The sequence below is a fragment of the Bombus vancouverensis genome, unplaced genomic scaffold (assembly GCF_051014615.1).
Source record: "Bombus vancouverensis nearcticus unplaced genomic scaffold, iyBomVanc1_principal scaffold0060, whole genome shotgun sequence".
In the NCBI taxonomy this organism is placed as follows: Eukaryota; Metazoa; Arthropoda; class Insecta; order Hymenoptera; family Apidae; genus Bombus; species Bombus vancouverensis.
The window spans coordinates 9110-65709 of record NW_027468951.1 but is presented as its reverse complement, the minus strand read 5'-3'; the positions used below and the strand labels follow the sequence as shown (position 1 = coordinate 65709).

The 56600-nt window shown below is 36.4% G+C and overlaps 3 protein-coding genes, 3 long non-coding RNA genes and 2 pseudogenes across 15 annotated transcripts; 4 read left to right on the top strand and 4 right to left on the bottom strand.

The window, feature by feature from the left end:
• Window positions 1-11785: 11785 nt before the first annotated feature.
• Window positions 11786-14667, bottom strand: LOC117161967 (uncharacterized). Of its 5 annotated transcripts, none has more exons than XR_013061499.1 (8): window positions 14529-14667; window positions 14221-14316; window positions 13866-14144; window positions 13522-13790; window positions 13342-13438; window positions 13075-13179; window positions 12571-12997; window positions 11786-12426 (listed from the first exon to the last, which is right to left on the bottom strand). It is a non-coding gene; the product is annotated as an uncharacterized LOC117161967 (long non-coding RNA). The 5 variants fall into 5 exon arrangements; XR_013061500.1 differs by having other exon boundaries at window positions 12571-12642; XR_013061497.1 differs by having other exon boundaries at window positions 11786-12997.
• Window positions 14668-15083: 416 nt separating this feature from the next.
• LOC117164309 (uncharacterized) lies at window positions 15084-26743 on the top strand. The gene is made up of 6 exons (XM_076627331.1): window positions 15084-15211; window positions 19540-19724; window positions 20126-20294; window positions 20569-20802; window positions 22492-23050; window positions 23137-26743. Exon 6 carries the CDS (start codon window positions 24531-24533, stop codon window positions 26211-26213), a length of 1683 nt encoding a protein of 560 aa, XP_076483446.1. The 5' UTR covers window positions 15084-15211; window positions 19540-19724; window positions 20126-20294; window positions 20569-20802; window positions 22492-23050; window positions 23137-24530; the 3' UTR covers window positions 26214-26743.
• Window positions 15563-16694, bottom strand: LOC143304865 (venom serine protease Bi-VSP-like). Its single transcript, XM_076627339.1, has 3 exons — window positions 16516-16694; window positions 16290-16444; window positions 15563-15961 (listed from the first exon to the last, which is right to left on the bottom strand). Exons 2-3 carry the CDS (start codon window positions 16419-16421, stop codon window positions 15806-15808), a joined length of 288 nt encoding a protein of 95 aa, XP_076483454.1. The 5' UTR covers window positions 16422-16444; window positions 16516-16694; the 3' UTR covers window positions 15563-15805.
• Window positions 26744-26799: 56 nt separating the features above from the next.
• On the bottom strand, window positions 26800-40844 carry LOC117164303 (uncharacterized). 6 transcript variants are annotated; one of them, XR_013061493.1, is made up of 6 exons: window positions 40757-40844; window positions 39910-40005; window positions 35765-35971; window positions 34524-34672; window positions 28625-28875; window positions 26800-27440 (listed from the first exon to the last, which is right to left on the bottom strand). XR_013061493.1 is itself a non-coding variant. In XM_076627336.1 (5 exons), exons 3-5 carry the CDS (start codon window positions 35868-35870, stop codon window positions 28735-28737), a joined length of 396 nt encoding a protein of 131 aa, XP_076483451.1. In that variant the 5' UTR covers window positions 35871-35971; window positions 39910-40005; window positions 40757-40844; the 3' UTR covers window positions 26800-28734. The 6 variants fall into 6 exon arrangements, 2 of the variants coding, with proteins under 2 accessions (XP_076483451.1, XP_076483452.1); XR_013061494.1 differs by having other exon boundaries at window positions 39910-40002; XR_013061495.1 differs by lacking the exon at window positions 40757-40844 and adding an exon at window positions 40147-40568.
• An 11-nt stretch (window positions 40845-40855) lies between these two features.
• On the top strand, window positions 40856-44629 carry LOC143304861 (katanin p60 ATPase-containing subunit A-like 2; annotated as a pseudogene).
• A 372-nt stretch (window positions 44630-45001) lies between these two features.
• Window positions 45002-47457, bottom strand: LOC143304863 (uncharacterized). Its single transcript, XR_013061503.1, has 3 exons — window positions 47332-47457; window positions 46273-46358; window positions 45002-45803 (listed from the first exon to the last, which is right to left on the bottom strand). It is a non-coding gene; the product is annotated as an uncharacterized LOC143304863 (long non-coding RNA).
• LOC143304870 (5S ribosomal RNA) lies at window positions 47358-47476 on the top strand (annotated as a pseudogene).
• Window positions 47477-48331: 855 nt separating this feature from the next.
• On the top strand, window positions 48332-50665 carry LOC143304859 (uncharacterized). The gene is made up of 3 exons (XR_013061492.1): window positions 48332-48425; window positions 48570-49719; window positions 50026-50665. It is a non-coding gene; the product is annotated as an uncharacterized LOC143304859 (long non-coding RNA).
• Window positions 50666-56600: the final 5935 nt, after the last annotated feature.

Sequence of the window (56600 nt, the reverse complement as noted above, 5' to 3'; positions counted from 1 at the left end):
TTGGAATGCTGTCTGCAGGACAAACTTGCTATTCGATCAAGAAAACTCGTTTCAATGACTCGTCTGATGAACTTTCAATCAGCGTTCTTACGTTTCAACAGAGTCTCTTCAAAAGTTTCAATCAGGGTCTTAACGCTGTACTTTCAGGGTATAAAATATCTTTCAAGACAGAGACTAGTCTAGATTTTCTCTTCAGTATATTGATATTAGAACAATAACTGGAAAATATATTTCTACAGTATTATAATTGAAATTTTTTCATGTAGAGTTATAATAAAATTTTGTATTATAAATTGCCTGTATTATGGATATCAGACAATGAATTCAGCATGAATTATATCGATCTTATATTAAACAATTTATTAGAATTTTCAATGGAATATTTAAAATGTTACTTGATTGTTTTATATTATTATGTGATATTTTTACGAATTTTAAATAAGTTTGCTAGAAGAAGATGTTCATTTTAATTAAAACCATATACATGTATGTATGTATATATATACATAGATTTATAGTTGTGGAAGCGTTCGTTGTAGAACCATTCATTCGTTACCTTCGCTTTCCGTTGGGAAGTGAAAATTTATGAAAACCCTGGTATGCTATAGTTGTCCAGAAATGAAAAGCAATTTTGAACAACTAATCCTTTGTAATCAGAATATTGTCTCGTTAAAAGAGAAAACAAAATTATAATTGATCGCGAGTATAGAGGGAAAATATTAGTATAGAAAATGATTGCGAACTAACTACCTTTAAATATTATAAATATTCAATGGTATATATAAATCTAAATATCTTAAAGTTTCATATTTTTATCTTGCATGAAATTCTTATAAAACAGGAAAATTAATTTTTCTCTGTCTCTCTCCCTCTCTTTGATATAAACGCCGCAGTTAAAAAATAAATATGTATGACCTCATGTATATTCATATGTATTTAAGCATCTTTCTTCGTAACTTTGAATGGTTTTCAATTTCATTTAAATTGTTGCATGGCAACGTGAGTTCTGTTGCAAAATTCATATACTTGTAGAAACGTCAGTCGTAAATCAAGCATAACAACAGTTTTACAGTATGTTGTAGAGATTACTTTGTTATTTAAACTTAGAGATCTTCCTGCTTACAGTAATTACAAAAAGTAACTGTACACCATCGTATTTAGAACAGCATTTATATATATACCAATTAATTAAGACTAAGTCTTAAGATAAAACTGATTAAAATATTAGCTTTCGTATCATTTGTAATACTTTCATACATGCTTATAAATAATTAATGCTATCAAAATGAAACGTAAAAACTGATTTAAAAAAAAGGAAGAGAGACGCTTCATTGGGAAATAAGGATACATACGTACAAGTACTTTTTGTAGCCACTGTGTGGCTTTCAAACTCAATTTCAGGGCAAAAAAGAAATTATTGAAAAACGGTTACCTAATATGTACATCATAGTGAAGCAATTATCAAAGGCGAATCCAACGAAAAAACGACACAAAGTGAACTGCCAGAAGCTACCCGTGAACGCAGTAGCCACCCCAGCGAGAAATCCCATTAAATTAGCTCCGAGCAAAGCTGGTATTCTTCCACATTGATCAGCAACCCATCCAAAAATTAATCCTCCGAAGATAGCGCCGATGAAGAAGATACTTTGAGCTATGGTTGGCAATGCATCATACTGACAAACCCATCCCAGCTGCAACAGAAAACTACAGTCGAATGATTTACTTCTGATCACGATCAGCATCACAGAAATCTTATAGCAATTTCAACGCCTCGATTAAACGAATTTTCGATCAAAGTTTCGAAATTCCTAATGAAGCGCGCCTCTGTCCTTTTTTCTTTCCCTTTGAGGAAAAAAGAAGGAGAAGCTTAAGACCCTGCGCGTTCTCGCGTCCTTCTTCTGGATGCTTCCTACCCCTCGATGAATAATTCTCCTCCTGACGAGCGACGCAAAGTTCATGGAAATCCACTGGAGCAAAAAGTCTTGCAATTTATGTCGAACAAATCTGCGTGTTCGCAAAATAACAAGAGATTCAGATGATAACTGACCAGTCGACCAGGATTAGTCACAGCCTTTTAACAATTCTATCGATTTTTTGCTACTATTATACTTACTTACTCCAAAGCTAAGATCCTACCTAGGCTAAACTAAACGTTAACTATGACTCACAGTTGGAAAATGCACTTATCTTATACGTAATCATTTATCAATTACCGAGTTCGTTAAGTTCTATTTTTGTTTGCTGAAAGGAAAAAATCTTCCATTAATTAATCATCGCTATATCGTTGTTTGCTATTGTCTTTCGTCTGATCGACAATCATTTACCCATTCCATCGTTGTAGAACTCTTCATTTCTGGTTCCTATAATCTGCTATTTAATATCATCGAATTTATTTTGAAGCACGTGCACGTGCCAAAAAATTAGGTCACGGAAGTTTTATGCATTTCTGTGAAATCTGAAAGGGCAAAATTGCAAAGTACACGTGTGACACGTGGAAATATATAAAACATCGGAAAGTAGCACGCTTTGTAACGTTTAATCGAGGTAAAACAATTTTTTATCCAGCTTCTAGTTTTTTCTTTCGCTTCCTTTATATTCTGAAAAATATGCGTAAAAATCCGCAGGCTACGTATTATGACGTAAACGGAATGGAACGAATCAATAATAGAATAAATTAAATAATATTAATATTAAAATATTAAATAATATTAATATTAAAATATTAAATAATATTAATATTAATATAAAAATTATAATAATAATAATCGATAATAAAAGAAATTAAGGACAATGGAACACATATTCGATTTATACTAAATATCCGCGGCTGTCCTGATATTTATACGCCAGTCGCGTACATACGTTCAAGTTATAATTTCTAATACCATTAGAAAGTTAGGAAAATTTTAATCGAGAACGAGCTCTATACCCTTTGAACGTAATTTGTTCGTCACTTAATCGCTGCACGCGGTAAACACTAACGAGCAGCTCTTAAACAAAAGTATTTGTACGTTATGGTCAACAACGGGGTGACTAGTTATCCGCGCGTTCTCCTGTTTCATTGAAATTTTAATTGCATCAACGTAGTACGTTCTATGGTCGACGTCTTAACATAATTGTACGGATCGAATGTCTTTACGTAAAACTGTCCCGTGCATGTTGACGATTCGCGGCCAATCAAGGATATCAGGCCGAATGTTACGTGCTCGACGCTATTTTTTCGCCTTCACGCTCTCATTGTTCGCGCGAAGGTTCAACGCGTTCGCGCGGCGTACGCGATAATACGCGCTCCGGGAATTTTATCCAAGGAGCATTGTGCGAGCGCAACACGTTGCGACACCACATCCTTTGCCTCTCTCGAAACGTCTTAATAACGAATTATGGTGCAATCGAACCATGCGCGTATAGCAAAAAGCAATCGTTTCTAGCCGTTCACTTTGAACACCGCGAAGGTTAATTTGGCAACTACATATATATCCATGTATTGTGTTTCTAACGATTGCCAAATGCTATTTTTATGCATATAGTGATGCCATCCTTTTGTTACGAAGGATTAGCATCAGAGAAATTTTCGGCTTATTACGCATATTGAAAATGTAACGTAAGATTCATCTTTTTTTTCAGCAAATATGCAGAGATACGCACAGGTGCGTTTGAGTATTAGAGCACCTACTGGTTACATTTATTGGAACGCTCTAGCGGATTTTACGCTGTAAAACATACGACGTGAATGAAAGTTCGGATTTATAATAAAATAAGCAGAAGATACAATCGGAAAAAGGATCTCAGCAAGACGATAGTATTAGGACAGCGTTAGGAAACGGTAGGCCAAGAAAAGCCGGTCGAAAGATGATTCGTAGAACTAAAGGAAAGTGTTGAGATATTGATCCGTTTCATAGCGCCGATGCGAGCGAAAAGCGAACTAAAAATTGCGCGTTTAAGCACTAAAATGTCTATATACTATCACGAAACTACGAAATATTACTAATCTTCTATTTACAACGAAGCTCGTAAGTCTCGTGACCAATTTACACGAAAAAAGATCGAGTTAGAGACACGATAACGCGTTAATGAAACTTCTAATCTCTAAATCTCTAGAGAGAAATCCTTAAAAGCTGTAGATCCTTAATAAACAATTTACCGATTACGACGATAAGTCCCCTGATGCTCGTAACCAATTTTACACAGAAAACGGATCACCAAAGTTGCAAGACTTTCGAGTTGGAGGAAATGACGCGTTAACGAGAGCGTCGCGACGTATAATGTTTACAAAGTTTGCGTGGAAATTAACACGATCAGGAATAAGCTGGATCGTTGTCACCGTTTACGATCGTGTTTCCGAGATGAAAGAAACAGCTACTATTATGCAATCGATCGTTTCGAACTAGTAAACGGCGTAGCGAAATAAAACTCGGTGTAAGTCTTAACATACGTTCACTAGCAGGAACGTGTTTTATTGAAACTTTTACGACTCGCTACCGGCTGCTCCAGCCGTTGCATTATTTGAATAACATCGAAGGTTGTTGACCTAGCAACCGAACGAAGGTACGATCCAATTGGATGTGGATGTAATTACACCTTGAAATACCTTTCGTCATCGAGCATTTCCAATTCCCCGCCGAGTGTCCTCCATTTTTGCGCTTAGTCTTTACGCTCGATATCGTCGCGATTTGCAAGCACTCGCTAGCAACAGAATGTGCGATCGTCGTCGCGCGTCGCTGTTTCGACAGAATTAACGTCGTTGGAATCTCACAACGATTGAGAAACCGCATATATACTTCGCGCGAAAACCACGATGAACGAGTTATGTCTCGTTCGGGCTAATTTCTTTGAAGTAGTCAATGTGTCGATTTTTAATTTATGCTTCAAATATGTAATATCGGAAAATAAGGATAGAAATTTTTTTCCGATTACTTACAATTTATTAATATTAAATTGAATATACAAATATAAATTGGACAGAGAACGATATTTATTTAACGGAAACTAAATGCAATACTCGTATCTATATCAAATAACTTTACAGTTATTTGATCACTCTCGTCACAACGAATCTAACACACACACACTCTCTCTCTCTCTAACAACTCTATCAATTCTCACGACTCTACTCTTCGACGACTCGAAACCTCTAACGACTCTACTCTTCGACGACTCAATTAGCTCTGATCTTCGCCAATACACTCCTGCTCGGTCGTGCTCGCTCTTGCTCTCGTCCTCTCTCACACACACACACGCACACTTTTCGGCTCACATACTCTGGCCTCTCGATTGCCACTCCTTGAAATGTGGAACCGTACTTCTGTTTTGACGCTGCTTATCTTTTCTCGCGTCACTGTTACTAGGCGCTCTTGGATGTAAACAAACCACGAAAGACGACGTACACGGTGTTTTCTAATTTCAGCCGATCTCCAATCAAAGCTATTCTACGATATTACAAATATTAAGAATCGAAGATCCAGTGTGGAGAATTTGAAGGGTTGACTCTGAGATTTGAGAGTAATTTCAGAGAATAGAAGCTTAATTCCTGCGATTACTTCCTTCACATACTTCCCCTTTTCGGATCTTGACACTACGCAAGTCTCTTTCGGTCGTGCCGTACACCTCGCTGCAATATGTCCAAATCCGCTGCACTCGGAACACCTAACACCTTCTCCCCTCTCCGGACACTTAACACTTAGATGATCCTCACTACCGCAAATGAAGCATCTTCTTTTCTTCATTGCATCTACAGATTGACTGGGCTTCCCGTTCTTCTGGGTTTTAGCCGGCTTCACAATCGACTTTACTCTGCGACTCTTCTGCTCTTCGTACATCACTAACCTCTTCCTCAACTCTTTGATTGACGTAGCGCCGTACAATATAGCCTTATTGTTCTCGTCGTCTATTATTCCATCCGCTATGTATTCCACCTTTGCTTCCTCCTCTATGTCCACATGGTTGGCTATTTCGAGCATGCGGTACATGTAAGCCAAACATGCTTCATCACTCTCCTTTTTTGTTTCTTCAAGTTTCTGATGTACTTGCCTACTGTTGACTTTCCTCGAAAATTCTTTCACTAGCCCCCTCTTCGACTCATGCCAAGTCCTGGCATGACACTCGAAGCTCGCAAATATTTTCGCTGATCCCTTCAGCAGCTTCCTCGCGTAGACTGCCTTCTGCCCATCCGACCACATGCACGTATCAGCGACTTCCTCGAACGACTCGAACCATCGTTCGACATTTTCACCTTTGTCGCCACTAAACGACTCTAATGCATCTTCGACGTCTCTAAAACTCAGTGTCGAACCAACGCATGCCCTTCGACAATATTCATCACGGTCCTGATACACCCTTCGCGTATCTCTCTTGTATCCTCTTGCGTTTTTCTTGTCATCTTCATCCTCACTTTCGTCGTCGCTTTCTTCTTCCGACGATATGTCGTTACCATCCATGGCCGCTTGTAGCCGTGCGCGTAATTCTACTTTTCTTCCCGTCGTTTTTAAACCCAAACTAGCGAGGCGCTTCTTCAACTCCTTCGTATTCATTTTCTCAACATCTTCATCTTCGTTACAATCACGCTCAGCTCTCTGTACGTTTCCTAAATCTCGTTGACCGATTAGCTCTTCACCGCCCGTCGATCCCTTAGGATACGATTGTCCAGCCCTACATGCCCGATTCAGCCTTGCAATCAGCACTGACCTCGCACCAGATATAGGGAGTTTCATTCGCGCGAGCTTACTCCTCAGCTCCTCCAGCGTCAAATCCTCTTCACCCGACAATCGTTCGTCTTCAACGTTTGCCATTTTATTCTATTCTTTTCTACTCCCGCACAAATAGCTCCGTTAAATCGTATCGTTTCTCTGTCTTATTCAATCCCGGACGAGCCCCCACTTGTAATATCGGAATATATTAATAATGGATTGAAAATACAGATATTAGTTAGACAGAGAAACGATGTTTGATTAACAGGAAAACTAAATGTAACGCTCGTATTTACAACAAATAACTTGACAACTATTTGGTAACTCTCTCTCTCTCTCTCTCTCTCACTAGCAACTCTAACACTCGACAACACTCGCAACTCAATTCTAACGACTCTATGCTTCGACGTCTCGATCAACTCTGATTCTCGCAACACGCACACTTTTCGATTCGCCTTGGATAGCGAAACCGTCCTTCTTCTAACGCGTTTTTAAAACGCGATGGCGCTATCACTTTCTAAAAGCGTCGTCTTTACATTTCCGATGGCCACGGGCACATCCGACTGCCAGATATACAATGTATTATAAGAGTATCATTACCATACTTTTCATGAAAAGAGCAATTTTTCTTGATAACTATAGTCTGTAACATAGATTGAAGTCGCTGATTTGATCCCTCTGATATCGTTGTCTTATGAGAGTCTCGCCTGGTCTTGATTGGTTCTGTTGACTCTTATCGTTGTGAAAAATCGATTCGTTGTGTACCTTTTTTGTATAGAGAATTATTTTGTAGTAGAATATAATGTTGTAATATTTGTGGTCTTTACTTTACTAATTTTGTCACTGAGCCGCTCTTTGGTTCGTTGAGCGATTCATATTCCGCATATATTCCGTACTTGCTTCGCTTGGTACTTTTATAATTTTCGCAGTTACAATAAAAAATTTAATTCTTAACAGATTAAAGATTTAACCTCTTGCTTTATAGTGTACAATAATTTTTTTTTTTTCGTATAGGTTATGTGATCCATAGTTTGAGTAAGTAGTACATATATATATATTTCCTCCCACTGCGATGATCGCACTATATTTTTCCACGTCTCTATTCTATTCTGTGGATGATCTGAATTCTCGAGCAGTCGAGTGACGATTGATCTGTACAATTGATCGATTTCTTTTTACTACAGACATGCAAGAAATTCCGTCTTGGAGAGCGATGTTGCGAGTTCGAATGCCTGGACCATCTAAAGAACATTACCGGAACTGGTAAAGTTTATGTCGTTGATGGTAATAATTCCTCCACGACTCAGCAACAAAAGCTACTCTGGGTGATGAGCTTAATGGTGCTGTTGCGGCTATTTTAATTTTTCAACAGGGATCCAGATGGCGCCGTTGACGAAATTCTTTCATTATAAACGTCAACGATCAACATCAGCCATCAGGGAACGAAGAAGGTACGCTGTAACGTGTCTGAGTAATTATACCTCGAGGAGTACATACAGTTATGTAATGAAGATTCGTATGTGAGTGTTTGTTTTCTTATTTCTTTTCCCTTTGTTTCATTTGAATGGATTTTTGTACTCAAAGAGCGAGGTAAGATTACGTCAGATACGTTTTTACATATGCTAAAAAAATGGAAAATGATGACGATGAATCAATGACACGTAGAAAATTATAATCTATTGTATTGCTGTTATCTAATGGTGTTGTAGTTGACTGTATGGTGGATGTATCTAATGGTGTTGTAGTTGATTGTATGTTGTTCAATATTGCTATGAAACTCTTCTGATTCATTGTCACTTATACGAAGGATGGAAGTATACGAAATTGATAAAATTATTAATAATATTTACGAAGAGAAAGTAAACTGTTGGATATATGACAAAATAATTCTATTTTAAATGAGAGACTGGTCAGCGTGGTTATTTTGTTTACAAAATCAAACGAATTTAATGAATGTAATGGTAAGGAAGTAACTATAAGTGGCTGTTAAACTATTTTTATGCTTGAAAAGTAATTCGCAAAGTAATGTAAAGCAGTACTACTGAGTTGTACATAACCTCTTTCAGAATTTGTTCTTAACCTCTTGCTTCATAACTTCCTTAATTATACTCTTCAAACTTATTGACTACTTCGATGTTGTTACGAACAGAAACTGATAAAATATTAATCTTAAATATAGATTGAAATGAAAGCTTGTCACGTAAATATATATATATATATATATATATATATATATATATATATATATATATATATGTATGTACTACTTACTCAAACTATGGATCACATAACCTATACGAAAAAAAAAAAATTATTGTACACTATAAAGCAAGAGGTTAAATCTTTAATCTGTTAAGAATTAAATTTTTTATTGTAACTGCGAAAATTATAAAAGTACCAAGCGAAGCAAGTACGGAATATATGCGGAATATGAATCGCTCAACGAACCAAAGAGCGGCTCAGTGACAAAATTAGTAAAGTAAAGACCACAAATATTACAACATTATACTCTACCACAAAATAATTCTCTATACAAAAAAGGTACACAACGAATCGATTTTTCACAACGATAAGAGTCAACAGAACCAATCAAGACCAGGCGAGACTCTCATAAGACAACGATATCAGAGGGATCAAATCAGCGACTCCAATCTATGTTACAGAGTATAGTTATCAAGAAAAATTGCTCTTTTCATGAAAAGTATGGTAATGATACTCTTATAATACATTGTATATCTGGCAGTCGGATGTGCCCGTGGCCATCGGAAATGTAAAGACGACGCTTTTAGAAAGTGATAGCGCCATCGCGTTTTAAAAACGCGTTAGAAGAAGGACGGTTTCGCTATCCAAGGCGAATCGAAAAGTGTGCGTGTTGCGAGAATCAGAGTTGATCGAGACGTCGAAGCATAGAGTCGTTAGAATTGAGTTGCGAGTGTTGTCGAGTGTTAGAGTTGCTAGTGTGAGAGAGAGAGAGAGAGAGAGAGTTACCAAATAGTTGTCAAGTTATTTGTTGTAAATACGAGCGTTGCATTTAGTTTTCCTGTTAATCAAACATCGTTTCTCTGTCTAACTAATATCTGTATTTTCAATCCATTATTAATAAATTATAATTAATCGGACAAAATTACACCTTTAATATATTCCGATATTACATTATCGCGATGTAATATTTATCATGCTTATTTTGTACGTAAAACGAATCGTTGGAATATTCCCGAAGCTAACGAAGCATTTCCCAAAAGTTAAACCGAAGAAATTAACGCGAATAGTTAAGTGAAATGTTTCCATTAACTTGCTGACCAACCGGCAAATAAAAAATCATAAAAATTGTTTCAATGTGTTGAGGTCACGCATAACTTCTTTTTTCATTGACGATTACCAAACAGGTAAAATTTCGAAATTGTACGAAGGCCACGTGACCAGATCGTATTGGAATTTGAAGTGCATGGAAAAAGACAACTCGAAGTACAAACCTTGAGCTGTACTACTCGAAGTACAAACGTGAACTAATGGATGCAGAAAAGCAATTAACGCCAAACATCCGAACAGCATCTTGGAGCCCGTCATTGTTCTGAAATAAAAGAAGTGACGAATTAAAAAGACGCAGGACTAATAATAATAAAGGAAACTTAGTTCGTATTATAAATTGAATTTACATCAGAAAAGAAGCACGATCAAGCGAAACAGATCGTAGAAATGACAAATATCATCGATATACGTTTCAGTGTAATTTCACTTTTGAAAATTATTTAGTTTAATACGATCGTATTCATCGCTCTGAAACTTTCATTGTGCTGCAATTTGTGCTGCGTCTTTTTAATTTCTCTATCTTTCTGTGTTTTCGGAAAAATTACTTGAAACATTAAGAATTGCTTGCCTTATTTTATTTTCGATTAGTTAGGATTTGATTATTCCAGGTAAGCTTTATTATTTATAACAGGTTTTATCACTTGTTTATTATTTAGGAGTTTGTTATTTTAGGATTTCTTATCCTTCGAGTTTCTGTTTCAGATATCTAGGTCTATTTCAAGATGTTTTATTACATTAGGATTATTTATTCGATTAAGATAATTTAAGAGTTTCACAATGTACAAAGAAATAATCGCGTGAAATTTAGATTTATGCTTTAAACGTATTAAACACGCGGTAATTTCAATGTCTATAGCCTCGAACGTGTTCTGATTAGTTGTGTCATTGTCTGTGACATTGAAATCACAAAAATCCATTGCAAGTGTGCTGTCATGCAATGTGGATGTAATTGGGTTTTTTGGGTATTTCCTGTATCATCTGATTTGTACAGTACTATTTTAACGCAAGGACAGGAAAGTTATTATATATTTCCCGTCCATTATTTGAATCGTTGTGAAGTGTAACGAATTATATTCGATTCGAGGAGATGTTAATGAATTACCCATTTCATATGTCATTACATGGAAATAAAAATCATTGCAAAAATAATTGATCTAATGACAACGGAATTTCCAATATTTTTTTGTTTCGTCACGTCTTTTTCATAATATATCTTTTATAGGTACGTGATTTATTAATCGTTCGAATGGAAATAATTATTCGTATAATATTCAAATGATTCTAGCCATAAAATAAATTAAAACGATACCTGTCAATGATATGCAATCTGCGTATGACGTCAACCTCGATCTATGCTTATACAAGAAATTTTATCAATCAATGACTAGATATACAATAATCAAATATTATAAAATTTCCTGAAAACCTTTAGGTGTTAATATTAAGGTGTTAATATCTTTAATATTTGCAAGTTATTGTTTAGCGCTAATTAGTTAGAATGTAACAAGTGGTGTACCAGAATTGAGATAATTAAGCCACACGAACAATCTTATTTAGATCTTTTTAATTTTTTAATTCTCTTTTGCTCCAATACTTTGTAAAATTAATCTTCATTAGCTACTACACATCATAGAATAACAAGAGATAATTTTTCTTATATAACGTTTCATTCATAAAATCTATCATTAAAGTATATCTTCATAAAAATATCATTCCATACTAACGGTATATTTGGTGTCATACGAGATAACAGTTACCAGTGATGACATATGTAACTTTATAAAGATATCTCGTTTTATTATATATTAAAAGAATGTACTCATTGCTGCTATATTTCAGATGAAAAAAAGGAGGCAACGATTTTACAGTAAAATCGTTCGTTTACAACTGATTCATTTACATTTCATGATAATACTGTGCATTCTGAATATGCTATGATTTGGTTTAAAATAATAAATAGTCCATTCTTGCATACTATTGTTCCAGCTTTACTTGTATTTTCGATATTGATATAAATAGAAAGACAATTAATGTCGTTCGAGTCTATTTTCGGATCATTTATATTACGTTTAATCCATATAGTTATTATATGAGACATAGTATCGTAAAATTTGGAAGAATAAAACGTTCGTACAGGATGTACATTTTATAAGAACTCCAACAAATCTGCGTGTGCACCTAAAATACAAACCGATAGTGATTGTTCATAAGTTTATATACATTATCTAATGTCAATCGAAGGTATCAATTCTTTTTCTCCATAAGAGTACTTTTTCACTTATATGTGTTCAAAAATACTTGTGTTCAACCGTGAAGCATATGTCACCTACAACGAAAAAGAGTTTTCCTATACTTAATATTTCCTTTATATACCCATGAAAGTCTATTCTTCGCGTAGTATGAAATTATGAATAAATCTGGAATATTGTTCAATCTGAAAAGAAAAATAACTTATTGACATCATTCATTGATACGAGATTCAGAATGTTTGTTTTGTCTTGCAGAGAAAGAAGGCAGCCCTTTCTTTTAATGTGAAATAGAAAGCGAAAATTTGAAAACAGATTTTTTGGAAATTTACTTGCAAATATCGTTTTCAATATCGTGATTTTCTTCCCAATGGTACTGTACTTTCAAATTTTCCAGTATCCCTCTAAAAACAAAAAGTCGAACCTCGTTATTATTAACGTAGGCATTACAAGGAAGAGAAGTATTAGAAAGCAGCTCCTTTTTATTATGGATTTCTTTATAATCATCTAAATAAGAAATTCCGGAAATTTTTTCCTCAAGAATTTAATTCTTGTGTTTTGATCGATAATTATTACACTGCATACTAACTTTTCGCATACTGTTCGCGTCTAACAATTTCCTAATAATAACTACTTCAAAATTACATATGTTCTTGCACGAATTCAAAAGTACGTATGATACAATTACAATTGATTCTAAAATAATAATTATTTAAAGATATTAAGATACTAATTAAACGTTTCACTATATTTCAAAATCTGGAACAACAAATTTTTATTTATAAAAAATGAAACTGTGTTTATATATTCTTTGTCATGATGCTATTTCTTATTACCATGTCGACATTTTTTAAAATTCATTTTGTTATCTCTACGCAATATGAAAATTCATATACTGCTTAATATTTTTTACATATTATCCATCCACCGCATGATATCTCCTGAAAAATCAAAATATTAATGTTATATTATTACAATGCTTCTTAAATTTCAATTTTTGACAAATTTGAAATCCAATATATTTTGCACAATTGTTATTTATCAAAAAATTCTAAGTTAGTAACTTTCTTTTCAAATGGCAAATAACATATACTTTGACTTACCTGTAAGTTTTTGTTCCTAATCATCATTTCCTCTTATAGAACATCATTATTGATCTTATAATTACTACCGGTGTCATAGATATTGTAGTGGCTACAACTGAATTAATAGAAAATGATAAATAACTGTGTATAACACTAACACATAACTGTGTATAACAATGACACATAACTTTTACTTACATATCAGTCGATAAGGGATTACTGTGATATCCTGTTGATGTTTCTTAAGGCACTTGATTAGGTGTGATACGGTATCATTCCTTATGGTATACTGTAGATAAGTATTTTAGAAAATAACAAGAATAAATCTAAATTATTCAGAGGTTCCAGTTTCGGCTTAGACATAAATACAGGACCATTTGCAAAGAAGAAAGGGTGCGTTTCTACAGCCTCGTTATAGTAACCATGAATACCAATCTCTGAATTACTGGTTACTAAACATAAATATCCTATAAAATTTAATATATTTCTTTAATTTTTAATACATACATGAGTTAGTAGTTCTAAATTATGAATCATCCTACCTGTGATATTACACTTTTCCTTATAATATCATCACTCAAGTGAACAACATTAAGATCATGTAAACCATGTCATCCTATCTTACTGTGAAGATACTTAGTTATGTTATCTAACATTATAAAAATATCATCAAATTCAAGTCCTTTTATTCACATCACATGGCCACGACGATCTGGTTCTTCGTTATATAATGTTCTAAAATTTGTCGTATATATAGGATGTACAAACCCTGATATCAAGGTATCAGTTCTTCCTTCCCAAGGGACAGTTTCATTAAAATTCTGATAGAATTAAAAATTAATTATTAATATTCTAACAATCATATATGTTAAATACATTATAGTCAACGATATATACCTGAGCGAATGTAGGGGTGATTCCTTGATAATTATAAATGTCATCAGCCCACATCATTGTGCCACTTCTTTGTACTCCAGCCTCTCGATTAACAGCCTAAACAAACATACAAAATTTTATAGAAGCTGCACAAAATATAGTATATATGCGCAATATTGAAGCGTTCAAGGGGATATAAAGGTAATGTACATCACATACACGTGTACTCTCATGCAACAAAATACAATTAGATTTAATAGTATAAACTCTTTTATTCATCATAATAGATTGGAAATTTAAGTGTCTTACGAGGGTGAGTAAAAAGTTACCCTCTCTGTCGGTGTAGAATTTATTTTAAGCAATTGTCAAAAAAGACATACATCATTTTTTGACATAATCACTCAATTTCTGTATACACTTTGTCCATTTGCTGAAGGACCTTCATATTTTCTCGTTAAAAAATGTTTTGGGCTGAGCTGCAAACCACGAATGCATCGTCGTCTTCACCTTTTCATCAGCTTTTTCGGCATCCATCTCGCACAAACTTTTTAAAACCCAAATCTGTCGTGCACTATTGCATAAGCAGAGCCGTGGCTGATTTGCAAATGATTTGCCACATTATCCAGTGTCACTCGTCTATTCCATAGATAGCACGTTCAATGTTGTCATCGTGGATGTGGACGGGCGTCCAGCTGTTTTTTCATAACACTTGTGCGATATTCTTTGAACTTTTGTGCCCATTCAAACACACTTCATGACAAAACACTTTCTCCATAATGTGCATTAAATCTTTGATAAATATAGGCATTAAACATAACCTCAGACCACAAGAAACGAATCACAGCATCCTGCACAAACGAATTGACGTAACACAATGAAACCTACGCAGCAGCACTGAACAGATATAGACGTCATACGAAGAGTGCAGATGGATCAATATGGTCGACAGAAGTTTTAACTATCTGGAGTGCGGATAAATTTTTACCGAGAGTCGTATAGGAATCTATAATCTGTAAGTACACCTTTGGCTGAATGGAAATTTCTCTTACATATAGTCAAAAATGCAGAAACAGTGTATTGAATTGGAAAGTGATAAAAAATAAGTGAAGTTTCGAGGTTGCATGTGATTGCATGAATATACAGGACGTTTTTGGCGAATAAAAAATAATTTTGAAAGACACGAGACTTATCTTGTATTTTATGTACTCTCTGTGTCCGAATTTCCAGAAGCTCTCTATCTTATGAAGTGTTTTAGATTAGCCGGAAAATTTTGTATGTACATACAAGAAGTATACGATCTAAGTGGAATATTCCATTATTCTCTTGATACAACAGAAACGAAATTTACAGAACTTCTCAGAAAGTTGGTTTATTATTACCAAATTAATAGAATTAATATACGTTTATCATCTTTACATACCTAAGTCGTGGAGGTTTATCGTGCGTAAAAAATTAGTGTCGTTTCAAAGTTACATTTCGTACATTTTAAGCCTATAATTTGTAACGTACAAAACAATGTAAATTTGAGCTGTTTCTTATCTCCACAATAAGAAAATCCAACTTTACGTTTTTTACACAATGATATTTATGGAACAGTAATATCATATTATTGCATCGCTTGGAGAATGAAGTCAAGGTACGATGTGACCCTAGTGTAAACGCTGGGATAGCCAGCTGTGCCGCACTTATAAGCGTAAGACACAATACCTATTAAATACGAGGTTAATTCATGTTGTATCAGCAGTGGTCCGCCGCGGTCAGCCTGAAAGGATCGTTAAATTTTTAATCAAAGATACTGAAATATATCGATCGAATTGTATTGAAATTATACTTATATACAGTAATAATCTTCTATTGATTTGTGTATAGAAATACTCCAATTTATAATGTACATGTTATATGTATTTTGAACAAAACTAAGATTAGAAGGAAATTAGACTAAATACCATAATGAGGTGTGAGAAGTGGGCAAAACTATTAAATTGTGTTTATCTATTATTTCTAATGTTTAAGACGTCGATTTGATGTTAATTCAAATTGACGTGTCTTCAGATACCGTATAGTTTGTAGTAACTCTGTAACTTAATTACCGTACAAGAATCCTCTCCACCTTGAGCATGTTCGGCGCATATTATACCATCAGTGATATCAGGTGCATTAGGAAATTTGGAATAAGCTATTTTGCATTCGGCGTTCTTAATCACTGGCATTTGTACTTCCATTAATGCATTACGTCGTGGTCGTCCTACGAAGAAAATAAGAAAGATATTTAAGACTGGAACTGTTTAATTTTATTATAAAATTGATATCACTTACTATATCTTAATGCTCCCCATCCAGCAACAAGGGGGTTATAGCCGACGAAGTTGCTCTTTCGTAGGGGCTCTTTCGTACAAATGGGATATACGTACCCTGAAAAATAAAAGAATAAATGAAAATGCAGGAAACGAATGACCAAAAGTATGAGAAAGAATTGTACACGCTTTATGACACAATATATGTGTACAGTAAGAAATTTCAGAATATGATACTTCAGTAATACTCAATAGCATATATATATATATATATATATATATATATATATTTGAGGACTTACTCGAAAATGGCACCTCCTCCACCAATCTAAGAATGGCAATATTATGATTGTGTATGTTTTCTATTCCATCCATATGTGCACAATGTGCTGCGGTCAAAACATGCCTAGCCGTTATCAGGGAACCTCCGTACTTCCATAGTGGTTTGTCTGGGTTTCGGGGATTACGAAAACTTAATGCAGCGATCCATGGCCAAGCGCCTAAAATGCAATAGTCATAGTTGTGAATATACATAATTTTTTCTCACATAACGAGTAACAACGATTATTACCTATTCGATATTCGATCATACAGCAGACGATAAGTACATACGTACAAATACTCTGAAATAGAGATTTGATAAAGACAGAAATTAAATTTTTATTCCAGTGGAATACAAATTATTAAATAATTCTATATAATTTCTATTTGAACTATACTGAACTATAAAGTTCAAACGTGTAATTTCTGCCCTAACAGTTTTTGATCTCTATCTATATTATTACTCCTATATCAATTTTTTATTTCAAGCAAAAAGATACTCTTCCTAACATGAAGTAAAAGAAAGAAATAATTCAAGTTAATAAGTAAAGTTACTACCGATAAAATCATAGCATTATTATTTAGTCTAATTGAAATGTACATTGATGTGCTGTTTAATGCCTTTAAAGTTCATTCTTTGCAGTAAATGGCTTATTATTAATCGGAAAGAAAGACATAAAACGTGCCTTCTTGATTGTCCGGTGTGGTACGTACATTCTGGATCAAACAATTTTAAAACATTTATACAGTTCAAAGATGCGTAAGAAAGCGACACCGATTACTCAACTTTCGAAGTAAAAAGCCGATCAAGTCCACCGGATTGCCCTACAGACACGTATTAATCCGTAAGAGTTAGTCAACATGTTGATAATAATTATCTAAAGAAACTTTTCACGTGAAAATATAAAATTTTAATTGATTAGATATTGTGTTAGCCATACTTAAGAAAGAAAATGAAAATGAATGAAATGAAAGAAAAGGACTACCTTCAACCTCATTTTTTAAATAAACACTTTGTCAGTTTTGCGGTAAATAAATTCTTAGGAATTCAGGACAGTTTTTAGTGAATCATTTTGTTTCGACCGTTCGCGGAGAGACGCGATCGCGGGATAGCACGTCAACGAGAGTTGTAAGTTCCCGTTACGATTAAATAATCGACGCCACGAACTGATCGATCCCCTTATTTCGATTATGATAATAAGGGTAGTTCAATGAAATTCCACAGAATTAACACAAATAAATTAATGTTTATTTCAACAACTTATTAACTAGAAAGATATAAATGGAACAAAAAAAATGTAACTGCGTTTTGGTTGATAAGTAATGCGCGACATACCACATGTGTTGACGGTTCGACTTCTCGAAAAGTTCTGAACGCCTTTCGATTTTTTTCGTTTTTTCTGGAAGGCGACCCCCACTACGTTCGGATCACGCCACATTCTTTTACTGCGAGGTAAAATACGGGCCACGAGTCGACGTTTCTGGAAGTCGCCCTGCTTAATGAACCACGCGCTTGCCACTACAATGTTTGTTTGCCGGGCAGACGCGACGATCCGTCTGCGACATTATAGTGGCGCTATCGATAGTTAAGAATATGACCTATGGTAAGCCGCATGGCGTAACATTCTCCCCCCGTTGAGAGGGTACCGATCAAACTAGCGAGGTGTGGTTGAAGTTCCCATCTTATTTCGTCTCGGTGGCTAGTTGTTCGGGTTTCTCGAGATCGGGTTGAATTGGCAGTGGGACAAGCCTTTTGACGCCCCGATCCAAAATGCTCTTTGCCGTCTGAACTGTAGCTGTCCGGATGACACCATCGGCGCCTGGATGAACCTTGATAACTCGGCCCAGAGGCCAATGCATGGAGGGAACGTTGTCCTCTCTGAGGATGACGATTGTGCCCTTTTGGATGCTGTGTCCACCCTTGCTCCATTTATTGCGGTTGGTTAGCTCGTTCAAATACTCCTTATGCCAGCGGTTCCAAAAATGTTGTTTAAGCTGTTGGATATGCTGCCATTTGGAGAGTCGGTTCGATGGAATGTCTCTGAAATCTCGATCACGTAAGCACATTAATGAATCGCCAATGAGGAAATGTCCGGGAGTGAGGGCTAGGAGATCATTTGGATCGGTGGAGATAGGAGTTAGCGGGCGGGAATTGAGGACTGCTTCTATTTCTATGATAAGAGTATTACGGTGTTAAGCTCATATGTTTCTGTTTCTCCACTCGCGCTGCGCCATAATATCCTTTGATATTTCCGATCCTCTGGTCGTACGAGGAATTGCCGATACATTTTCTCGATGTCGCCAGTGAGTACGTACTGATGAGCGCGGAATCTAATTAATATACAAAATAAATTGTGAATTGATTCGAGAATATAGGATTTCCCCATTTTCATGATTATCGTGATTTTTGTATAAATATATTTTTTAAGATACTAATAATTGGGTACTTATACTAGCAAAGTCGTTGAGTAACAAGCCACTGATGCTAACACAAATAGCATTGTCGTAATTAAATATTTCTAAATATTCATTTTTCATTTTGAACCTGTAGAAACAATTTATTATATATACTATTAGCTAAGAAATTGCATATTTAATTAAGTCGAAATATAAAACTTGGTTATTTTGATAATTTAGAAAATAAAAAACTGACAAACATTTCAATTTAATTTATGGTTGGAACAAAAGACAGTTATTTTTCATTAATTGAAATATTGCAATGCAGAGTACTTTCCTAAATACGGCGAGAGTATTCCTGATGGTGAAACGAGCGTTGCTTCATCGAACGCAGCTAAAGAAAACAACATCTATGTAGTTGGTGGTACGATGCCTGAAATAGAGGGCGATAAATTGTACAATACCTGTACTATTTGGGGTCCCGATGGAACTTTGATAGCAAGACACCGAAAGGTAAGTAATATATTCCTTTATGGCTTTGAATTTGAAAATATCGGGGTGAAGAAAGTGACTCTATCTAGGAATAATTTAGGAATATACATATGTACATACGTATACTATAACCAATTCTATAATTTACGGTTTATAAAATACGTTATGATACGGGAAACGCCCATTTTTGTTGTAATGTGTTTGTTGTTGTATAAATTTTTCACATACTTAAAATATTATTATACTTATTTTTTCTCCTTTTTAAACATTATTAAATGATAAGATTTTTTAATAGAAGAAAGTGATAAAAACGCTGTCAGTTATTAAATAAAAAATAATTAAAGTTTAGGAGTTGGTAACTTTGATATTAAATTACAAAAGTTGCAGCAATATAATTAGCGACCACATTTTTATGTTATTAGGTACATCTATTCGACATCGACATTCCTAATAAGATTACTTTTCGAGAGAGTGATTCACTCAGTCCTGGTAACTCCCTAACGACGTTCGATGTGAAGGGCTGCAAAATAGGTATTGGCATTTGCTATGATATTAGATTCGAGGAAATGGCACGCATTTATCGGAACAAAGGTACAGTAACTTAATCGATCAATACTTAACTAGCAAAAAATTAAATATCTTTCTTAAATATATTCTATATAAAATTAATATAATCTGTAACTCTGTATAAAAAGAAGCTTAATTTAAAAAACCAGTATATTTGCTGAAAATGAAACAAATAAAAGAATTAAAAGCACAATAAGAGGACTGTCCTCGCATATTCAGAAATGATGGAATGTGAACCGTGCAACTACGAAGTTAATTGGTATTCGGTGGCTTCATATTTCCTGCTTCTCTGGGTTAGGTTGCCAAATGCTGATATATCCAGCGGCATTCAATATGACCACTGGACCACTGCACTGGTCATTACTTCAGCGTTCCAGAGCGAATGATAATCAATTATACGTTGCCTGCATATCACCGGCTCGTGTTCCTTAAGCAAGTTACGTCGCATGGGGACATACACAGTTGACCAATCCCTGAGGAAAGATTCTTTACGATTTGGAAACTCAAGAGAATATGGCAGTCACCGATATCGGTAATTTACAGCTTAAAATTAAAAGCGAGAGATCCATGATGTAATTAATTTTTAGTCTCGTTAATTTATCGATTTAGCCATCTTCCTTTGTATTTGTTGAATTTATTAGTAAGCATTACTTATTATTTCGTATGTTTCTTTTTTCTATCAGATCTAAAAGTTGTTGAGGAAGTAAGGGCTCGGATACCTACATTTTCTCAGAGACGTACAGATTTGTACGACACTGTCTGTAAGAAGGAGTAACTCTACACTAAAACAGAAAATGTTTTTTTATAATATTTCTACTACGATATCCTTTTTTTGTGAATTATTACTAATTTCTTATCATTTGTACTAAATGAATGACTCAATTAAGAAAACTAAAACGTTATAAATAATAATCTGTATATCTTGTGTATCAACATGTAATTGGATATTATAATAATATAGGAATGCTATAATAATATAGGATAATAATATAGGAGAATAATAATATAGAAAAAAATACATGCTTTTAAACACCTTTAATATCGATCACATAAATTGTTATAATTCACAATGATTACGCATACATAAAAGACCCCTTGATAGTAAAATTTACGATCAAAAGGAAATTGCGTATCGTTTAACAACACTTCTTATATATAAACATCAATTCGAAGTTATCAGCTTGGAGAAATTGGTCGATTAATACCTGTAGATTGTCTGTCTCGATGAAAGAATTAAAGAGAGCAAAAACATGATAATGCCGCTAATATAATATTCCTTCTTTCTTGTATCTGTCTGCCTCTCAGGTCGTTTTACTAATTACAATAAGTAATTTCGACTTCTTTGCGCTCTCTTTTAACGCATTCGAGACCGAAAGAAATTCATATCAGTCAGTAGGCAAGGGTATAATATACATATTTTATATATAACTTATGTAGTAATGTATATATCATGTTAATTTCATATTTTTTTCAATATAGAATTATTATATATATATATCTGTACATAATACATTATAGAATAACATAGTATATAATTTTATATTTTAAAAATATGAGGCATACTATTTAAGATTGTCATCGATTTAAAATCAAAGTATGAAAAGGATACCCTGGAGAGAGTAAAACACAGAATCATTCCAACTAAACATTCAGATCGTACCGACACCTAGGTATCGTTTTACAATTAAATCTCGGTCTCGAATGGATTAAAATGAAATACATACTTGCAGCTTCAACATCTTCAATATCGAGGAGATTCAAACTTTACAAATAAAAGCGGCCTGTTCCCCTTTCCACGACAGACTCTCATACCATATCCGCTCTTATCCAGGCTTTTACTTGAAACCAGCAATGCGTTCATTTACAATTTAAATTTACCCGGACCATCTACTGAATCGTCAGCCTTTTATAAATATATAATGAACCCAGAACATGTGCCTGTGCCCCTGGTATCGATGTTCGGCTTGTGATGTTCGTACCGGAACCTTCGCACAATTTCAATTTGTCACGCGTGAACATCGATTCTTCCAAGGGTCACAGCTTTATGCGGCTAAATCCTTTAGAACGATTAAAATGATACTAATGATATGGTATTTTTTACAAAGATTTAACATATCCATAAAATAGGAAGTTTCGTGCTCTCCTATTTTATATTAATTATAAATTAATAAGTTTTATATGTGTTATTTATAGATCTAATAAATTTTGTATTGGTTTACAGCAGGTGCTCCGGGTATAAACAGACGACAAACGAACAAATAGAAATTCAAACTATTGTCGTTGTTTAACTCGCATGGGACTATAAGCTCGAATTGGACTTAAACGTTACGATCGTCGAGAATAATTACTATGTGTACCCTGTACGACGGGCAGAGAATCTTAAGTTATTAACGGCAATTCCTTTGTGCATAATTCAGGTTTATTAACAACCTGTAATGGATAATCATCGATGAACTCTTTTTGAATAAAGTTCACATTTATAAAGCAAACACTATAAAATACGACAGGACAATTGTAATCGATAAATGACATTTTATTAGGATATTATAAGAAGCTAAGATATCGAGGTACATTAAAATTGAGTCCGCTGCAACCCTCATGACATTTAAAATCCTACGCGTATATTGAGTAAAGTTGTTATATTAAATATAATCATATTAAATACAAGCTCGTCCGCTGGATTCCCAAATTATTTGGTTAAATACTTTGAATACGAGAATACCGAGTGTTAACAGTAGTAAATCCTCTATATGGTATGTCTACTTTGCTATCTTGAATAGGTAAATAACATTTCACTTTAACGCATTTAACCAATATTAACATTTAACATTTAACCAATATTATACGCATATGCACATAATTGTAGTATCGTGGACGAAAGGCCTGGGAAATATCGGACGAACTATGAACAGTGTCGCGAGAGCCGGGGCGCCGTCGGGCCCATCAATGTGTCATCGGTCTTTTCAAGTGCATAGTTTCGTGGAAAAGACCTACGTGACCCTGGCCACGAGCGTCTGCAGAACACGTGTGCGGTGGGCCTAGGAAAAGGGCAATGGAATGCGACAACAGTCAGTCGAGAAACAGAGCGCGAGTCGAAAAGCACAGAGTGCGAGTCGAGGAGCCGAGTGCGAGTTGAGCGGAGACGGAGGTTGCGAGTGGCGTTGCCGAGAGAGTGTGGATTGCGCTGTGTTCTGTACGTTTGGTATGAATAGTTCAAGTTAAGCCACAATCGTCTCTTCTGTCTGATTAACATCTCTATTGTCCACGTTTTGTAAACATATTACATCACGATATTACATATTTTTGGGGGCTCAGCCGGGATTGGACAAGACAGAAAACGAAACGGTTTAACAGAGCTATTCGAGCTAGTTGTGAATTTACCGGTACGCGGTGCGGTAAAAGACGATATCGTTGACTGTTTAAGTTTGTGCAGTGTGAAAAATGGCAAACGTCGAGGACGAACGATTGTCGGGTGAAGAGGGTTCGACGCTGGAGGAGCTGAGGAATAAGCTCGCGCGAATGAACCTCCCTATATCGGGTGCGAGGTCAGTGCTGATTGCAAGGCTGAATCGGGCGTGTAGGGCTGGACAATCGTATCGTAAGGGATCGACGGGCGGTGAAGAGCTAACCGGTCAACGAGATTTAGAAAGTGTACAGAGAGCTGAGCGTGATTGCAACGAAGATGAGGATGTTGAGAAAATGAATACGAAGGAGTTGAAGGAGCGCCTCGCTAGTTTGGGTTTAAAAACGACGGGAAGAAAAGTAGAATTACGCGCACGGCTACGAGCGGCCATGGATGGTAACGACATATCGTCGGAAGAGGAAAGCGACGACGAAAGTGAGGATGAAGATGACAAGAAAAACGCAAGAGAATACAAGAGAGATACGCGAAGGGTGTATCAGGACCGTGACGAATGTTGTCGAAGGGCATGTGTTGGTTCGACACTGAGTTTTAGAGACGTCGAAGATGCATTAGAGTCGTTTAGTGGCAACAGAGGTGAAAATGTCGAACGATGGTTCGAGTCGTTCGAGGAAGTCGCTGATACGTGCATGTGGTCGGATGGGCAGAAGGCAGTCTATGCAAGGAAGCTGCTGAAGGGATCAGCGAAAATATTTGCGAGCTTCGAGTGTCATGCCAGGACTTGGCATGAGTAGAAGAGGGGGCTAGTGAAAGAATTTTCGAGGAAAGTCAACAGTAGGCAAGTTCATCAGAAACTTGAAGAAACAAAAAAGGAGAGTGATGAAGCATGTCTGGCTTACATGTACCGTATGCTCGAAATAGCCAGCCATGTGGACATGGAGGAGGAAGCAAAGGTGGAATACATAGTGGATGGAATAATAGACGACGAGAACAATAAGGCTGTATTGTACGGCGCTACGTCAATCAAAGAGTTGAGGAAGAGGTTAGTAATGTACGAAGAGCAGAAGAGTCGCAGAGCAAAGTCGATTGTGAAGTCGGCTAAAACCCAGAAGAACGGGAAGCCCAGTCAATCTGTGGATGCAATGAAGAAAAGAAGATGCTTCATTTGCGGTAGTGAGGATCATCTAAGTGTTAAGTGTCCGGAGAGGGGAGAAGGTGTTAGGTGTTTCAAGTGCAGCGGATTTGGACATATTGCAGCGAGGTGTACGGCACAACCGAAAGAGACTTGCGTAGTGTCAAGATCCGAAAAGGGGAAGTATGTGAAGGAAGTGGCGATAGATGATTGTAGGTTTGTGGCATTAGTGGATACAGGTAGTAACCTTACGTTCCTACGAGCGGATGAGTATGTGAGGTTAGGATCACCACCTCTGGGAAACTGCAAACTTAAGTTTGATGGTTTTGGTTCCGCTGGCAATAGTACCTGGGGCGAGTTTACAAGGGTAATGACGGTCGACGGGTACGACTTTACTGTCACCCTGCATGTTGTCTCGAATAAGGTAATGACAAGACACAGTCTACTCTTAGGTACCGACTTTTTAGACCAGGTAGAGTTGCGAGTCAAACGGGGCGAGGTGACATTTTTACGACTCGACGATCAGACCGACGGTCACGAGGACGCGCCGGATGTACTGAGGGTAAACGCGGTAGAACAGACCGACGAAACAGACCTGACACACGTACGGGAACCGCATTATCGTGAAGCGATTCGCGATATCGTTAGGGGGTATAGGCCGGAGAAGAAGCGAGACGTCGGAATAACCGAAAAAGTAGTTTTGAAAAGCGACAAGCCGATAGCGCGAAGACCGCGAAGACTGGCGCCGTCGGAAAGAAAGGAAGAAGATGATTTGATGGAAGCGTGGACAAACGAGGGTGTCATCAAATCGTCAGACTCGGAGTATGCGAGTCCGATAGGTGTAGTTAGAAAGAAAGATTTGTGTGTGCGTGTGGCTGGATGGGCCTTGTTACTAGGCGAGATTAAGTATCAGGTGTGTCATCGGCCGGGGAAAAGTATGCAGCATGTAGATGCTCCGAGTAGGAACCCCCTGCCGAGCACTATGTATGTAACGGAGAGTGAAGACGGGCTGATTGCACGGTTGAGAAGGGCACAGAACAAGGACACTGAAGTCCGTAGGATTTTGGACGCCGCAACGTGCAGTCAGGCCGATGGGCAGGTAGTAAGAAACAATATTTTGTATAAGGAGTGTGAGGACGATGTGCTAATAGTAGTATCGAAGGCGATGCGGGCTCAGGTAGTCAGGCAAGCGCACGAGCGTGGGCATTTCGAGGTTACCAAAACAGAAGCTATGGTCAAGAAGGACTTCTGGTTCAAGGGGTTACGCGAAAAGGTCGAACACGTGGTGTCCAACTGCCTTGACTGTAGCCTAACCCAACGAAACATAGGTAAGCTAGAAGGGAGCCTGCGAAATTACAAGAAAAGAAGAAAGCGTGCGAAGCAGTACCGAAGGAAGGACCCGCACACACCTCGATTTTATGAAACCTTGGGTCCTAAATGCCGAAAGTGACGCATCTGATGACAGCGAGATAGAAGGCAACATCTGAGGGCAGATGTTATTGCAGGATGGCCGAATGTAGTATCGTGGACGAAAGGCCTGGGAAATATCGGACGAACTATGAACAGTGTCGCGAGAGCCGGGGCGCCGTCGGGCCCATCAATGTGTCATCGGTCTTTTCAAGTGCATAGTTTCGTGGAAAAGACCTACGTGACCCTGGCCACGAGCGTCTGCAGAACACGTGTGCGGTGGGCCTAGGAAAAGGGCAATGGAATGCGACAACAGTCAGTCGAGAAACAGAGCGCGAGTCGAAAAGCACAGAGTGCGAGTCGAGGAGCCGAGTGCGAGTTGAGCGGAGACGGAGGTTGCGAGTGGCGTTGTCGAGAGAGTGTGGATTGCGCTGTGTTCTGTACGTTTGGTATGAATAGTTCAAGTTAAGCCACAATCGTCTCTTCTGTCTGATTAACATCTCTATTGTCCACGTTTTGTAAACATATTACATCACGATATTACATAATGTTACTGTTACATATAATGATATATACGTAGATATACACGTTAATTAAATCCTCTATATGGTATTTTTATATCAGTATCGTAAACATTGTAAACCGGAAATCTTTTATTACACACGTACATATACAGTCAATATTATTGTTACATATAGTGATACATACGTTGATCCACACATTAATTAAATCCTCTATATAGTATTTTTACTTTGCTATCTTGAATAGATAAATAATCTCGAATATAGACATACAGGTACAGTTACGTTGATATACACCTTTGTACAATGTGTCAAAAAATTTGAACCGCGGTGTCGATTGGTCATGACCTGCACTACTGCTCGAAGGGATGAGTAGGAAGTCTCCTACCATCGTGGTGGATAGATGACTGTGTGCGTGAGGAAAACATAGCTTGTTTTATTAGAGGGCTATTCGGATTTTCCTAATGGGTGCATACCCGCTTTCTCCGTGTTTTAAGTACGCCTAATAAACCCAAGGACCTCTCTAAAAACCGACTGTGTTTCGAGAATATTTTTAAGCTTTAGAAATTCTTCAAGACAAACGGATTGAAGACACATGGCGAAACAATACAGGGAAGTGAAAGTTATGGTGGGTCCTTAGGTTTATTGAGGGTCGAAGTGACGTTACGCAGGCTGGTTGTTGTCCGGTGGCGCGAGCTGGCGCGGGCTGGCGTGCAGATGTTTTAGGCGGCGTAACAACAAGGAAGATCCTAGAAAATGAGAAGGGTGGATTAGAAGAACGAAGAAAACTCGAAGAAGATACAAAAGAAGAAACTACAGAGACAGAAGTCAATTCAAAAGGTATATTAAATAATAAGTGCGATTTACTTGATACCGAAAGAGCTATTGAAATTAATGATACGGTTCAAGATATTAAATTTACTGAAGGTAGAAGCCGCACTCAAAATGATATGGAAGATGTAGTAGAAGATTCACAAGAATTATCTAATAAAAGTAAGTTATCAGAAATAAGGATTGCACTTAACAAAATTGAATATACAAAAACTATTTTACGGAATAAAAAGAATTCATTAGAAAGAGAAAGAGGAGTAAGGGAAAAGAAGAAAATGTACAGACAGAAATTATTTCAAAAAATATATCAGATGATAAATGTGATTTGCTTTAGAAAAAAAAAAAAAAAATATTATCCACAAACTACATTAGGAATTTATCTATTTTAGTGAGGAGAAAGAGAAAGGATAGAGGAGTTGATCAATAGACTGTGGATTTTGAAGCGTTTATGAAAAACTTACAATTTTAATAAAATATTCAATGTAAAGTCTTTGTTATAATATTCAGATAGATAGATGAAAAAAATACTGAATTTGCATAATTACTCATGGCTTATTGATCAATCATGCGACTCGTTCAGAGGTAACTCGAGTTGTAAAGGCGACAATTTATTAAAAATGGTATATCTGACGTACGATGCATTTGCTCATGTTAAACTATTTAAATATGTATAAAAATCACGCGAAAAAAAAATCTACTGAAAATAATGTTGAACTAGTTAATAATAATAAATCATATAGTGAAACACAAACCTTAAATCAAGATTTTAAGTTCAAAAAAAAAAAAAGAAAGAAGAAGAAAGAAGTTGATAAAATGACAGCAATAAAATGACCAAAAATTGAATTACGATCCCGAGCATCAACTCGCTGATCTTCAAGTAGAATGTTCCGACAAAGACAGGACGACACAAGAGTTCGAGAAGCACATAGAGGACATGAAGGAGGAAGTGCAAAAATTAGAATTGCAACTCGACGAGTTACAAAAAAAAGAAAAACACACACGCACGTAAAAAGAGTTCAATCTTTTGGAATACAAATGGAAGAACTAACAATAAAATTAGAAGAAATAACACAGAAGAAATAAGTCACCAATATGAAATTACCTGATGGCTGATGTTGATCGTTGACGTTTATAATGATTGAATTTCGTCCACGGCGCCATCTGGATCCTTGTTGAAAAATTAAAATAGCCGCAACAGCACCATTGAGCTCATCACGTTTGTTGGTGAGTCGAGGAGCTGGAGGATTTCTCATCCTCAAGGACATAAATTTCACCGGTTCCGGTAATGTTTTTTACATGGTCCAAGCATTCGAAATCACAACATCGCTTTCCAAGACGAAATTTCCTGCATGGCTGTAATAAACAGAAATCGATCAATTGTACAGATCAATCGTCACTCGACTGCTCGAGAATTCAGGTCATCCAGAGAATAGAATAGAGACGTGGAAAAATGTAGTGCGATCATCGCAGTGGGAGGAAATAGGGGGATAGGGACCAAATGAATGAACGAGATGTTAAGGACAACTGACGACAAGTTCTTCTTTTGTCGAGAATTGCATGTTTGTGAATGGTTTGTGGGTGGTTAGGTGGAGAGAATTGAAGAGTTTGGAGGTGACTGGAAGAGTGTTTTGGGCAAGGTAGATTGCAGAATGGTTGCGGTAGCATTGTGTTAATTATGGGTTTGTACATGTAATCTTTGTATGTATCACTACATAGAACCTAACGTATATTTTTAATAATACATCAGAGTTTTAGTTATTTCATAGCTATGAATTTTATACTCTATAATCTTGACGTTTTATTTCACAGAAGCGTTTGAATATCCATAAAAATTAAATGAACCAATGTATTCATTATCTTATAGAGAAGATATATTATTTTTAATTATGTTCCAATTATTTATCATGATCCTGATTTCCTTATTCTGAAAATTTGAAAGGAAGTTTTGTAGTTTGATACTTTCAGCGACAAAGGGTCAATATTGCTTTAGTATATTTCGTCACATATACATGTATATCTATATATCCACCGAAAATGCGCTCTTGTAGACAAACGCTCGATTCGCGTCATAGCTTTTAAAGCTTGTCGCATCTCAATCAGTTGGAAAAAGTTTTTCCTGTAGCATATTTTATTTTTACGAACCAACAAGGTCTTTGTTTATTTCCTTCTTTTTTTTGCTCTAATTCCCCCATTGTTTTTTCAAGGATAGTATTTCAGAGCCATTAGTCAAGTTCATTGTAACAATAAACGTACGTTTCGGAAATATTTTGTGCTGTGAAACAGAATACACTAAAGTTTGAAGGTCACATCGATTTTCGAAAGTTTATAAATGGAGGTGTATGACAGTATCACCAGCTGTTGCTGTCCCCAAGCGCCAAAATACGTTCTGACTACTATTTTATGTATCTCACAGAAGTATGTCTTCATTCATCATCTCCCATGCCATCCACCAACGTGTTCTTAACATGTTATCTCCTAGTAAAATATTGATGTTGAGTCAGATATCCAACTGAATAATCTTTTCGGTGTCTACTATAAGACATTTAAAACCAAGGCTCGTACACACGTGTGCTTATACGTCAGATGTAATACTTAACAGGAAACCTGCTTATATTAATATTAAATTTATGTATAGTAGGATGTTCGACCTTTGTAAAAATGAAATTATAATACATACAGTTTCACCGTGGAAAAGTGAATCTTTCTAGCATGTCCACGCAAATGCAGGGTAGGGGAGGACTGTGCATGCACCAAACAACTTTACGTTCGTAATTTTTCACACAAATGTACAACTGTAGGGAAAAAAATTATCTCTGATTTTTCGGATGTTAGGAATCGACAATATCGCATAACGGAATGCTGTGTTCTACGTATTCTATTTTTGTTACGAAAGTGGTACAAACGAAGTCCACATAAGAATAGTACAACAAAATCGGTTGAGGTTAGGTTATCGTGCAGATATCGCGGCTTTTGCATTGCAAATCACGCAACTGCCAGTCTCGTCGTTCCTTGTAAACGAAAGAAAGGTATTGTAATCGGTCGGAATTAACATAAAACTCGTCGCATGCGACCATATGGCCTGAATGGTGAATAAACGAGAGTAGAGCGCGAGCTATGTGATTCTAACCGTTTAGGCGGAAACTAATGATTGTAACCAGAGCCGAGATATATGCCAATATTACTTTGCTCGACAAAGCGTATAAGATGAGGAGAGAATCGCGATAAGGTAGAACAAGAGACAGATATTCTCTACGTAAAGCAAGTCTGTCAACTAGATTGAAATCCTATAGCTATAACTACAGTGAATCCATATTCTGGCGAATTGTCTTTTCACAAATGAAGCTTCTGAAGAACGGAATTGATACAATAACTACTGTTCATTCATAACTACTGTTGTAAGAGTCTATATATTTGTCTATCTATATCTATATATATATCGATCTATATATATTTGTCAGAATGTCATTTTATCAAAAAACCCATCCTCTGTAATCATAGTTTATTGATTATTATAATCATTATTAATTTAACATTTTTGTGTACATACAAAATTTAAATTATACCTCGCTTGAGAACAAAAATTCTATTTATTTTCCTAACATGTACTAATAATTATTGATCAAACTAGAAAAAGCTGGAGGAGATTACATAGGAAGATTACTTAGCATCTTATATTCCTATATTTATGTATAGTAAAATGGCTTGTATCCATTTTCATGAATTATAACTGACATTTCAAAGCATTCATGTAGATATGTAACTCTCGTTAATTAATAATTTAACAATGCGTCATGAAACGTATCATTTTCGTTTCTTCCTTTGTTTCGTTATACACAGGAACGAATTTGTAAATAAAGATGTATAATCAACGATAACATATGACAGCGAGTATAATAACTGTCAGCAAAGGAAGAGGTCGGTAAAATGATTGTGGTTCAGTGTATCGGTAAATAAGCTTTGTCAGACGTTGCCGGGGGACTCGGTGTCGGTGAAACCGCGTCGATGAAATGATTGTCAGTAATTTAAAGATAACCCAATTTATTGATCTGTCTCCCTTTCATGGCGTTGTACGTCTCTCTATAAAACATATTCTACCTCGGAGGGCTGAAAAATTTAACTTGGTCTCACTGGACTGGACTGTAAGTAAGAAAATTGAAATGCAAAATCCACGTGTGAGCGCAACGGTTTAGATGGAAAGTTCGATAGGACAATTATATATATTAGCCTGAAAGAAAGCTCGTGGCTTCGCACGCAACACGTAATTTCCCTCGCTGAAATAATCCTATTACAACGATACGATTTAAAATTTTCCTTAACAGACCTCGCAATGTAATTCTTCATCTACAATTTTTTATTCGGCCTGAAACAAGAGACTTTCGAAGCCTTATAGAGTCTCGCGAATCTAAAAGTCAGGTTTCAACGTATTTTCGCGTCTTATTCTATAATACTGAAGACATTAAAGGTGTTAACGATTATTGTCTCACGATGTACGTACATCAAACGAGTACTTACGTAAGAGACGAATGGAAATGGAAACAGCCGAGAATAATTGAAGATAATTTGAATACGTTCCAGGCTATAATACAATTTCTCGTGAACCGTAATTGATTCGCAGAAGGGAATTGCTGCTTCTCACGACTAGCAAAGTGTTTCGCAAAAAAAAAAAAAAAAAAAAGTAAAGAAAAATGGTATCGGAAGGATAGAAAAAAAGCGGTGGCCTACATCAAGCAATCTTCATGCCGATAATGCATTTATTATTCAGTTCGTTCATTTTCTATCGCGTAACAGACACTGGGATAACTGACAGAACGAGCGTATAAATCTTGCATCTCTCGACCTGACTTCTCCCGATGGAAAAATATTTACTGGTCTGGAATCGTGCATCGCTAATTGGTAAAAAAGTAATAAGCAAGAAAGCAATTATACTACCGGATTGGTATTTCTATTTTATTGGAGATTAATTAACCTGAGTAAACCAACAAAAACTTATCGAAAATCAATCGAAATTAAATCACCTTTTCAAACAGGCTATAAATAGCCAACTAATATTTGCAGTAATAAACTTCACTTTCGAATAAAGTATACGCTCTATAAATTGTAAATTGATAATTTCGTTATTATATCATTTTTCTTAATCTAAACTGAATTCAGTGAAAAGAGCTTTCAATTGAATTACACACTTCATTAGTTTATGAATTATATTCGTTACCATACGTACAAAAGAAGGTTGACTGGTTTAAAAATTCAAAGGGTAGAACCTCCAAGCTCACGATTGGAAACAGATTCAGTTCAATGGTTTAATTTGCCATTTAATTGAATTCTCTGGCAATTTCAGCGAACTGTGGGCTTTAGAAGTGTCCAGCATTCAAAGGCAAGACCTCCTCCATCTTTCTCTTTCTTTCAGTTCCAACCTCAAGTAATTGACCTGTTAATTCGACGCTATATTTACATGCTCGCAAGGGATTCAGACGACTTCATTGCGTTAAATTCGCAATTTAGCAAACACGAATGTCTCAATCAATTTGTAGTTCGAAACAAATAAAAGATAATCAATTTGTCGATGCATTTGATCGTTATGTTCATTTAGCATTTTTATAATAAAAGCGTAGAACACATGTACATACACATAATATTCCATGAAATGATTTATACAGACTATGAGTCTCGTTTTATCATATTATAAAAGAATGAATTTTTCCCAATAAATGTAACTTCATACAAAATCTCGTTTAAAAAATTCAGTTTTTATTCTCATCAAATTAATTTAATATCGGAATATGTCATTTTAGTCGTTATAAAAATTTTATGTCAAAAAGCGTTCGCAGATACATATATAAATAAATGTCCAATCCTATGCATTTATTTAAGCTGAAATCTGAACTTAAATATTTATTAACAATATTCTGACGAATATGTAATGAAAGATAAAAGCAGCTTTATTTTTTTTATAGGATGGCTCATGTTTTTTATTCATTTTATGTTTTTCGTTGTCAGCGCGTAACTACCTATCAGCCGCATGAATGCCAGGTTTTACTACTCAGAAGCGAAGAAGCGAAGAAGCAAATATACGTTACCTTGCATGGAAAAACGTTAGATACATATAAAAGTCATAACGTAGCTATTTACACATGGGGAATATTTATTTTTGTATGAAATATTTTTGCTTCTGAATTCTCATTATAAATGTACGTCCATTTCCTACGTTAAAGTACGTCTCTGCTTTGAAAACCTTCATTTAAATATAACGGTTAACAAAATATTATTAGAGAAATATTAAAACGAGACGCTAAAAGAACATTTTAATAAAGTACAAATGATTATTTGTTCTTTGTTAAATTACTCTGCTGTAACTCTAATTTTATTAAATTCAAAATGAATCATTTATAAACTGAACCGGAATATAAAATTTTATTCCGCAAAAATCATAAAGTTGAAAGTTAGGAACGAATAACAAATGAATAACCTAGTTTCATTAAAAGGCACGTGTACGCCAATCCGCGTAATAACTTTGACACTCCAATTATTATAAAATATGTATCCTTAAGGGATTTTTTTGCGCGAATGCAAAATACTTTTCATACGTGCAACTGAATAAATGGGGCGTGATTTTCAATATTTCCTTTTGTAGAATTTATAACAAAGTAACTTTTTCACAAATGTTTTCGCTAACATTTTTACAACGTAAATGTCTTCTTTTGTAATTAATAATTTCAACATTTCTCTGAACAGTTTCGTTGCGATAAAAAAAATATACAAAGCTTATGACGTGCTTGTTTAAAAATATTTATACGGAACAAGACTTTGAATTTGTCAGACCAATCGTTCTAACGAACGAATAAATTAAACGACTCGTAACAAAGAATTATTCCTGTCCATGTTTCTCTTTGTAAAAGTAATTCAAGGCAAGTTAGATGAATCGCTGTGTACCCTATTCGCATTAACGGTGTGCTTTAGTTTCTCTCTGGTTGTGTTAAGTGTTTAAGTAATGAGCATATACTCACTACGGGCGGGTTGCATACGATCGATATGCACCACTTCAGCCTCGAATTGTAGCAGACGCAGAAACTGCAAACCGAAGGCCCCGGCTCAAACGTAAGATCATGTCGAATGGTTTCTCCTTCAAAGTCAGCACAGCGGTTGTTTGTAGCATCTGAAAACGATTCTCAGCTTGAATATCTTTGCCATTCGACGGTCGTACGCGCAGTTACGTTAACCGTTTCAACGCCACTCAGCGTGATCATGCTGTACGCATAGTGTGGTGAACTGTGTCGCGATGTTTGGTTACGATTGTCAATTCACAGCGCGCTCGGTTCCGAACGTAGCTTGTCGCTAGTCTATCAGAGTTTCCTCTCGTAATTACTTTTCTTTCAAATAATCGTAAACCAAATAAAGAAAAAACTAATGTATAAATTACCTCTTGAATTGGAAAACCAATTACAGAACGTCACACAAACAAAAGGTAAAGCACGAATATTTGGCAACCTTTTGACTCTTTAGTGTAACGTTTCTGATATAGCTGATGAAGTGAAGCGTGAACGCGTTGAAAGGTATGTTTCGACAAAAAAAAAGAGCAGTGCAATCGAGTTGATCGGCACTTCTCGTAAATAAATAAACGAAGCGCTATTGCGCTTCATGGTACAATCCGATACGGATTTTTAAAACATCCCTGATACTGAAACGGCTAATAGCGTTACGAAAACGATCGTGCCAGGAAATTTTTGATCAACGGATCCGCATTGCGGCTGCCACGATGCTTCTACGTAGCATTGATGCTTTATCGATGAAGCACGATTGAAATTGGATATTCGATTTCTTACTGGGGAGAGAGTTTTCATATCGTGTTTACTGTTTCACTTCGCAAGTGTGCTTTACAGTATACGTTAGAACTTGAAATCGAGCTATTTGAGTTAAAGTCGCTTGTAGCTTGAAATGACGTTTAAAGGATATAAGAATAATAGAAGGCTAAAATTCAAAAGTGTATATATACATTACTAATATATAATGGCTATAATATATAATATAATAAATAATAATGCCTATATATCGACTAATTTATCAATTAATTAAATCCGTGTATATCAAGTTTTCTATAATTTAGTACTTTCGTGTAACTACAGAAATTTGATGCAATATAAAACTTGATTAAAACAGCGATTCATTAGGAAACGAGAATAATGATGCAAATATTTTTTGTAGCCATTATATAGGATTTCGATCGCATAATTAATCAGTATCAACTTACCAGTCTTTAACGGAAGAACGAAAAGAAGGGCAGGCGGTACGCAGACCGCAATCATGATCATTTTCAAGTAGAATCTCAAACTGCCGTACATCTTTGAAAACTTCATTAGTCGTAAGGGATCAAAGGATGATGTCCGCGCTGCGGAAAATAGATGAGAAGCGGCTATTTCAACAACCACCGTGTAGGTACTGCACTAGCCAGAAGTATCTGCGACAGAAATCAGAATACACTCGTTTTCGCATGGTTGGATCAATTTCGCGTGGGACTAACCTGATTGAACCTAACGCGGGATAATTGCTCAACTCACGACCTTAACCAGCCCGCTTGATTCTCTGTAAATGCTTGAAATTGACGCTTGGATTCTTTCCAGATTAACTAGCTTTGCCCTCCCCCCCCCCTCCCGTTATCTATTTTCTTAGATCGACTTAAACTGCCGCAACATATTATCTTTCTTCTTTTCTTTTCTTTTCTTTTCTGATCTTTTAAAGCCCTAAATCGCTGGCTATTATATTTTGTACACTCAATTACTCTGTAAGTCATAAGTACATATGTTTTACAACGTTATTTGTCATATTTCAGTTAAACCCCAGAAAAGCCAGAAATATATTTGCAGCGTGTTTTAACGCGTCCCTGGCAAAGATCTCAAAAACGAGTTGCGACACAATTTAAAGCGACAAATAGCACCGCGTATCTCGTTGTGGTAACACACGGTTCGCCAGCTTTTTAAAAGCGCTCTCCGTTTGCTTTTTCCTCTCTTCCCTGTCTCTTCGTTTTTTCTTAACGAGCAAAACCATTTTCGCGAGGACGAGAGTACGGAAATGACGTACTGGCAATTTTGTTTTGCGATAATACAAGCAGCTCGGTTTCAGTGAATTAAACTTGGCCCCAAGCTTCTACTTATCCCTACCTTCCTTTCCTTTATTTTCCCTTCTATATCGGTTTTGCGGTTTTCCACATTTCCATCACAATAAACCATGTTTTTTCTCGATTTTACATGTTAGTCAATGATTCGCGGCAAAAGCGTCGACTGTAAAGATATTTGTAGTTGCAATAGCAACAAGTATGTTTTCTCAAATAGAAAATATTGGGAGCGTACACGCTGGCAAAACAATTCATGAATAGCTCGTCCTCTGCTTGTTATTTGTTTCGATACTGTTAGCAAACAAATTCATGAAACATACTGGTATAGCGTAAAATGAACATAAAAGTTTTGCGTACACTTGAGAGCTGAACTTTGGCTGTTATACGTATATTATATATATACGCACACAGTTATGTATATGTATATATATATATATATATATAGAAAATTCCTTAGAACTTTGAGCTTAATAACATATTAAAATCATTAACATTAAGGAGGTGAACTTTACTTACCAATTACCAAAGTTTCTTCCGCCAAATAATACATAAAAATTGAAAAAGATAATGTAACTAGTTTTAACTTTTTTTTGTGTTATAATTTGAATCACTCGATTTATCCGACTGAGGATGGTCGATCGCAATCTCAATTTATACATATTCTCATCGCATGAAATAGATCACATGAGGGATTTTCAAAAGTCGATGGAATATTAATGGCGATTAATTATTTACAGGTGTATTCTGTGCGGCTAAAGCAGACACCTAATGAATTATTGAGTACCAGGAATGTTAGCGGTAAACAGGATTGCGGCTATGAATGATTCTCTAATGTGTATATTAGAGATGAATTTGATAATTTATCCTCATAATATGCAATCCGCTTTTAAGTGTAAATCATAATTAACAATTTCTGTTTGATCAAATATGAAGAGTGGATAAATCGATACGCTTAAATCAATATTAGAATTTCTTAACATTTTTATCAAATATTTTAGCACTGTAGAAGCATCGTAGTAGAGAAATATTAGGTTGTTCCAAAAGTTTCTTTCGTTTTATAAGAAAGTAATAGATGTACAACATTTTTCGTTTTATATTATTTTATTGAATTACGTGTGATCCACCTTTTTCCAATTTAATATAAAATAATATAGAATAACATAACTGTCATTTCTTTATAAAACGAAAGAAACTTGGGACAACCTAATAGGAATTTACTTTTATTATCCATTATAAAAATGGATTGTTAATCCTCTAGGAGATACGAACAATATAATTGCAATTAATAAGGAACAAGCTAGCATAACTTAAACCAGCTTTTGCAGAAAGCTATTAGCTGAAGATGTTTATTAAACAATGACAACATGAATTTTCTTAAGTACCCCATTTGGTACTTAATCTACTTCGTAAGTACTGTGTGTCCTAGCCTTCAAAGGATGCAATTTTAACCAGAATGTTTCACATTACCTACCCGTATTGTTTCCTTGTAATATAATTTATATTTACATTATCTACGTTACGTTACATTCTACGCGTTAATGTAATGTGATTTTTATTTCTAATCGAAGTTATTTAAAATTTGTAGTATCTCAATAAAAAATTAACAGCCTGCAAAAACTTCACAGAAGCATTAGTATCTTCGAAACTATTGAATTCAAATGGCTAATATTCTTTAACAATATGCACTCGACGACCTTTATCGAGAGAAGTATGTGACGTAATAGTTAAACTTTCAATTCATATACATATATCGTTTATGAAAAAGTAGTCATTCTGCTTTTGTGATCTGTGACACACTATAAATTCTCATAAGCTAACTAACGCGTAATCTTCTGTAACGTATTAATATAATATAGGTATGTATATCTCGACTTTGAGCAACCAATTGGTGATAAATAAGCTTTAGTACATACTTCTTACACGTAACAAGAGACCAGTTAACATCTCTGCTCTTAAAAGAAAAACGAAAGAAACTCTGAAAAGCTGCAGGGTTCAGGTCGAATAACACCAGCTCAGATAAATGACCCTCTAACTTACCTTTGTCCTCATCGACGTCAGTGATTTTAAAGCTAGTTATAAAGTGCACTTCTCAGCCAGCGTCCACGGCAGTCAATATTATTTAACGGGTCCTAACGCGATGTAAAAAGGGAAAAAGGAGGAAAGAAGGAACAGGGAAGCAAAGAGAAGAAACGAATTTTTCATTTTCTCGAAACTGGATCAAGTTTCAGGCTGCTCGCCAAAGAGTCTGTAGCTAACGAGACAAGATTAGACAAACCACGCTTTAAAATTTCCACAGAACTATAATAATCCTCGAAATCAATACGATTCGTCGATCCATCGCCTGATTAAAAAATGAGACAGGATGAAGCTCACTAGTCGGTCTTTGAACTTTCAATAGTGCTTACGGCTCGTATACTCTAGTTTGAATGCTACAATGTAAGCCAAGTCAGCTGTAACTAGCGTTCGCGTGATTGTCGCTATCTATTATTCACGCGTTACACGTTCACCAGACAAACGCGTTTACCGGTTGACATTGTTTTCTGTCCTGAGTTTCAAAGCAATTATGTTGCTTCGTGTAATCAGATCTCGCCAAACTAACGATAAGTTCTTGTTTGATCTTACACAGTTACTAAAACTATACAAGTTAAACCAATCTAGCCTAAACAAGTAATGTCGTTATATATTCTTTTTTAAATCTATATATTGTTTAATAAACCGTGGTTAGGATATAGTAGCTGACAAAAATATTCGGACAAATATATTTGTAGAAACATTTTAGGAGTGTATTATGCATAGTGGCACCATTTAATACTGTACTGTGACTATCATGGTCGTGTTGGTATTATTCGAAACTAATCTGAAAATCTGTATGGAATTTGTAAGATATTTAGTACGAGTACTGTGCATTACTGATATGTACACAACCGAGACGAGATAACGAAGGTACTGCTCTCCATCGTTCATCGCTACGCGTTGCTAGTAGCAACGTATAATGCATATATATCTCGCAAAGACCATAAAAGTACCCAATGGAACCACGGTTAATATTTGATAATAATGTCCCATTACAGTTTCGTCATTTTCAATTGATTAAACACGACCCTCTCTTTAAAAATTAGAAGATAAAATACGTAATACAAATCTACTCGAAATCTTTTAAACCTTACGGACGACTACTTATGGTCTTTAAAAGCAGCAGGGATTAGCAGAATATTAACTGCGGATTTTTCTCGAGAGGCTCGTAAGGATGAACAGCGACGAGTATCTAGAAGCTATGTACTCACCTGGTCAAGGAGACTCCAACACCAAGGACGTTGGAAGTTTCGAGAAGCGATGATGGAAACTGAAGTAGCACGTCAGGTCAACTCCGGCGAAAACTGCTAAAGAAAGAAAAATCCAACTAATTTGTTTCCAACAATAAAATGAAATTAATTTGTTTCACAAATTATTAACTGGATATTATTCAAAAATTATTCAAAATTCGCTTGATTGATTCACGGCCCGGGACATTTGGGTCATACCATTTTGGTAATGGACGAAAATGGCAGAAGGAAGAACGACCGTTTTTTTCATATTTCTCTTTCCCCGGGAAACGATGGAATGCCCGAGCACCTTGTTTCATTTCTTCTCGACATCAATTTCAATCTTTTTAAACGAAATATAATCTGAACGATGAAAAGTTCATTCAAATAATGCTCCGCGCCAGACACTCACGAAAATTAAGAAGAAACACGGAAAATTCGCGAATAAAACGGATTTCTTTGTCCCAGTGAGATAATAAATCTCGTACACGTATTGGTTTTTAAAATCAATATATCCACCAATGTGCACTCGTTTAACAAGGGTGATGGAACGTGCCAAAAATCTCTCAAGAGGGTCTTGGCAACGGAAGTGTCGAAAATGTCACAATTATGAATGAAAAATTCGAATAGTTGCTGATTTTACAGTCGAAACCGATAAAGAACTCCAGATATTCCCCCAATTAATTTACAATAAATTCGCGAAAATGATCGATTGCTGGCGTCATTGTATTCTAGAAAGATCGTAAAACGATAAGAATTTATTGAAAAAACTTATATTCGATGATAACACTTCTAATAAGAGTACTAAGAGGAGCGATTCTGTACTCACCTTTCTGCCTCGAAGTACCGAACGCAATTAACCGTCCGCCCAGGATGGAACCGTTCGGAACTTTTGTAAGTCACTGCACGGCCGCTGCCTAGGGTGGAAATGTAATAGATATAAGTACAGAGCGCGTGAGCGAACTAAAAACGCGATAGAGAAGTAGAGAGAGGATGTTCCGTCCTTGTCTAATGACGCGCACTTGTACAGGAAATATGTAACAGCGGTATACGAGCAGCGTCAGTGTCCACTAGTGTGCATGCCTGATTAAACATGGACAGGAAGTATCTATACATGGTGTTCTCTTTCTATTTCCATGTTGCATCCATCTTTCTATATCCATGTTGCATTAGGAGGAGAGTCGTATTTCGGAACGTCATCGGAACATATTATACCTTGTATGTGATTATTTGGAACACAATGGGTGAGTATATTATAATTAAAATATATTCCTAGTTCCAATTCTTTTGAATAGTGTCAGTGACCAATCGAAATAGAAATCAGTGGACATCATGGAAAGAGAAGGCGAAACCAAATTTGAAAATTCGACATCGGTAATTCAGTAGTTAAGAATAACTCAATCGATTATGTAGATTAACTAGTTATAAACAAATATATGAAGTATAAATTCAAATTATTCTTATCCATCTAAAAATTGGAAATTAAAAAGCAGAAGACAAGAAATTATCTTCGAGGATTTATATAGTAAATACATTCTTTTGCCTGTCTTACCTAGAGATAAAACAGTTGTTTGATGGTTATCTTATAGTGTTCAGTCATTGCGAAAAATATTTTTAATTAGTTAAAAACTATAATTAATTAAAAACTACATTTTTTTATGTATATAGACGTTAGCGATGTATTATTCCGGGAAGCTCGTCTATCTCCCGAACATCGGGTTTGCGACAACATCGATTTGGAAATTATCGTTGCAGAGTATGAAAATTATTACAAGATGAAATTTCAAAAATATCCCATATTGTGTAAGAAAATAACTGGAAGGGAAATGACGAGGGAAGTGACAAATGCAAGCAAAACGTAAGAATTTAAATTATTTAACGATATTAAACGGTATTCAACGTATTCAACGTATCGTATTCAACGTATCGTATTACAATATGATCCAGTGTTTGTAGAAGTATTGAGACAAAAGCCAAATCTGTTAGTAAACAAGCGAGAAGTGAGCCTGTGAAAGAGACGAATCTACAGCAGAAGATAACTGATGATAATGCGAATCATATTAATCTCGCAATGACAGTGACGTCAATATTCCCCAATGAGAGTGATGGACGTTCATCAGAAGAGCTATTTAACGTCCCAATGGAACAATCCATGCAATCGAAGATATTGAAATGCATTGCAAAGCTTTATTCAGATAATCCGGAATTACGAAAAATTGCTGAGGACATCTCATGCGTAAGTTATTTTCGATTAATATACGTATCGTAAAGCTTTTAAACGATAAAATTCCCGTCGATAAACCGTCCAACGTATATCGACAATGACGTGATTTCAGTAACGCTTCAAATATCAAATTACGTAACACTTACTTAATATAGAGAAGACGCCATTTTATCTTTGTATCGTCACAGGAGATCATAGTAAACAAATTAAATGTACATTGGGATGACGTTATAGGCCTAGAGGAATGTAAAACCGCTGTTAAGGAGGCCGTTGTGTATCCCCTTAAGTATCATATCTTTTTTGATGGCCCGTTTTCCCCCTGGAAAGGTATTTTGCTGTACGGCCCACCTGGTACAGGTAAGATACTCGTATTCTTTTCATTTCTGTACGTGTTTACAAGAAATATACAAAACAGGGAAAACGAAGTTAGCGAAGGCAGTCGCGACAGAATGCCATTGCACCTTTTTTTAACATAACTGCCAGCTCATTAACATAACTGTCAGCAAATGGAGAGGCGATTCCGAGAAGTATATACGTGTAAGTTGCTTTGTCTATATAAGTTTCTTTGTTCCTTTGTCTATGAAGGAGAGATTCTAGGTATAAAAAGATTTGATTTTATTTTTCGTCATTTATATATAAATAGAATAGTTGTTTGGAAAACGAAATGATATCATATTCGTGATGAGGCAATGAATTTAAGGAATTTCGAATATAATATTTAATGAATAATACATTTGTTAAACTGAACAGGTTTTATTTGAACTTGCCTATAGTCATTCGCCTACAATTATTTTTATCGACGAGATTGACTGGATCGCCACAAATAAAGGAGACTGTATATTGTCTGAACCTGCAAAGAGATTCAGGTCAGAACTTCTTTCTAGATTGGATGGATTAGTGTCTAATGAGAATTCTAATGTAGTTCTTCTGGCTACAACTAATTCCCCTTGGTACGTATATCACGTTATTTCAATGTTTTCTAAGTAGAAAATATCGTAATATTTCTCCAAATTCCAAATATGTTATTGTGTTGTTTGAAGTATTCCTTCATTATTATTAGTATAATAGAACGATAATATTTATTGTAAATATGTTATTAGGGGCATTGATGCAGCTTTACTCAGGCGTCTCGAAAAGCAAATATACGTATCATTACCCAATGAAGTTGCTCGACTTGGTATATTCAAATTATACCTTAGCAACCACTTATTAGAAAATACAGATATTGTAAACCACATAGTAAAATGTACTGAAAGATATTCTTGTGCAGATATAAAATTGCTTTGTAAGCAAGCGTGGCTACTAGAAATAAGCCCGATATGGAGGAGACTTGAAAAGAAAGAAACACCTGTTACCACTTTGAAATATGAATTAAAAAGTTATGAAATATTAGCAAAATTGTTTAAAAAAATGTCACCTACAGTTATGCAAATGGATAAATATGATACGTGGAACAAATAAATACGCAATCGTAAGGACAGATATTGAAAAATATAAATAAATGGATTATCGTTCGAGAAATTTTTATTACCATCATATGATATTGCTCCATATCATGAAATATATACATGCCGTAATAGGAATACTATCATCAAATCTCTTCAAATGAGGGAGTGGCAAATGACGATGCGTATTGACAAGATTGCTCGATGAAGATCAATTACGTACTGTGTCCGCGGATTCCAAAAAATGAGTCCCTAAGTAGATGGAAAAAGGAGAGGAAACAGATAGATCACAAAGAGCTACTTATTGTAAGGGAAGAAATCTAAAACTCCAAATAAAGAACAAAAAGGAACAAGCTGCTTATGACGCTATCGTTCCTGGTCTTCCGTGTTCGGTCTCAATTACTCTTGCAGTATATTGTAGCAGGTTGTGTAGTATATTTGAGCATATTGTATTATATTTTGATGCGTACTATCTCTTCGATCACTTGTTTTCACCATTAAGACAAAAGAATAAAATGCTGATTGAAGATGCTTATTGTGACCTCAACTTAAGAAAGGAAATACTTCTTTTGATGTATATTCGAAACTGGAACATGTATCAACCTCGATGATGACCTTCATTGTTAGATTGAACTTTAGGTTTAAAAATTTGTATTTCAAAATGTGGTAGGAAGAGGATAAAACAAATTGTTAGTAATACTGAAAATTACATTTATTTTTACTGAAATCACTGAAATTAATACTAAGATCAGTGAAATTATTATTTTTCTAAAAATATTCAAGCCTTGAACTTTTTTTTCGTGGGGAGATCCTCATGGACACTGTCGGGGTAGTGTCGGACTTACCGACTAAAACCCCACGATAGTGTCACACAGTATAGAAAGCACGATATAAAAACCCCCCAAAATAAGCGCTCGAATCAATCTGTTAAAATATTTTGACGCAGTCTCTTTTAATACTTTGAATCATTCTGTAACATTTTGTACCGTTACTCTGTTAGATCTGCATAATAAACTCTATTATCATATATAAAGGTAAATTTCTTCACCTTGGCCTACTTGACGCTTAATAAAGGTGCACCGGGACCTCTTTCGAAATTCAAGCCTTGAACTGCTCCGAATATTCATCGGATCTGAGTATTGGATACAGAAAATATCTGGGTAAATTTAGTCAAAAAATGTTTTCGCAGAAGGGAGTCAGTTTCAAACAGTAAGTTAACTTGAGAGAATTAAATTACAAAGTTCTGGCAGAATAACATAATTTTGCATAAAAATAATAAAAAAATGAATACGTCGAAACATTTTACAAAAAAGCAAAGCACGAAGTGTTATAAAAAGTGAACGAAAAGTGAAGTGAAGTGAGTTTATTCGTTTTACAACATATTTTATATAACATGCTCTATCAGTTTGTTACCTCAAATTTGCCTTTTATTTAAATTTTCTTACATAATTTTCATAATATATTCATAAAGTAATATTGAATATATAGTACAATTCTATAGACCTACTACGAGAAACAGATCTTAAAAACAGCAACACTAGTAAAGTAGAAGCGTTCTTCAAGCCTAAATCCAAATATGATACAGTGCTGAAAAAGTAGGATTACTATATCATAACAAGCAAAATGTATCTTCATAATCTATGTGCTACTAGCGATTTTCCACATGTTCAACGACATATGCAGTACAGAGGACGTATAAATGTGTTTCTTTATTTTTGTTGAGTCACAAATCAGAATATTGAGTATGTTATTTTCCCGCGGATTGTAAAATCATAAATTGTTAAAGTGTCACGGCTCATTTTATTATCGTAACATCTGTTCAAAATTTGTCAATGCGACCTGGAGATTACGGTAGTGAATATGCAACAATCGAATGCCCCAGCGAGAAGGGCTCGGTCATTATATTTATTCTTATCGTGAGTTCGATAACAAAATATCGAGTTTAACAGTCGTATACAGAGCTCGATCATTCTGGATTATAGCCTCTACGTCTACGATTCCTTTTTGCTTTTGGCATTTCATCTACATTGTAATAACAGTTTTGACAAATGATACGGTCGAAGATATTTTAATAAGCGTGTTGGAGTAATTGGTAACAGTAAGTGAGTAATTATCCATACACCTCCGGGTGATAGGCTGGAAGTTCTCCATCCCAAGGACCGTAGAGTTCCTCTCCTTGTTCTTGTTCATAAAAAACGATGCCCGTACTGTATATAATAGGAAAAGTTTTCATTATTAACGTGTTGCTTTTGTTTGTTGTGTTTGGTCCGCCTGTTTGAATGCTCGTCACTATCTATTGCGAGCGCGTTAATTTTAATTTATTTATATGTATTGACCATGGCATTCCTTTTACTTCGATTTCAATATTATAGTACTTGAAAATATTGGGAACTTTATGAGGTTCTGTATATCCGTTTGAGATTTCCCTCTACTAAGTTCTTTCATTAAATGTAACAAATCTACCATTTTGAAATTTTGTTTATTGATCCGTCTGTTGTAATATTCCTTAGATTTTATTTTCGATTTTATCAGTGAGGTGGTAGGACGTGTACGGTGCCAAAGAAATACTCCGCGGATTGATTTAACAATGAGTTTATTAATTATACGTGGAAGACCTGATAGTTTTACCAGCACGCGTTACCTGGGCCGTACTGGTATTGTTCTTCGCATACTCACCGTTTACTCGACTTCACTGATCAGTTGTATCTCTCTGCGTCTCTCTAGCCTTTCCTCGTTGCCATTCATATAGGATACCGAGGTGCCTGAAACAGAATGTTTTCTTCTGGGGTAGGGAATCAGTTTCCTTTATCGAAAGCACTTGCGCTTTATTGTAAATCATAGGGTCTATTCTTTGACGACGTCCTGACCTCGGACGTCACATTTCACAGGCCAGCACGTGCGCTTCAGCCCTGGAACTTTCTTTATGGCCATGAACCGCTACAGTAGGAATTTTAAGGGAGCACTTGGTCAATAGATCCTGTATGGTCAGGACATATTTGTTTCCTTTTTGTGTTCTCGATGATGTAACCTAGACGTCCAGTAATAATTTTCTTCCCTTTGTCATCTTTCAATATCCCCGCTACGCACGTGTTCGTAACCGTCTGCTATTTTGGTTATATACGCCTTCTTCCGATTATTTTACGGAAGGACCAAAGGGATATCGGTGGGCCATTAGGCCTATTGAAGTTTCCCGACACTTTCGGCCCGTCGGCACCTACGCTTTATCGCGACACTGTATGTGTTTCGTCGGCCTTTCGTAAACAGTGTTCCGGCGATGCTATAATATGTATCAAAGAAACCGTTGGAGAGAGAATTGTTCTTTGCGCTACAGATCTTCGAAAAAGCGTACATCGAAAAAGCGTAATCTCATACATTTTTATTATAAATTAAAAATTTCTCGTCTCGTAACTTGATAGATTGATCGTGGGAAAATTAACGGATCGACTCAAAATGTGTGTTACTTATCACGTAGTCTCGATATTCTACGACAATTAATGGACGAATGTAACATTTAAACACAATAACGATTTCGTCAAATTCCATCGGCATCAGTTCTACCCCATCAACACCTTTGGTAGCCGAAGTTATGCACAAGTAACTAACTAAACACCACCCTTAAACAACCAAAATCAAAACAACAACAATAACGACGCTGCAGTCAACAAAAATATGTGAGCAAAATGCAGTACTCAGACAACAAACACAACAAATTACAGTCATGCTACAACTACTTACAAACATGTTAAGTAAAAAATAGAAATGCCAACGCCCTGGCCGCGCTGAGTGCACTCGTTCCCGTCAGATCACGAAAGTTAAGTAGCGCCGGACACGGAGAGTACTTGGATGGGTGATCGCCTGGGAACTCCGTGTGGCGTTGGCGAAGCGCGCTAGGCCCGCCGCGCCCCTCGGTGAGGTTCAGGCTTGGTGCGCTCACGTCCACCAGCAATTCACCACTTAATAAACATATCAATCACCGCTAAAAGCACTAACGATCGCAAACTAGTTCATCACTACCGGCATCAAGACCTCCTTCGCATGACGTTAGACCATCCTCGAATTAACCCTATCTCTTGAAGTAAGTACCTCCTTATATATCAATAGTTAACCATTAAATAAATTAAATCAATAAGTAAGCAACCCACTTAATATCACAACCTCTTAAAGTAAGTACATCCCTTATAATACTATAGACAAAAACCAAACTCCATACTTTTATATCACTAGTCAATTATTAAAACATAATAACTATACCTAATACATAGTCACCTATTATAGTAAAATAGCCTAATATATAATAAATCTCATAGTACCATATTAATAGTACATTAATAAATAAAATATATATTATATGATAATGAGGTCCACTTACTAAATGATCATTCAAATCTACTTTCAGATATCGAAAAATCTCGCTCACCTAGTACTACGCCAGCCAAGGCTTACCTCTCAAGTAAGAATAAGTACGTAAAGCAACTAAGTACATCCTGCATACATGCTTACAACGAAGTAATAATTAATAATACACACAAACATTGATAGATATATGGAAAGTTAAAGCCTTATTCTCTAGTCAATTATTAATAACACAATTTAATCGTACAACTCTAAAATCAAAAGTCGATTATAATAACAGTATCCTAATAAATAAGTAAAAATACTCTACACTCCATAATACCTACTCAATGTCAATTAATATAATAATATAATTAAAATAAACTCCTCTTCGCAGGATAATTCTTCATTCTACTTTCTAAGATCAGCTCCTTCTTTGCTCCTCAACACATTCATCACCCAATTCTCTGCCTCGTAGGAGCACGCACTTATTAGAAGTAAGTACATCATTCCTAGTACATCTATTTGAGTAGACAAAATAAATATAAAGCATAAAGCGTAACATAACAATCACATAGTCAAAATCAAACAAGAGAATATAATAATCCTCTTAACAAAACTAACTCGAGGCCTGCTTACAGGCATCAAAACCTCCTTCGCTAGACACATGCCATCATCAATTTATCACTATCACTCAAAGTAAGTACCTCATATACATAAATACATAAAATATAAATTTATTGTCATTATATAGTAAGTAGAATCAAACATATATGTCGGAGATGAAAGGACACCGGAGCCTTCCCTCTGGAACTTCGGGAAAATCCGTAAAATTGTAATTAAAGTTTACAGTCGTAATTAAACAATCTGCTGTCATCCTGCCCAATTGTACTTGTTTGCGATTTGTGATAATAAACTTGGGCTCAAGGCGACCACCAGTCGCCGAACGTAGCCGCGGTCAACGGGACGGGCGCTTCGCCTAACAAAGGTGTGGAGTTATAGTATGACCCTCGTTAAAAGAAATACCAATAGAGGTACGTAGAGTGACAGTAAAACATTCCAACGGTTCCTTCGGACAATGAATACCTGATGTTGAGGCACGTACACAGCACAAATCCAGTTAGCCCGAGGACCCGCTACAAAACCTGGGTTTTTCCGGCAATTAAGATTTTCCAAACGGACAGACAGTCTTTGTCCCAAACTGACCAATTGACAGCGACGTCAATTTCCCTTACTTTCGGAACGAGGGCTATCCTCGACAAATCCGATGGTCTCGTGTCCTTAGACACACCCCATCATAGTTTTCCTCTGTGGCATCATTGAAACGAAAATTCATTCTTTCCTGAGATCCCACCGACGAAGGGAGCAGCGCCTGACGATCAGTGAGTTTGAGTTAGAGCAAGTATATCTTTCATCCCGTTGACCGTGGATTCGTCATCGGACCTAAGACCAACGTCACTAACATCACAAGTGCCCAACCACCGCTGTTGATTGTCGAATCGGTAATGTCCATACTCGTAGCATCAGGCCGTATCTTCGTTATCACACAACGATGGCCAACTCCAAGGGAGGTCTATCAAACGCCCACAACCCTGTTCCTGACTGTTCTCCGACATATAAAAACTAAATATAAACTAACTCTCTCTACAAATCAAGTAACAATGGTCCATTATTAAAATGAGCATAGATATCCTAGCGAGATCCACTTCATGAATAATAATTCAAAGTCAATTTTTAGATATCAAAAACCTCGTTCCCTAAACACTACGCAAGCCAAGACTTACCTCTCAAGTAAGTACATTAGTAAAAGCAAGTAAGTAACTCCTTCATATATGCTTACAACCAAGTAATAATTAATAAAACACATAAACATTGATAGATATATGGAGAGTTAAAAACCTCCTTCTGTAGTCGATATTAGTAAACAATTAATCGTATAAACTCTATAGTCAATTACAATAAACTATCTGCTGTTAAATAGGTAAAAAATGTTAAACTTCATCGTACCTGCACAATGTTTATTGCCATAATAATAATATTACTATTATAAAATTAATATAACTTTAATATAATTTAATATAAAACTCCACTTCTCAGGATATCCTGTTCTACCTCCTAAAATCGAAACCTTCTTCACACATCACCGCACTTCGCCCAAGTCTTACCTCGTAGGGGTACACACCTATTAAGAGTAAGTACATCCTTTCCTATTGACATGTCGAGTCACGATCCGAGTCCGGGCTCGAGTCGCTATCACGGTGAGGACTTGGGGTAGGTAATGATTCTTCACTGAAGCTATCCATCTTCTTAGACCACGGAAGTGACTTTTATTGACACAAACAAAAAGGTTACAGAGTTGACGCAAACTGACGATGATCACACACTTGCAACACTAGTGACAATGGTCTTAGGTTCACTAACAAATACGCAGCCAACGGGATGGTAGGTGTACGTACTCTATGTCAGATTCTTTGGTGATATTCACTGACCGTAAGGTGTCAACCTTTTCGTCGATGAGATCGCAAGCGAGAGAGTGAGTTTCCGTCCCGATGATGCCACAAAGAAGAACTATAATGGGGTGTGTCTAAGGACACGAGATCATCGGATTCGTCGAGAAAAGCCTTCGTTCAGAAAGTAAGGAAAATTGGCATTGCTGCTAATTGGTCAATCTCCCTATCGGTGGTTAGAAAAAGATGCTAGCCGCCCTCGAGGGAAAGTTGCTAGTGGGAGACGCCGCTCGTTGAAAAATAGGTCTCCTCTATTTTCCCGTAGTTGGGACAAAGACTGTTTGTCTGTTTGAAGAACTTTAGTTAGCTAAATCTTAAGATTTGTAACGGGCCCTCAGGCTAGCTGAACATGTACTGCGGAGACGCATCGACATCTGGCAATCATCTTACTCGAAGAATAGGGTCTGCGTGTGGCGAGTTACGGGACAGAGACCGTTGGAATGTTTATTGCCGTGTGTTACAACTATTTCATTTTTAAAGAGAGCTATACAATTACTCCATGTCTTTGTTAGACAAAGCGTTCATCCCGTGACCGCGGCTACGTTCGGCGACTAGCTGTCGCCTCGAGCACAAGCTCACTATCATAACTCTCAAACAATTACAATCGGATTGAATAACTACAATTGTTTAATTCCAGCTATAGTAGACTCTAGGTTACAATGTTGCGAGATTATCCAAAATTCCAAAGGCTCCGGTGTTCTTTCATCTCCGACATATATTACACTCCGAAGACCTCGATAACCCTCTTGTACGCACGCTTGTTGTCAACCGACCCCACCAGATTCTTCTAACAGCTTCGAATCGTCTTTGTCTCAACTGATACCTGGACGCCCTCTGACGCTTACACACACATTCACATGTACAGTGTAAATGTATCATCTACCTAACAGTAGTAAAATTTATTGTACGAATCCAAAATAGTGAGGGTTCAGAGTGCTATAATAAAAAAGATATCGAGCGCTAATTTGGAAAGGTTTTTATGCTGAGGTTTTAGTCCCCCTGTAGGGATTATCCCCGAGTGTATATCAGAGACGGCTATTCCGTTACTATCTGGTTATTGTATCGATAGCTGTGGCATGCAGTATGTTTTGTCCACCCTATTACTGCTTCTCAACATGTGACATTACTGAGCGTGTGACACTAGCGCATCCGATACCAGGCGGGCCCGTCAGCCTCGCGGTAGACGCATCCGATTACGCCATAGGAGCAGTACTACAACAACGCGTAAACGACAAATGGCAGTCGTTAAGATTTGTTACAAAATCCTTGACCTCCGCGCAGCGAAAAAATATAGAGCATATGACCGCAAACTTCTTGCTCTGTACACCGCAGTTAAACGTTTTAGAAACCCCTCATGTGCGCGTTCAATCAATATCTACACAAATGTTCACCGCGACAATTTCGCCATCTTGACTACATTGGACAGTTCACGACCGACATCTGATACATTAAAGGTTTGGACAATAATGTAGCCGACGCTCTATCTCGCATCGAAGCGATAGGGAAATCTGTGGACCATAAAACTCTCGCCGCAGCGCAAGAAAACGACACCGAGCTGCGCAACATCATCAAGTCCGATACATCCGCATTACAATTAAGGAAGATACGTTTTCCTGATTACGACGTATCAGGCGATATTGTACGACCGTTTGTATTGAAACCCTTGCGGCACAGCGTATATAATTCGCTCCAGGGACTTTCCCATCCTGGGATACGCGCCACGCAAAACCTGGAGACGACGCATTTCGTCCGACCGTCAATAAACAAAATGGTCGAAACTGGTCACGACAATGCCTGGCAGCCTATGGTCCACGTACCGTCATTCCGGTCCTCAATAAACCTAAGGACCCACCATAAACCTTAACTTTTTAATTTAACTGTTAGCACATGTTTTCAAGTTAATGTGCTTATCCGGAAGGATTTTCTAATCCTATAAGTGTTTCGGTTTATGGCTGGTTCTTAGACAAGTCGTCAGGTTTATTAGACGCTATTAAAAATTACGGAGAGAGCGGGTAGTCACCTAATGGGAAAAACGAATGTTTGTCTAACGACAAAGCTGGTTTTTCCCATGAACAAGGTCACCCATGAGCCACGTTGGTAGGAGGCTTCTTCCTCATACCTTTATGCATTAACGTGGGTTATAATCAAGCCGCATCGCGGACCGTTACCCTCACTTTTCATAACGAAAAGTGTGAACAACGAATCCCCTTCCTTCGTTCAAAAAATACCTACAAACCGAGCTTTCCTCCGTAATTACATGAGAGCGGAAGTTCAGTTAACTCTCCATTCTAACATACCCAACATCTCAAGACTTCGTCGACGACAACATATCTACCAGGACGCGAGCTCTGTCTTTAGATCAATCATCGTCTCTACACTGATTCTCTCATCTAAGAGCAATCCATTTATTCTTCACTTACCTCTTACGCATCGGCGTTATTATCTTGTGTAAAGTTGTTGGAAATACATACTTTATAACCCTGTTAATCGCAGCGTTATACAACCTCAACCACCCCTATTATCTCAATGGAAATCAGGGGATCGATCTGTTCGCGGCATCGATTATTACAATCGTAACGGGAATTTACGACTTCCATTGACGCATTTCCTAGCAAAAGCGTCTCCCCACGACTGGTCGAAAATACAGTATGCTTGTGCGAATTTCAACAAAATTGCAATGGGTTACAGTGGATTACAAAGAGGGAGGGAAGTGCAATGAATTATTACGATAAATTGTAAGGGGTGTGAAGTGGGATGAGGTGATAGGAGAATTGGTGTGAGTGGAATAGTATTAAGTGAATATCAGGGTGTATGATACATGGCTCCATCAAGCGGCGGTATTAGGCGGGGGGGGGGGCGGTGTATCGCTCACACCAATTCCCGGGCCCCTTTCAATCGCAGCCGGGGCGGTCATCGTGGAGGTTTTAGTCGGCTGGAGTCCGGCACTACCACGCCGCTTTTCCCCAGAAGCGACCTGGTGTCAGTGCGGATTTCCTCCACGTTAATAAAAAAAAAAGGGTGTATATTACAAGGGAGTCGACGTGGATTATGATCGAGTGAGTGAGTTGCAATATGTTTGGGTATAATTAAATGGTAATATCTTCGCTGAACAAAAATAAATGGAATAATTGGAGGATCTAATGTTAAATGTGAGAGAAACAAGAAGTATAATGCTCGATAATCGTGGCGTGATGAGTCATAGATGAACAATATCAAAGAATATAAGGCAATAAATTATTGAATTATTGAATTAAAATATGAAGAGGAGTTGGTAAAGTCGAGTATCTATAAAAAAATGCAATTACGAATCTCAATTTAAATGATAAAACTTTAAAAGGAAATAAAATTAGAATTGAATTAGGAGAAGCCAGAGTTCAATAAAATATAATAAAGAGTGGTAATATAATGAAGGAGTATTACGTAGAATACTACATAATATAATTGAAGAACTATATAAATATAAAGTTTTAAGAAGAAATTTATTTTCAACCTTAAGTAATTTAAATACAATAGCTTAGGATAAATATGTTTGGAACTATAATGACTCATCAGATAAAGTCAGTTCATAATGGAAAACAGTGAAAGAATTAGAGAGTGGAATTAGAAAGAAAGGAATTAATAGGAAACAGTAGATAATTTAAAAAGTAATAAATTAATGTATATAACGTATTAGTAAATGTTTAATATGCGTGAGTACGTTGTTGTAGATAATTCGAAAGGACGTTGGTTGTTCGCATTTATTGATGAGTTATTATAGCTTCATAACTACAAATTAATTAATTAATTAATTACAAACTATTAAATTAATGGTTAAGAATGGAAAGATTAAAAACGCCTTTAATAACAATAACTCATCACGCTAAGTCTGTTTATCGTGTTTTGTTTTTGTTTTAGTCGTTATTTATTTTACTTTTAATTGAATAACGAGAATGGTTTTGTATTAATTTTCAACGCAACAGTATTTAATATTGGCTTCGAGATGATAATTAATATAATAGATTTAAATGGTGTAAGATTATGAAGTATGATAGAGAATGCAATTGCACACGATGGAACACAATAATACACTAACACTGCCCTTTGGGTGGCTTCGACACGATTAATACCTGCTGGATTGGCACATGAATATTAGTAGATCGATGAATTGAAGAAGATACATGTGGGTGGTAGCATTGGGGCAAGGTGAGGTTTTCTTGTCACTAGGGTCAACTGTGAGTTGATGGGATAGGGGAAATGCAAATGCAAATGCTTATATGCAATGGAGTGTAGGAAGTAGGGCTCACATAATAATTTGAACGACGTGATGAGACGCGCACGTGTCATACGGTTGCCAATAGGTAAGCGGGCCCCTTCTTTAGGGGCTTTATGATACATTAAGGAGTGGTGCCATCTACATGTATGAAGTGAAGTATTATTCAATATGAAATGGTATGTGTCAATCTGGCTAAGTGGGCCACCTGGTGGCAATGGTTAATTAGGAAAGCTTAGTAACATGTACCGAGGGACATCTATGCAGGAGGGCTCGATGTATGCCGTTACAGTGGAAACCTCATGTACCTCCGAATTAAAAAGGGTTTATCCTCCGATGAGCAAGAAAAATCATAATTATTGGCGGAGTGAACAGTCGATGAAGTTAAGAAAGGAGGTGATGACGACGAGAAGAAGAGCTAGAGAGCAATGGCGAGAGGAACTGGAGACGCGGCACAGTGGATTTAGGAGTTGCGGAAAAAGAAGAGGCAGATGAGGAAACTGATTCGAACCAACAAGGAGAAGGGTTGAAAGGAGTTCTGTGCCTCGTTGGGCAGGGATCCATAGCGAAGGGCGTACAGGGCTATCATGACGTAGCTTTTCTTAACGAGACCGAGGGGAAATATAAGTAGAACCCACGGGAGTATTAGTGTCAGCGAGGGCTTGATCACGAAGGAAGCGCTACTGGATGCCGGAGCTGAGATGAACCGGAATAAAGCGGTTGGTGTAGATGGCATACCAGGAACGGTGGTAAAAGAAATTGAAGGTTGCAAAATTACGTGTTGAACAGTGTTATCAACTGAGCACGAAGTAATTCGTTTTTCTTGAAAATGAAGCTTTATATGGAAAGATCTTATTCCACATTTTTCTCTTATTTTTGCACGTCGAATAACTTCCCTCTGCTTAATCGGTAACTAACCAAATTTACATGTTTCAAACAGATTTCCAAGATCAATTTTCTCGAAAACAAAGCCTGTTATTCTTTATATCTTTCTTGTTTTTCTTCGTACAAAACTGTTTTTCGTTTGTTCCTATTACTTGACCGGATCTTATGTTTCACATATTCTAACATACTCTATTCATATAAAAATTCGTAGTATAATAATCGTTACTTTCGATATTAAAATCATTATTAAATATTCGTTTAATTAATCTTAAAATTGTGATACAATCATAAAAAGCTACCAAAAGAATGATGTCTAGATTTTACAAGCATGCCACAAAATATATATGTCGGAGATGAAAGGACACCGGGGCCTTCCTTTGGAATTCATCGGAAAACCCTCAATATTTTAGCCTCTATAACTTAACTCGATTACAATTGTTCGAGATTTGTGATAATGAGCTTGGGCTCGTGGCGACAACCAGTCGCCGAACGTAGCAGCGGTCAAGGGATGAACGCTTTGCTTGACGAAAGTATGAGGTAATAGTATAGTTCTCCTTAAAAAGAAATAGTTGTAGCGGTACTCGACAGTAAATATTCCAACGGTTTCTGTCCCGTGGCTCGCCACACGCAGACCCTATTCTCCGGGTGCGACGATTACCAGACGTCGATGCATCTACACAGTACATGTTCAGCTAGCTTGAGGACCTGTTATAAATCTTAAGATTTAGTTAACTAGTTAAGTTCTTCAAACAGACAACCAGTCTTTATCCTAACAGTCCCTAAATCTCTAACACCTACTGCGGGAAGATACGGGAAATCTGTTTTCCTCAAGGACGACGCTTCCCGCTAGCAACTTTCTCTCGAGGGCGGTTAGCATCCTTCTTCAACCATCAACATAGAAATTAACCAATTAACAGCGACGTTCATTTCCCTCACTTTCCTAAGGAAAACTTTCCTTAACGAATCCGATTATCTCGTACCCTTAGTCACACCTCCGCAGCGTCATCGTCACAGAAGGACAGTTCCTCTAC

Excerpts from the sequence above, each read along its gene's own strand:
- LOC143304865 (XM_076627339.1), bottom strand. The coding sequence starts at position 16,421 with ATGGAAGTACAAATGCCAGTGATTAAGAACGCCGAATGCAAAATAGCT. Across the intron at positions 15,962-16,289 it reads GTGGAGAGGATTCTTGTACG|GCTGACCGCGGCGGACCACT; the intron begins GTAATTAAGTTA and ends CGATCCTTTCAG.
- LOC117164309 (XM_076627331.1), top strand. The coding sequence starts at position 24,531 with ATGTACCGTATGCTCGAAATAGCCAGCCATGTGGACATGGAGGAGGAA.
- LOC117164303 (XM_076627336.1), bottom strand. The coding sequence starts at position 35,870 with ATGAAGTTTTCAAAGATGTACGGCAGTTTGAGATTCTACTTGAAAATG. Across the intron at positions 34,673-35,764 it reads CGTTCTTCCGTTAAAGACTG|ATGCTACAAACAACCGCTGT; the intron begins GTAAGTTGATAC and ends AATCGTTTTCAG. Across the intron at positions 28,876-34,523 it reads TCGTATGCAACCCGCCCGTA|CCATGCAGGAAATTTCGTCT; the intron begins GTGAGTATATGC and ends TGTTTATTACAG.